The following is a 72089-nucleotide window of genomic DNA, read 5'->3' as shown; positions in this document are numbered from 1 at the left end:
ATACATATTTTGGCCCATGCCACATAGAGAAAATGAGGTGTCATGAGAAGCAAAAGCAGGATGTTGTACTCTAAATCATGTGGTCAGGAACTCCTCTTGGAGAAGGTAGCATATAATTTATGACTTTTATTTTTTTAAGTCATGAGAAGAGACAGGCAAGCGAAAAGAGAGGAAAGTATGTTCTAGGCAGAGCAAGTGGAGCACCTGCAAAAGCTAAGGTAAGAAAGTGCTGGCAGGGCTGGGAAGGTGGCTCAGTGGTAGAGCGCTTGCCTTGCATGCATGAGGCCCTGGGTTCAATTCCTCAGCACCACATAAGCAAAAAGAAAATAGCGGGAAGTGGCGCTGTGGCTTAAGTGGTAGAGCACTAGCCTTGAGCTGAAGAGCTGAGGGACAGCGCCCTGGCCCAGAGTTCAGGCCCCATGACCAGACTTCCCCTCCCCCCCCTCCCCCTGAAAAAAGAAAGTGCTGGCTAAGAGGACTTGAAGAAAAAAAAAGGAGCTACCACATCCTGGATGACTGTAATAACTTGAACAGAAAAATAGTAATTGATTTGTCCATATGTAGGATATTTCATGCAGCTCTAGTCATACTAATAAGATAGTGGTATAGGCAAATGCCTGTGATTAGTTGCCCAATAGGAAGTAGTATCTCAAATGTGTAATATGTTTCTCTATATACATTGTATCAAAACTCAGTTACAATGCGAGAAAGCCAATCAGAGCTTGCTTGAGCAAAGTAGGTATCTGTTAATTTGCATATCTGAAAAGACCATAGTAGGGCTATCATCAGGCCTGGCTTTACTAAGAGCTTAATTAAATGTTTTAGACTAGTGTTGTCTAATGGATGTAGTGTGAACTGTATTTTGAAGTGCATCAGAACTTCAAAATTATAATCACTAGAAAAACTACTAGATGTTTTATAGTCCTTGCTCAGTATGTCATTGTAATCTACTGTGTCTTTTACAGCTTGGTTTCCCCCTTAGTTGCCCCTAGTGAAACTTGATATCTCAGTAGGTATGTGTGACTAGTGGTTATTATTTTGCGCTGGTCAAAGCCTTACATCCTATCAATTTCAATGCATGTAAAACAAACTCACTTGTAGTCTTATCCCAGATGTCTGAGCTAAAGTTTCTCTGCATCTCGTTGGCTCTAAATGAGTGATGTAAACACATAGGATCAATACTGTGACCAGGAAGAAGGCAGTACATCAGTGGTTTACACCTAGATCATTGGCAGTCCAGAATGCAGGACATGGGGAAGCTCCACATGAGCTCCATATATGGGATAAGCCTACACAGGAACCATTTATCTGACCTTGGTAGTAATGATTTGGGGATTTTTGTCTCCTGTCCTAGAAGAGGGCTGGATGGTGGACTGTTGTGAATATTATCTCTGTAAAGTACCATTCTAGGGATTTTCTAAAGGGTAATGCTTTCATTTCCTGTCATGCATTTCTGTTTTTAATTTCTTCCTACTTACATGTAGTATTAAATTTTTATTTTTACTTATAACCAAGAAGATAAATATCAATTTCTTTATAATGGTTAAGATCAAATAGGGGAATGATCTAACACTAGGGTGATCAATGTCTTGACTTTTCCAGGAGAATCCTGCTTTATCTGTGTCATTATAGTATAATTATCAGTAGAATTTCTTCCCCTTTAAACTGTTCCAACATTCAAGCATGTGATCATCCAGTAAAATATTATAAATCCTTGACAGGCTACTGATAAGGCTAAAATAAGACTTTAAAAATGTATTGAGGGGCTGGGAAGGTGGCTCGGGGGTAGCGCGCTTGCCTCGCGGAAGGGGGAGAAAGACTTAGAAAATGGAGGGTAGTTATGCCTTTCTTCATGACTTCCTTCTCATAAATGTCAGTTGTCATGCTTGCTCAACAAGTAGTGTCTTGTCTCTGCCATTCTGAAACCAAGTGTCCTTCTGGCTGGACTACTAGCCAATAATGCATTTCTGATGCTTTTTTGTTGTTGTACAAGGTCAGACCTTATCCAGCATTGTAAATGTCAGGGGGAAATAATCAAGGTTCCACATGAAATCTCTTTTTGGTGGTACTGGGGTTTGAACTGGTGAGCTTATGCTTCCTATGCAGAAACTCTACCACTAAACCATCATTTTCAGATCTAGTCTAGCTTTTTTTTGCCCAAGCCCATACGTGGATGCAATCACCATATTTTATGTTTCCCATTGTAGTAGGGATGGAAGACAAATGCCACTGCCCAGCTTCTTCTGTTGAGATGGAGTATCACAAATATTTATTTTATTTTAGAATTTTTAGAGTTTTTGCTAAGACTGGTCTGGAACTGTCATCCTCTTAATCTCAAACTCCCAAGTAGCTAGCTTACAGGTGTGACCACTGTATCTGGCTTTGTATATTATTTTTGCTAATAATGATAATGATAAAAATAAATCAAGTCATCACATAACAAAAGCAAGAAACTATGTGTAGACTATGTTTATGTTTTAAATACAAAAAAGTCTCATTTTATTCTCAGCACAACGTAGGGATGAAGAAACTTCTCTACTGCATAGTTAGCTAATGTATAACAGAGGCAGAATACGTACAGTCCCAAGTCAAATTCCTAAGCCTGACTTCTAACTTCTGCTCTTCTAACAAACTAAAAAAGCAGTTCTAACAAACTGCTCTTGAGATTTTATGTGGCTGAACTGAGTGCCAATTGATCGTGTCTATAATACTAGTTTCTCGGGAGGCTGTAATCAGGAGTATTATGGCTTGAGGCCAGCATGGACAAAGAGATATTAGACCCCTGGGCTGGTTTAGAACCACTATTCTCTGGATCTCAGCCTCTTGGAGTAGCTAGAATTACAGGCACAAACTATATTTGTGCCCTTATTTCTTCCTCCACTCTCAATCCAGTCTAATAAGAGAAAGCTGAAAAGGAAAAGAGATATGGAGAAAGGAAGTCAGGAAAGAAAGAATAGACTGTGGAACAAATAAAAAACAGCTTATCAAGATAATAGATTTTAATTCAACTGTATCAATAATCACATTAAATGTGAATGGCCCAGTTAAAAGATAGAGATTGTCAGGTTGGATTAAAAAAAGCAACATACAAGGGTACATTATCTATAGGAGGCCCATTTTAAATATGACGTTAGATTAAAGATGATAGAGTGGAAAACAAAGTGTTCTGCCAACACTAATCAAAATAAAGCTGAAGTACAATTACAAAGGTGATTTACAGTGAAGAAACCTGGCAGATAGCAATCTGTCCATATGATCAAGGTTAACCCAGAAAGATTCATTGGCATACTGATGGCTTGTTGCTGCACTGAAGATACATTGCTTTTAAAATATTCTTGCCTAAAATCCATAACTGAGGTTTAGCCATGAGGAAATATCAAACTCAAATTGAGAGACACTCTTCAAAATACCGGAGCAGTTCAAAAGCATTAAGAGCACTGGAAATAGGCAAATTGAGGAACAGATGTGATCCAAGGAAACCAAAGGGAAATATTAACCATATGCAGCTTGGGATCCTGAACTGAGTTGTGGAACAAAAAAAAAGGGATACTAGTGGTGAGACTGGCTAACATTAGAGAAAAATCTGTAGTTAATAGTTTTGTGCCAGTATCATTTTCTTTATTCTTACTATCATACAATGGTTATGAAAGGTGTTAACAGCAGAGAAAGCTGGAACAAAGCTCTATGGGGACTCTTTCTATAATGTTCAAAACTCTTCTGTAAATTTAAAATTATTTTAAAGTTAAAATTATAGTAAGGAGAGCTTTTATGAAATGCCCCTGAAAGAAAGAAGCCAAGAATCCCACATACCATCTGGGAATTGGATAGATACTTTTAGTGGGAGGGGCCTGGGGCCTGCAGAAGTAAGTTCTTGCCTGTTCTTTGGGTATCTCTGACACCCACTCTAATCTGTAATTACTGGGATAGAATCACCTGGCCCAACTGATTTGCTGATATCAGTTTTTTTTAGGGTTTTTCTTTAACTTTCTTAAAGCAATTAATGTTTATATAAGTGTGTGTGTGTGTGTGTGTGTGTGTGTGTGTGTGTGTGTGTGTATTTGGCCATGTACTCTTCTGCTGAGCCAGCCATCCTCCTGCTCCTTTTTACACTGGTTATTTTGTGATGGGGATCTCACTTTTGCCTGGCCTATAATCCTCCTGTTAGGATTCCAATAGTAGATTGGATAATAGATGTGTGCTAACATCCCCAGGTTCTATCAGGTAAGATGAAATATCACATTTTTTTTTGACAAGGCAGGCTTAGATCCATAATATTCCTGATCTCAGCCTCCCACATAACTGAAATAACAAGTATATACCATTAAAGTTAGTTACTGGTTGACACGTCTCTGTTCATACTGGCCTCAAACCATAATTCTCCTGATTGTAGCCTCCTGAGAAAATAGTATTATGGACAAGATTGATCAATTGGCATTCAGTTCAGCCACATGAAATCTTAAGAACAGTTTGTTAGAACTTCCAGTTCCACAGATAAACAATTTTTAAAAGCCTGTTTTCTTAATTTTTCTACGAGAGTGATCACCTTTTCTCTCTCCCCGCCTCACCCCCTTCTTACTGACTGGTCATTGGGGAGAGGTTTGGAAGTTTGAGGAAACTGTTGATTCTAATACCACTTTCAGCTTTTAGTTTTTGAATTCCTTATGCACAGAGGCAGAGCCTTCCAGATCTCTTTTGACTCTTAGAAAGCTGCTTCACACACTTATATTATTTGCTTGCCCCCGACAGCCTGTGAGGTTTTGATCCCTGGTGAGTGTAATAAATTGCATATGATTTGTGGTGTTCATTCATGATCTTTTCTAGTGATAGCTTTTTTGTTTTTTAACCAGTAGGACTGAAATTTCAAATTCTGCTCTGATGATTCTTCAGATCTCTCTTTGGAGTCACAACCTGGTTTTACCTTAAGTTTGTCTCATCTGTCTTTGTAGCCACATTCTAACACTCACAGGCTTGTTTCTCCGGGAGATGTAGAATGGGCTCCAGCCAGGGTGTCTGTCATGGTGCAGAATCAGGCTTTCTCCACAGTGCCTGTTAGGGGCTGCTGACTACAGAGCCATGGGCCAGCCGAAGTAACATCCCATTGGGTCACAGAAGCTCCCTGGGTTGTGCACACTCTGTTTGCATTCAAAGTTTCCAACATTATTCACAATAGCCAAGTTGTGGAAACAGCCCAGATGCCCTACAATAGATGAGTAGATCCAAAAGATGCAGTATCTATACATAATGGAATTTTACATACCAATGAGAAAGAAAAATATGATGTCCTTTGCAGGGAAATGGATGGACATAGAACAGATCATGTTAAGTGAGGTAAGGCAAGCTCAGAGACAGAAACGGCGAATGTTTTCTCTCATATGTAGAAGTTAGAGCTAAAATGCTGGGACATAATAAATTATACAGGTCTCTAGGCATTCACACCCAGTGAGACCAAAGTTGGATACTCTTAGGAGAGAAACAGAAAGGCATAATGCCTATGTGCATCTGATCAGGAAAATTTATTGAAATAAACTCCAGGAAATGGAAGCAAGAGGAGTTTTCATTTTTGCTGTTTTCTTTCCTTTTTGTTCTCTATGTTCGTGTCTTTGGGAGGAAAAGGGGAAGCACAGACATGGAGGAATAAAGAGTGAACAAATCTAGCAGTGGCACTCACTGGGCACTTTGTTGAGAATACTGAAAACAAACTATACAACTTGTGGGTTGGGGATGGGAGGGAAAAACTGGGAGAGGAGGGAAGGAGTGACATTGTCCAAAAATGTACTCTTTACTTGACTTATCTAACTGCAACTCCTCTGTATATCATCTTTATAATAGCAATAAAAAATTTAAAAAGTTTCCAAAACCAGAGAAACTTCCCTATCACTTGATTTAGAAGGAAATTCTTACCAATGTCAAACTATCTTGGCTCTTGATCCTAGACCCAACAGGACAAGGCCACACTCTTACCTGGGTTGTAAAGCAAAGTCAGACTACTAGTAGATAGTTGAGAGCAAATTCTCACCCTCTAATATTCTAGAAAGCACTGGGCTTTGGGCCCTTCATCTCTTTTTCTTATTCTGAATTTGGCCAATTTTGTTCGTGTTATGCAGCTAGTGGATTGAATCCTTGGATATGACTTTAGACTTTGATCTGCTAGAATATTTCATATCTGTTTAGATGGAATCTTGTGACATTTTAGCAGCTTTCTGAAGCTGATGCTGGTTCTTCATAGATAGTCAGATAGTCAGAATTACCTGTGGAGTGTTACTGATGTATGTGGACCAAGCTCCAATATCAAGTTGCCACCTCTGTTTCTGTTTCTCCATAGCTCCGTGTGGCTTTTGTGTGTGTGTGGGGGGGGGGGAGGGGAAGGGGGTTTATGGCTTGAACTCAGGCTCTGGATGCTGTTCCTGTCTACCTACTCTACCATTTAGAACCACAGTGCCACTTCCAGTCTACTGGTAGTTAATTGGAGATAAGAGTCTCACATACTTCCCTGCCCTGGCTGCCTTAGAACCACGATTCTCAAATCTCAGCCTCCTGAGCAGCTAGGATAACATGAGTGAGCCGCTGGTGCCTGACTTTCCTAATGGGTTTTGATATGCAATCTCAAATAGGATCCATAGGCCAGAAATACTTTAGCATACACATTTTCTGTATTTTGTTCATACATTTATGACTATTCCTTGTAAGAACTAATTCTAAATAAGGCCAGGGTCTCCTGCTGGAGAGCTGATGTCCTTCCTGGTGCCTAGTCCTGAAGATCTGAGGGCTCTGATGCATTCTTCCTCAGATCTTAGTCTATATAGCAGATGGAAGAAAGATTCAGACTACACGTGCATGTGTGTACACATGCATGCACATGTCTGTAAGAGTGACTTTATATGCCACCTTATTTACTTTCACATTAATAGAAGAACAAAGGGTTGTGCACATGGGCCCTGACTAACTTTTCTGTGGTAGACACCATCTGACCAAAGGCCCTCAGACAGGATGAATGATTGTCAGAAAGGTGTATGACTTAAACTAGCTCTTTGTCTGTTCTACTACCACCAGAAGCTTCTCTAAACAATAAAAAAAAAAAACAAGAAAAGGAAAACAAGTCACTGGGCCCTCATCTCAAGCATTGACCTTACCTCTAGGGGCAGGTAATTTGTTCTAGCATAATTTGATCACTTATTTTCTACCTTAACTGTGATATTTTCTTTCTCTCTCCTTGAAACAGTGAAGAGCCTGGGGTTGGGAATCAGATAGACTTGAAGCTGAATCCTCATGTTGTTGCTTACTAGGTGGTTTGCCCTTGGACGAAGTAATCCAAGTCTCATGTTTATCATACTCAGGGTAGCAAGGAGGGGAATCTACCTTAGATGACTGAGGTAAGAATAGCTTATTCCAATTTTACCAATAAGGAAACCATAGCAGGGACTGCTATGAACTCACTGGGTTGCCACCCAGAAAGTCTGACACTGTGTAGTCATCTGATGTACAGGACTTCACAGGCAAATAGGATCTTCTGACCTCTCTTTCACCGTAGTCTATCATGTTGTCCTCAAAATTGTAGCTGAGAAGGTATAGTTTTCAACAAGCGGTGGTTTCAATTCTTGTGTTCTGCTCTTAGAATATTTCCACCTGGAATCCTAAGCCTTTGCAGGAACGTTGGTGATGCACTCTTCAGGTGTCTGAAGAGAGGGTGGCAGCACCAGCCTTCGGCAGAGAGAATTGATTAGGAGGTGCATTCTTCAGTGTTTATGGAAAATGATTTAAGCTCTCTCCTTTCTCTCCTCCACTTAGACGTTAGTCCGATTTGTTATATTCTTCCCTGACAAACTGGCATCTCAGTACTATCCACTGCATTCTACTTAGTATTGATCAGGTGTCCTTCTGAGCACTGTATCTAGTTTGAGTGCTACAATTGAAGTGCCTGATGAAGACTAATATGACATTAGAAAAGATAGAAGCTACTTTGGGTGACACTATTAGGTCCCAGATGACAGGGGAAAATGATAGGCTGAGCCTAACAACATGAAGTATAATAGGGCTAAATGAAATGTCTTGCCATGGGGTCCAGGAAATTAGCTGTGTGACTTCAGCATGGCATAGTAGGCAACCTGGTTGCAGCAATTGTTAAAACAACAGCAGCAACAATCTTGAGAGTACAAAATGATAGTTGTATTGCTTGGAGGGATAGATTTTGTTACTGTTTCAAAGATCTAAAAAGAACATTGGCTGCCAGGCACTGGTGGCTCACGCCTGTAATCCTAGCTACTCAAGAGGCTGAGATCTGAGGATCACCATCTGAAGCCAGCCTAGGCAGGAAAGTCCATAAGACTTTTATCTTCAACTAACTACCAGAAACTGGAAGTGGCGCTGTGGCTCAAAGTGGTAGAACACTAGCTTTGAGCACAAAGAGGCTCAGGGACAGCTCCAAGACCCTGAGTTCAAGCTCCAAGACCGTCAAACAACAACAACAACAACAACCACAACAACAACAAAACAAACATTGGCTTAAAAGTTGGTTTTCTTAACATGGACTGAGAACAAGCAGAATAATCTGAAACAGCAGCACCAGAGACCCAGCATCCTTCTGTATTATTGCTCACACATCTATTGAGTGAGTCTATATTTCAACTAATGGGAAAGGGGAAGAAAAGGGGACAGCATAATCTTCCCTTCAAGCCAAGCAAGAAAATCACACCTTTCACATCTGCTTTATCCCAAGGATAGAGCTTCATCTTTTGACCGGGCTCTCCTACAAGGGAAGCTGAAACATGTAGTCTTCATCCGGTAACCAAGTTACGCTAGCCTTTTCATTACTAAGAGGGGGAAGGGAAAATGGAAGCTGAATAACAATTAGCAGGCTTGTAGTCAAGACTGCCAGTACAGTAGTGTAGATTGGTTACCAAAAAGTGTTAAGCAATATTATATTGCACTGATAGAAATATAGTACCTTCTAGAATGGGAGATGGCAAGCCTTTTCTGATGAGGGTAAAAGAGTAAACATTGTAGATTTTACAGGCCGCATAGGATATCTGTGAAGCTGCTGCTGCTACTGTCTCCTCCTCCTCCTCCTCTTCCTCCTTTTCTTCTCTTCTTCCTTTTTCTCCTCCTTTCCCTCCTCCTCCTCTTCTTCCCCCTCCTTATTTCTTCTTTCTTCTTCTTGTGCTGGTACAGGGGCTTGAACTCATGGCCTAATGCTCTTACTTGGCTTTTTCACTCAAGGCTGGTGCTCTACCACTTGAACTACACTTCCACTTGGATTCTTGGTGGTTAATTAGAGATAAGAGTCTGCCTAGACTGGCTTTGAATTGTGATTCTCAGATCTCAACCCTCTAAGTAGCCAGGATTACAGGCATGAGCCATTGGTGCTTGACTTAGTTCAATGTTTTATTGGGTTTATTCCTCATTACACTCTCCAATGCAATATAACACAGGTTTTCTTTTTTTGAGTTCATTATTTGGGCTTTTTGTTTTTCACCTTATCTAGAGGAGATCATCAAATAATCTCCAGAAATGTTTCTCAACAGAGATTTAAAGACTATGGCCACTGTGACGCTGAACTTAACTTTTTTTGTTCTCACATTGAGTTTGAGTCTGTCATGATATTTAGTAGAATTTTCCCCCACCCCCACCCCTGCTGCCACATACAGAACTTATTTTTTGTTGTTGTTGTTGGTCGTGGGGCTTGGGTGCTGTCCTTGTGCTCTTCAGCTCAAGGCGAGTGCTCTACCACTTTGAGCCACAGCGCCACTTCCACACACAGAACTTTAAAATATTAACTGACATATCTGGGTTCTTTTTGTCTGAGATTGAGACTCAAACTCAGTGTCTAATGCTCACTTTCACTCATTGGCTGGTGCTCTACCACCTAAGCCATGACTCCAACTCTGACATCTTTAATAAAAGTAAAAATACAAGCTGTAAAATGAGAAAACATATACCTGTAGTAGATATTTTAAATTTTCTCTCTTTTGAGCCGGGCACTGGTGGCTCACGCCTGTAATCCTAGCTACTCAGGAGGCTGAGATCTGAGGATCGGGGTGCAAAGCCAGCCCTGGCAGGAAAGTCGGTGAAACTCTTATCTCCAATAAACCACCAGAAAACCGGAAGTGGTGCTGTAGCTCAAGTGGTAGAGCGCTAGCCTTGAGCTGAAGAGCTGAGGGACAGCGCTCAGGTCCCAGAGTTCAAGCCCCATGACTGACCAAAAAAAGAAAAATCTCTCTTAAAATTGTTACCTTTAAATAGTTGTACAGGGGGGGTCTCGGTATATATGTCCATTTATGTCCATTTATTAGTGTCACCCCCTACCCCCATATAAAAGTGAGTATTATGACTATTCAGCCACCATTCCTCTCTCCATTTGTCCACTCCCTTATCATCCTGGTATTCATTTTGTTAAACTATTACTTCTTCAAATGGGTTACGTCCTGGAAACCCACCCTGCATATATTATGCTTTCACCAGTTGGATTGGGTATATGGGCATATAGCCCTATAAGGGCTTTTAAGTATGTATTTATTTTTTAGGTATGACTTCCACATACAAGAGAGTGTTACTTACTCCACTCAGTATGACTTTGTACTGGATGGAACTCCTGAGGTGGGACAGATACCAGCACTGAGCTACAGGTGAGCAGGGGACCCTAGTCAGGCTGCTTTAACTTCCATTTAAGCAGCCAGATTCTTGTTCTCTGTGAAGAGGGTCAGAGTTGTCTTTTCTTGTTCATGGAGTAGCAGACTGCATCTACAAGTGTGTATTTGTTCCCTAGCCCTGCTGCCTAGCACAGCATAGAATCCAAGCCCAACTCTAACTTCAGCTCCAGCTCCAGGCAATAGTCTTCACTTAGTACCTTGGTTGTTGCCACCGCTATCTCCTCTTCCTCCTATTCCTCTTCTTCCTCCTTCTCCTCCTCCTGGTTGTATTGTGTTTTGAACTCAGAACCTCATGCTTGCTGGGTAGGTGATCTACCACTTAAGCCACACAGCCCTAGCCTATTTTGCTTTCATTATTTTTCAGATTGAGTCTTGTAGTTTTACCTGGGTTAGCCTCAAACAGTGATCCTCCTACCTATGCCTCCCATACAGGGATGGATTCTTGCCAATTTTTTTTTTATTGGCCTTGGCTAGCCTTGAACTGCAAATCCTCCCAATCTCTTCTTCCTTTGTGACTTGGATTGCATACATGAATAACCATGCCTGGCCTGCTTTCCCTTTCGTTACTGATGCTGCTGAACTGATAAGTAGACATTCATGATCCTATTGTTACATCTCATGGCTGTGTGCTCATGTGTGTACATGTGAGTGCAAATTCTCTCTTTATGGCATTCCCAAAAGAGGTAGTATTCTGCTCCAGGATTCAGTCTCTGACTCCTACTTAGGAGGGACAAGCCTCCCGCTTTGCACAGACTGTGCCATAGCTTTGGCAGGTAGCCATTCCCTATATTTTTGATCTCCCTCTACATGGATACCTGTGATGCTTATCTTCTTGTCCTCTGAGCGTCTGAGCTTGATGTTTTCCAGGACCCTTTCTCAAAAACTGTGCACTCACTTTTTTGTATATATATTTGTATTGGAAAGATACTGTACAGAGGGGCTGCAGTTACATGAATAAGGTAATGAGTACGTTTCCTATCAAGCATTGTTACCTCCTCCTTTCTTTTCCCCCTACCATCCTTTCTCTCCCCACCTCCCCAACTCCTCCCCTCCCCCCGCAAGTTGTAAAGTTCATTTTCAACATAGTGTCTTGTACATCTCATTGTTACAGTGGGTCCACCTGTGTCCTTATTTAAGCATTTCATTGTTTCCCTTCCCCTCCCCAAATTAGAAAAATGTCTGCACTCACTTCATTAGGTTGTGTGCAGAAGCCCGAGCTTCTGAGCACAGACCAGCTTTTCCTCGTCTGATTGCCTCAATTCCAGATCTGCCTCAAAATGTTTGTGATTTTTTTTTTTTTTGCTGGTCGCGGGGCTTGAACTCTGGGAATGGGCCCTGTCCCTCAGCTCTTCAGCTCAAGGAGAGTGCTCTACCACTTGAGCCACAGCGCCATTTCTGGTTTACTGAAGACATGAGTCTCATGGACTTTCCTACCAGGACTGGCTTTGAACCATGATCCTCAGATCTCAGACTCCTTGGTAACTAGTATGACAGGCATGAGCCACTGGTGCCTGACATGTCTGTGATCTTGGTGGCATGTTTGTTTGCTTCCTAGCAGAACTACTGACATTTTGGCCATGTAAGTTTGGGGGGGGGGGGAATAAGGAGAGGGAGTAAATGTAGGAACCCTAATTTCCCTTCCCCAAACCAAAAGCCAGGGTATGTAACTAGGGGAGCAAACTGTAGCATTCTGCCTCTGTCTTCCTACCTCCTGAGAGTGAGTTTTCTTTAGAGCAGCAATGTAAGGAAAGGCTTGAGAAGCAACGTTTACCCAGGATTAAGTAGGACTTAAATGTCCAGTTACATTAAAACCCTGAAGACAAGGCAGGAGGGAGTGATACTGGGTATTTACTAGGAGACTGCTGAACTCTTACAAATTGTGGGCTTACTACTGCATTGCCAGGCCAGGTAAGGACTCCCACCTTCTTTTCTGGAAGCGAAAGAACTATTCCCTTTAACAGCAAGTGCATGGAGTCAAAGCCCTTCTGCGTTGCCATGTTTGATTGGACCTTGGTACGTGATGTTAAATGCAAAATAAAACAGTAGTTGGAGACTCCCATGATTGTAAAATCTTTATTTTCACCAATCTTCCTGCTTGTGTGTGTGTGTGTGTGTGCATGCACACATGTGTGCATATGTACGTACACATATGTGCTGGGACTTGAGCCAGAACATGGGCATTGTCTCTTACTTAGCTTTTTTGCTTAAGGCTAGTGTTCTACATTTGAGCCACAACTCTTTTCTTTCTTTTTTTTTTTTCTTTCAATGGTTAATGAGAGATAGTGTCATGGACTTTCCTGACCTAGCTGGCTTCAAACAGTGATCCTCAGATCTTAGCCTCCTGAGCAGCTGAGATTACAGGCATCAGCCACCAGCACTGGTTATTTTTTCTTTCTTTCTTTTTTTTAATAAACAGGAAGAGATTTTTTTTTTGTCAGCAACACATTCTTAGGATCTTTCAACTCAGTGGAGACATCCTTAGTTTCTTTTCCACAGGAGGCTCCCTCAAAGCAGTCCCTAGATATCCTCTTCCTCTTCTCCTAGCTGCCTCCTCCACCCCCAGTGCTGGGTACAGGAGAGGCCTGGAGAGGAGTGACAGGTTCCCTGTGGTAGGTTTATGCCTTGTCACCCTGCCTCCTGGGCTCAGGTCTGTGGTGGCAGCGGGAGCCAGCTCCACACTGTGTGGCTGGTAACATTTCCGGCAGCCGGTACCCAGCCAATCAGTGACAAGCCCAGCTAGCTGGGCGATGACACATGAAATATGATAATTTTCTGCTAAAAGTCCTGGAAGGGGGAAGGGATGGGAGAGTGTGTTGCCAGGAGGTGGTGCAGGCTATGCCAGGTGAGAGAGAGAGAGAGAGAGAGAGAGAGAGAGAGAGAGAGAGAGAGAGAGAGAGAGAGAGAGAGAGAGAGAGACTTGCATAACAGAACAGGGCAAGGGAAAGAATGAGAGCTGGTACTGGAGTCCCCAGACCTGGCCCAGAATATCTGTAGAAACAAAACAAGGTGGAGGTAGAGGGTAGTGGTGAGCCCAGAGGCCACCTCTAATAATACTCCAACTAGGGGAGAAGCAGGCAGCCCTGTGCTGAAGCTCTGGGGGCCACAAGAAAACTGAAAAAAAGCACTTGTCTTTCTAATAGGAGTAGTTAGGAGTTGTGTTTCTTCTCATCACTACCTCTTGAAAAGCCAAAACAAAATTAGAATAAACACCATCTGGGTGGGTGAAGTAATATGCTAATCCTTTCTTTCCTTCTCTCTCTCTCTCTCTCTCTCTCTCTCTCTCTCTCTCTCCCTCCCTCCCTCCATCCCTTCTTCCTTCCTTCCCTTCCTCCCTCCCTCCTTCCTTTCCTCCCTCCCTCTCTCCCCCCTCCCTTCCTTTCTTTTCACCTCTGTTTCTCTCTGTATCTGTCTTCCTCTCTCTTTACAATTTAAAGTAGGTTGTTTTTCACCTACTTAATGTAGCCCCAAAAATGTAAAAGAAAATAACAAAAATAGCAAAAGCCAAAAAGCAAAAAGCCTCAGAACAAAATCTTGACAATGGTCACAATCCAAAACAAGTCTCTTAAGATGAGGGAGGTTGTTTTCATTCTTAACTCTGGGAGAAAACACATCTCTGAATAGGAGCTAGTCTTAGATCTCATCACAGGAGTCACGGCAGAACTGTCCTGAGGTTCCTGAGGATGTAAGGGAGGGGGGCCTGTGGTCAGCTCTAGGGCTGTAGACTCATCTCTCCCCCCACCTTCAGCCATGATTGCAGGCTTCCCAGCCCTTTATTAGCAGTAAGGGGTTGGGGGCAGGGAGTGACAGCCATGCTGACAAGTGTGCCCTCGTGGGTGAACTCTGTAAACATGTGTATCCAGAAGTATAGGGTCACAGTGTTTACATAGCTTGCCAATTCATCACCCTCAGGCTCAGGGTGCAATAAATATGTATGCATAATCTTATGCCTCACATTTGCATATTTTCTCTCACCATGCATATTTATTAAATATTTGTGCATATGTATGAGATACATATATGCACTTTAAAAAAAAAAAGAGCACTAAGGAGTGAAATAATTGTCCCTGCGTGCAAACTGGCTGTTCCTGGCTGTAAGTGAGGGACCGGCTTCCTGTGTTCCTAGTGATAAGCTATTCTGAAGTGATAATTGGTGTACTGTATCTTTAAAAGGTTAAAACCTCTTTCAAAAAAGGTCTGGGCTCTTAGTGGAACAGACCCAGGGAGGCACGGGTTGGCTCTGGATTCAGAAACAGCTGCTGATGAGATTCTGTGTCTGCGGGCTGAATTTATTCCGTGTTTTTCAGCAGCAGGAATTCAAGAGGGATGCTTCCGTTTGGGTTTCTGATGGTGATTTATATTTATTCAGAGGAGTAACAGAGGGTGGATCTGTGCCCGGCGCGAGCATGCTCACAAACAGCCTACTCTCCCATTATCCCACTGCCTAGCTCCGTGCTCCGGCGTACATGGCTCGCCCGTGTGCATGTGTGTGTATACAAACACGCGTGCGGGCCTGGATGGACAGGCGTGTGCGCACGTTATTTTTTAAGGACAATTCCTCCAATAAGGTCTTTACCCCTCACTCGAAACAGGTGTTCATGAAAAAAATGCACACAATCCCGACTGGCCGGAATAATTCATGAAGACGGGGCTGGATCCGGGGGTCAGAGAGCACGGGACCAGTTTGCCACCCCGAGGCCGAAGGTAGGGCAACTCTGGGTTTTTATCCAGAGGCGGATGGATTCCTCGCGGCTTTATTTTACGGATTGGGTGTTTTGGGGTGTTTTTTTTTTTTTTTTTTTTTGCCTGCTGCCGCCACCGGGAAGTGCAGTTAGGGAGCTGCGATTCCATTTTGTGGCTGCCTTTCTCAGGCTAGGTGTCTGGTGGTGGGGTGGGCTGAGGGGCGGGGGGAGGCCGCTGGGGGCGGCCGGGGGCGGGGGCACTGAGCGCGCCGCAGCTCCCCGGCCTGCGCTGGGGAGCTGGGGGCCTCAAGTGACCCCCGCGCGTCAATCACCCGGCCGCAGCTGCGGCGGCGGCGGGGCTGTAACCCTGTGCGCGCACAGGCGCGGGGGACCGCAGATCTCCAGAGCCTGGGCCTCCCGCTAAGCCATCGCCACCTGCCTGCAGCACCCGCCTTAACCACCCCCACCTGCCCCCCACCCCCAGGGGGCTGCTAGGCTAGTGGTCTCTGTGCTCTGTGGTCTGCTTGATCGAGAAATCAGACTCCAAGATGAAAGGGAGACCCCCTCCCCCGCGCTTCCCCTTAATTCTGCCCAATTCTCTCCCCCCACCCCCCACCCTCCACACACAAGTGTTCCTCAAGCAAAATCACACTTCATCCTCTCCACAGACCACACCACACCAAACCAGATGCAGCTCCTGTGTGGGGGTCTAAGGGAGTGGGGACAGAGAGAGCAAAGTGGATACCTTTGCCCCATTGTACCTCCCTCCAAGTGGCACCCCACATTTCCCCCATCCTTTCAAATGGAAATGCTCTTGGTGGCTCGTCTTGTCGGGATAGTGCAATTTTCGTAACTGGCACCGCGAAGTGGCGGCATTTTAGAACTCTGAGGCCAGTTGGTTTCCTTTAGGTGGCTGGTTTGGTTTATAGGACAACCAGGCAGGACTACTTCTGTGGCTCAGCCTGCTCTTGAACTTTGGGGATGGTGGTTGTAGGAAGAGGATCTGGGAGAGGAGCACTTGAGCCCTATTTTTGCTGTGGGAGTTGAAGTTTCTAGCAGCTCTTGGCAGTAGGAGGCAGCAGGTGCCCCCACTCCTAGTTTTAATGAGGGGTGCTTTTGGCTTTGCTAACTTTGCATTGACATCAGGTGTTGGAGTTGGGCAGGGGGGAAGGGGAGAATGAGGTGTTTGCTGGACAGATGTCTAACAGAAGTGCTCTCCAGCCTATGTCTGTGTGGTTATGTAACACTCTGAATGATCAGCCTAACTCCCCACCGGCTGGCACCATCTCCCCTCTTTGGACTGCAGAAGTTTAGGAGTTACTGTTATTCATGATATCCATGTGATTATATGTGTGCTGGGAGTGTGTTGGGGCAGAACCATTTGAACCCTTGAATGTGAAGAATGCAGGCAAAAAGCCTGTGTCTACAATGAGGATAACAGTGGTATTAGCTTTAAGTTGGTATTGATGTTAGACTTTTCCACGTGCTTTCTAGCCAATCATTGCGTGTCTGATCTTTCAGGTGGAAATTTCACCTAGTTTGTTCCCTGGAGAAGGTTGGAACTACCAATACAGAGCTCTCAGGTTGCTAGCTCAAAGTACAAAAGGGGACTCAACCCAGGGTGGCTGAACAGCCTTCCCTTGTACTTCCTCCAAGCAGCCGATCTCACAGAGGGGTGGGATCGTCTTTACTCTGTGCTGGGCTGTACTGTGGACTGAAGGGCACCAGATCTTTAAAAAGAAGACCTGTGCAGGCTGGAGGCTCTATCCATCCTTGCATTAAAACGTTGTGTCAGGGAGCTGGGTTCCAGTGGCTCATGCCTATAATCCTAACTACTCAGGAGGCTGAAGTCTGAGGCTCACAATTTGAAGCCAGCTTGAGCAGAGAAGACTATAAGATTTTTTTTTTTTAAATCTTCAGTTGACCAGAATAAAATAAGTAGAGGTGTTGCTCAAGTGGTAGGGCACCTGCCTTAAGCAAAATAAATAAAATAAATTAAGGGAGAGTCCCCTGGTACTAAATTCAAGCCCCAGTACTGGCAAAAAAAAAAAAAAAAAAAAAAGTTGTCAGGAGTTTTTGTAAGAATAGACATGCCACGGCAAAATCTGCAGGCAGGAGAGGAGGTTGTTGTGTGACACTTGGCTCTCTCCTCCCTACTAAAGGACAGGAGTTGTTAATACAAAGTCCTTCTGTCATAGCCCATAACATCTCAACCTAGAGCTGCTGGGAAGACTTACTAATTTGTGAAAAATCTGGCCCTTTCAGATTGTGATTGTTGCCCTCCCGGTCCTCAACACCCAGTGGGTTTGCTTTAGGAGCTAACTACTAACTTGAGCTCAATGGCAGTGGATCAAATGTGCTCAACTGACAGGATTGTGGAGCTGTCCCCACCCATCATGTCAGGAGTATGTGCTGCTGTTGGGCCTTTGCCAAGTGAGCCACAGAGACATTTAGTGTGTGAAAGGTACAGGCAAGAAAGAGATTCATTGAATCAGAAGTCCTGATATTCCAGGACCCAACTTGATGGAAGATAACATTAAGAAAACTGTGCAACAGCTGAATATCTTTTAACTTGCCCTCTCACTTCCTGCTCAGCGAGTTCCCTGCTGTCTTTCAGGTTCTTTTCTATGCTCTGTTCTGCCCATCAAGGAGGCCCTGACAAGCTGTTCTTCATTTCATTTACCAAGGAGTCAGGGTATATTTACAGATCTGCAGTTCTACTGGGCAGGCAGGGCAGGAAACCCTGGCTACGTGAACAGGCAGTTCTGGCATTTGGGGTCTGACTTGGCCAAAGTGCTTGACTAGCTTTGTTCTTCATCTGGAAAGTCAGTAGAACAGTCTTAGCAGCTTTCCCAAATGCACCAAAAAGTCTTAAGAAGGAAATGAGACAGGCTTAAAAGTAATGTGTTCTTTTTTGTTTTTAATTCCCTTGTGGATTTTTTGTTTGTTTTCTGGTACTGGAGCTTAAACTCAAGTACTGTGTTCTTCCTTGGCTCTTTCACTCAAGGCTGGCTCTCTACCTTTTGAGCCACAGCTCTACTTTTGGCATTTTGCTGGTTAATTAGAGATAAGAGTCCCTGGGATTTGTCTGTATGGGCTGGGTTCAACCTGGATCTTCAGCTCTCTACTTCCTAGGATTTACAAGTGTGAGCACTAGCACTGGCTGACATGTGTTCTGTACTGATGGGTCTTAGACTAGTCCCATTGCAGTCTGGAACTCACATTTCCAGTGTTGTTGAGCAGGAGGAATTCAAAAAGCCATGAGTGTGCATGTTATGATGCATTTTATTCTTGGTAGATTTCATACCCTCTTTCAGGACTCTGCATTGACTTAAAATTCTAAGAGGTTTGGTTGCTACTTTGACAAATACACTTAGCAAATTTAAACAGATTGATAAAGAATTGCACAGGAGTTATTAAAGTTGTCTTGTCAAGCATCAGTATGAAGTAATAATAATGCAGGAAACAGAAAAACTAAAAAAAATACTCATCTAAAATTTAAAAGGTACAAGAATTCCAATGTAAATACTTACTATAAGCAATTCAATAGAATTTTAGGTATTTTGTTCATTGGGAACCTTCTGTAGCATAGTTGAGTGTCAGAATGATCAATATCTATTAAGAACAGTTCTATTGATATTATGTGTCCAATTTAAAAAAGCATAGGAATTGGAAGTGAATTCTCAATGTGGATTCTTGAGGCCTTAAAAATAATGTACTTATATTTGAAACAAGGCTGCATACTTAAATTTTAGAATGAATATATTGTAGTCTGAGATCATCCAGATTAGCACTCCAACAAAAAATTTTTTTTAAAGCCTGATGTTTGGAGGGAAAAGCACAGCTATTCAGATCAGAGAACCCCCTGAGGTTTTTGGACAGCCAGGGGCTTGCTGATCAAATTATATTACAGCTATAAAGCCCTGCTGTTGAAATTAATTGGGAACTTTATGATCTTCTGTTGAAATCGGGCAGGGATCTATTATGCTATTGTTAGTAGTGGTTGTGGTTTAACTTTTGACACTACAGAAAATACTAAGAAAGGAACATTTGAATCTCTGTCTGGCTTGTTGTGGCCAGAATATGCACTTAGACCCCTTCTAGCCTGGTGACTTTGATGCTGGAGTTGGAAGAGACCAGATGATAGAAATAGAGCAGGAGCAGTGGGTTCTTCCTGGCATTTGTTTATTGTGTCTGTGGAGGGAATGTGAATTGACCCCTGCCCAAAATGAGTTCAAGATGTGATGACCACACCCATGCTTAGTGGTGGTGTTTACTCAATTCAAACATTGTGCTTTAACTGGAAGGATCTCTGACTTGCCAGAGCAGTGCTAAGCTTGGCCCAGCCTCTGTTGATCTCCGTTTGTTTGCTCCAAAACACAGACAACAGGAAAAGGGAAAGATGAAAAGGGAAAGAAAATGAATGTTGACACATTCAAAGGAATATTTTAAAAAATTGATACATATGAGCAAAATGTGATAGATCTAATTAAAATGGAAGAGAAATGATTTGTTCTATGGCTAGATATACATTAATTCATTGTTTTGGTAACTTGCTTGAAGAAATTCTCAAACTTGCTAAAAGAAATTGTCAATGTCAGGTCACTGAATATCATCAGAAATGCTTGGAATGGGCTGAAGTTCCTGTACATATAAGCAAAAGGGTACTATTGAAGTAAGATGGAGAAAGAGTCCTTAAAAATCTCTGGAGGCATGAAAGTCAGAGAAGGGAAGTTACTTGTAGGAAGTTACTGCCCCGCATTATCTTAGGACTCTCTCAACAGGAGAGTCCCAGCTAGAAACATCTGCTTTGGGAGGCAGAATAGTGTAGTGGGCTTTTCCAGCAATCTCAGCCCCTCAGCACACCCTCGGGCACCCCTCTCTCCTTAGTATTAGGGAAAGTCAATTGAGTGGCTGGCAGTTTTAGAGGAGAAGGGAGCTCTCAATCCAGATGTACCACAGGGATCATCCAGGAATGGCTGGCTCTCAGATTTCAGGAGTGAAGGCTGACAAGCAAGTCAGGAACCTTTGGGTCTCTGTCAGTATCCATGTACCTGGGAATCCGGTCTCATAGTCAACTGTTCAAAAGAAACCAGTCATGAATCAATAACTGGGTTCCAAAGATAAATTGGTAAAACAAATAATAGACAGGCATGGCATCTTCCCCCCCAAATCAACCAAAGCAGAGCCATAATATATCAGAGGCTCTGTGAATCTGTCACCAATTGTAGGCTACTTAATCATTTTGGGATTTCCCAGGCTCCACATTAGGATGGTAAAACTGTGGTACCAGTCAAGGAGCCCTTGAGTGGATTTAATAGAAAGAGAATTTCAAAAACTTCCTTCATCAAGATTTAATACAGCAGACCCTCCATATTCTCAATGGAGATATCTCAGGCCCTTGGCAGAGCCCCAAGTTTGCAAATGTAGAAATGTTTGCATAGACTCTTGACTTCCTTCTGAGTGTGGCTTCAGTCCAGAGGGGAGAGGTTTCCATAATTATTCACAAGCCGCTCTTTGCCTTTTCAACTTGTACTCAAGGAAACAACTGTTTTTGTTTGTTTCTTGTTTTTTTTTTTTTTTAATGTCCAGCAAAGCAGTTTGGGCTAAGGAGGTTGGACGTAGGAGAAGCCTCCCTCTTTTGCTTAGTGATTTCCTCATAAGTTGTGGCCCTATAATATGCAGTTCACATTTGAACTCCAGAAAGAAAGAAAAAAAGATAAACTGCCCTAGGCATGGCTAATTAGGGATTGTTTACACAAAACTGAAACAGTGAAAGTTTCTAAATACCCAGCATTTGCTGGGGTTGCCAAAAAAAAAAATTGCTTTAAGCAGCTACCCTAACGCTTCCCACCCCCTGGCCTTCCAGACTGAAACTTCCCCTGACTGTCAGCAGATCTTGATGAGAGGAGACTGAGCATTGACCACAGAGCTGAAGCATATGGTACAGGACTATCATCACTGAAAACTATGAGAGAAACAGAACATTGTTTTTTGTCTTCATTTTTAAAGACTTCAAAATCTTGAGATGATTTCAGGATGGAGGAGGAGGAAAACAAGAAGGTAGAAGGAGGAGGAGGATGGGGAAAGAGAAAGCAAGCAAGCAAGGAAAGAAGGAAGGAAGGAAGAAAGAAAGAAAAAGAAGGAAAGAAGGAAGGAAGGAAGGAAGGAAGAAAAAGAAGGAAAGAAGGAAGGAAGGAAAGAGGGAAAGAAAGAAAGAAAGAAAAGAAAAGAAAAAAGAGAAGTAAGTCAGCCAGGCATTGGTGTTTCACCTCTGTAATCCTAGCTCATCAGAAGTGTTAGATCTGAGGATGGCAGTTCAAAGCCAACCTGGGCAGAAAATACAAGACTTCTCTCCAATGAACCAGCAAAATGTTGACAACGGATTTGTGGCTCAAGTAATAGAATGAATATCAGTCCTGAGTGAAAAAGCTAAGGGACAGTGCCCAAACTCTGGGTGCAAGCCCCAGTACTGGCACAATAAAGGAGAAGAAGAGAAGGAGGAAGAAGAAGGAGTGGGGGGAGGGGAGAGATGGCAAGGGGAGGGGGTAAGAAGAGAACAACAACAATGAAATTTGTGAGTGTGGTAACTAAAAGCCCAGAGCAGAAGATTCTCTGGTGTTTGGAGCTTGCTGTGGCTTCCAGGAGAGCTTCTTGCAGCAGTGTTTCTGCAGTGATTTAAGGAGAAGCTCTTAGAATTTTAAGTGGGTTTGGAGTGCCATGAATTACAATTGAAATGATCATCTAGGCCCAGCAACTAGAGAAAAGATGAGGAAGGAACCACAGCAGTTTGATATGAGAACTTCACATTAAAAGTTTTCTTCTAATGATGCTTTTCTAAAATAATTTAAATGAAATAACCACTAGATGCAGTGAATTGTTGGTTGTATATAAGTATATCCACTGATAAATATATATGAAGGTATAAAGAATATTGTACTGCCTACTTTCATGTACCTACCAATCTGAGAGAAAGAAAACCAAATTTGAAGTCCCCTGAGTACCTTTCATCCCTTCCTATCCCCTCCCTTCTCAGGGATAGCCATTTTCCAGAACTTTCTATGCTTCCACCCTACCCCAGCTATGCTTTCCCTTATTACTGTCTTATTTTTGAATCCCTAAACAATATTGGATGACTTGCTTATGTTTGTGACTTCAAATAAATATTGATATTGTTTTGTTCTTGTGCTCATGCACCAACAAGGCAGCACTGGTTGAGAGACAACAGGGATGTCTGTATCAATCTGTAAATTGTTCCCTACTTGATTCTTCCGGAGTGCTCCCCTGGTACTTCCCCAGTCCTCCCTCCTTCCCAAGAAGCTTGCACCAGCCCCAGCATGAATATGGACTCAGGGTTGCCAACTGGATTCCTGGATCATTTCTGGATTCATTCACCTTGTTGAGTGTAGTTAAGCATTTTATTTGGCTGAATATTCCATTGGATGTCTATATTGCAGTTTATATATCTTTATTTCTAGTTTTTTTCTTTTATAAACAATGCTACTGTCAACATTTTTGTTAGGCCCCTAGCTGCACATGTCTGTAAGTTTGGGTAGGGAATGTATGCAGTGGTAGGAATATTTCTCACAGACTGTGAACATTTTTTAACACTATTAATAGAACAGTTCAAAATTAATTTCCACTAGGTTATGTGAATTTCACCTCAATAAAAAAGCGAATTACCAAGGCATTTAAAAAATCTTCTATATCTAGCTGCAGAGTGGAGAGTAATTGTATCTCTTGCTCTGTATTCTTGCTAACATTTTATATTTTGTAAGATATTGCCAGAAATTTCTGTCCGTTCTGAGGGAGTATTACAGTATCTTATCTGGTTTTAAATCATACATTGTTGATTGTTTATAACTCTGTGTGTTTGGCCTTTTAAGACCTTCTTATTTTTTTGTAAGAAGTGGCTCTGAAGTCTTTAGCTTATTTATTTAAAACTTGGGTAGTTAACATTTTCCTGTTTATAGGTGCTCTTTATATATGCTGAAGAATATTCACACTCAGCATTGCAAATATCTTTTCCCTAATTTATGAATTTTTTCCTACAATCTCTTTAGTGTCTTGAGCATGGTGGAAAATTTTAATTTAACGTAGTAAAGATTTATCAAGATTTGACACTCAACATTTCATGTGTTTTTCAGGACAACCAAAAGGACAATATAGCACTGATATTGTCTTCTAAATGTTTTAGTGTTTGCCTTCATGTCCAACATTTGCCCAGAATGTTGGAATGTTCTCTGAAGTTTTTATATTCTTCATCAAGATAAAGGATCTACCCTTCTGTAGTTTATGGAGGGTTCTTTTTTCTGATCAGAATGGAACTTTATGAAATACTTTTTTCTCTCATTATTGAAAGGATTTATATGTTTTCCATTTTTTGTTCTTGACAAAGTGATTTTATAATATTAATCTTGCTTTCCTAGAATAAAATTGGCTTCATCAAATTGAGTTCAGTTTTTAAATACCTTGCTAGTTTTTTGCAAATATTTGGTTTACATGTTTTGTATCTACATTTATGAATGACTATTCTTGACTTGGTTTTCAAGAATTAGATTTTTTTCTAGGACTTTGTCCATTATATTTGAATTTTCAAAACTTTACCATGAGGTTCTTTATAAAATGCTTTTATCTTATTAATTCCCATGCAATCTATGGCTATATCTCTTTTCCATTTGTATCACTTCTATGCCTTCTTTTTTTTTTTGTCGCATAGTTACACATCAGAATTTTGTAAATGTCATTAATCTTTTAAAGAACCAAGCCCAGTGCTGGTGGCTCATGCCTGTAATCCTACTAGCTATTCAGGAGGCTTGAGATCTGAGGATCATGGCTTGAAGCCAGTCAAGGCAAAAAAGTCCCTGTGAGATTCTTATCTCCAATTAACCACTTAAAAACTGGAAATGACACTGTGGCTCAAATGGTGGAGAGCTAGCCTTGAGCAAAATGAGACTCTGGGACAGTGCCTATGCCCTGAGTTCAAGCCCCACAGCTGACCAAAAAAAGTTGTTGGCTTTGGGATCTTTCTTTGGTTTTGTGATCCACTATTTGTTTTCTAACTTTAAAAGTTCTATAATAACTTTTATGATTTGCTTTGTAATTTATTTAGGTTTCAACTAGACTGCTCTCTTCTTAAATTCGATGTTTAATTCTTTTTGTTTTTAGGCATTTTTCTTCTCTTACAAGCATTACTAACTATACTTTCACTGAAATTTATCACACACTTTGATATATAACATCTTAATATCACTTGGTTCTAAGTATTTTATAGTTTCTACTATGAATCTGTCAACTTGCAGGTTATTTATAGCTATATTTCTTCATTTTCAGAAGTCTAGGCATTTGTTTTTTTGTTATCCTTATGCTATTGATTTATAACATATCTACATCATAGTTGGAAAATGTGTTCATAAGACCAAGCCCTGAAAACATAGTGGAGATTACTAGAAGGTTTATGATGTGGACAGTTTTCGTTATGTTCATGAGTGGTACTACCATTGGATGCAGTGTTCTATGAACCTCCACTATATCATACTTGTTAATTGGGTTGTTCAAATCTTTTATCTCTTCACTGATTTTTGTCTGTATGATCATGTCTCCACTGTGATTATAGATTTTTCCTTTATTTCTTAACATCAATTAGTCACACAAGAGGGTTTCATTTTAACAAGTCCATATATGTATACAAAACATCTTGATTAGTCACCCCCCACTGTCTTCTACCTAATTTCATCTCCCTTTTCCCAAACCCATCTCCATAAGATTCCTTGTCACATTTTCACACAGGTATACAAAATATTTTTATTATATTCACTCTTTTCCACATCTATTTGTCCCCCTCCCATTAGTACCTATACCCCAGATAAGACATCTTTTACCTTTTAAATATTTATTTTGTTAAAATATGTATTAACTGTTCAAAAGAATTTCACTATATTTCACACTTTAGTTAGACTGTACGTGTGTATGTATATGTATATTAATAAATGGGAAAATCAACTAGATTTTTTATTCCTTCTTATGCTCTCTCAGATTTTGCGTTATGTATTTTGAGTCTTTGTGATTATGAACCTATATGTTTAGAATTGTTTTAAGTTCCTGGTGAATTCAGTCTATTTATAATGAAATGAAACTTGTTTCATTAGTAATTCTTTTAGTCTTAAACCCTCTGAGAGAGCCATGTTAGCATAGTTTTGTTTTATTCTGATAGAGCCTGAAATACGTTTTTAATAATTTTCTTTGGTGAAAGTCTGCTGCTGACAACTTCTAGGTTTTTGTCTTGAAAATACAATACTTTTTTCTCTGTTATCAAGAGGATAAAATTTTAGGCTGACAGTTACCTATTCATCATAGTGAAGGTGTGACATTTTATTCAAATGTCATATCTGTTTTCCATTGTTGTCTGTGAAACCATAGCTTTCTTGTGAGAATAATATTTTTTTCTCTCTGGCGATTTTTAAGTGTTTGGTATGTGTCTTTAGTTCTTCACGGTTTCACAACACATTTCCTTGGATGTTTTTATTTCTCATTTGATAATAATTGTAGTGCTTGTAGCCGCATGATAGTATCTTTTATCAGCTATGGAAAATTCTCATCTTGCCCCCTTTTCCTATGATGCCACAAAAGATGTGTGGAGCTTGGGGGTCGCTTTCCTTGGCAAATGTCCTCAAGCTGGCTTCAGGGCTTAGCTTCTCGTCTGGGTTCTACTTTTCATTGGATGTTTCTAACAAAATTGTTAGTTTACTAATCATTAATTTTTTTCTCTCCATTATTTTTCCTTAGTTATTTTTAGTAGCATTAGTGACATACTCAGTCTTCCATGGTGCTAGGAATAATAGCCCACAAAAATTCTTTAATACCATAACAAATATTCATTAACCATAAAAGACCCTACTGAGCTTATTGACAGGATGTTGATCCTATCAATTCCATGTACAATCCATTCTATAATTCACCCCAACAGATAGGATGTCATGTCTTTAGTAATGTACCATAGCATTACTAATGTAGCATTCCTCCCATGCCAAGATGGATGACTAGTTGGTGATTCTGGGTTTTAAACCTGCCAATAAGAGTCCTACAAGGATCAAAGTAAGTAATGCTGAGTGATGAACAGGTAGTTGTACCCTTAATGCAAAAGCACATCAGCTTATAAGGACTTAATTCTTCTTTCTTGTTACATTAGGACAGCGAATGGATTTTTGGCTGATTGTTTCAGTTCTATGTGTTGACTGTCCTTCTGGAAGGATATTTCTCTTAGATGAAGTTTTTTTTTTTTCCCCCCAAATCTAGAACACAGAGATGGTGGTCTGGCTCTTTTCTCTTCCACTTACTAGAAGGCCCAAGATACCCTAGTTTTTCTCTTATAGATGCATAGTTTTCTTTCCTATCTTAGGCCTTTCATACTAGTGTTCTGCCTTTCATACTAGTGTTCTGTCTTTATTTGTAGTTTGGGAATTATAGGGACCAACTCTCCTTTGGCTTTTAAAGTGGAAGCATCCAGTTCTCTCATGCTGGATCTCACCTTCTTTTTTTTGGGGGGGGGGTTCCGGTTGTGGGGCTTGAACTCTGGGCCTGGGCGCTGTCCCTCAGCTCTTCAGCTCAAGGCTAGCGCTCTACCACTTGAGCCACAGCGCCACTTCCGGCTTTTTTCTTTTTGCTTATGTGGTGCTGAGGAATCGAACTCAGGGGCTCATGCATGCAAGGCAATCGCGCTACCACTGAGCTACCTTCCCAACCCCGGGGATCTCACCTTCTTGCACACAGGGCTGGTATCCTCAGTTTCCATGTGTCTGGCCAGTGCTTGACTGAACTTAATATCCATACCTTCTAGCTGAGGGGCTTTGAGATGCTCTTTGTCCAAGAGACCTGGATGGATGACTCTGCTGTGGCTGGCTTCTGGGCAGCCAGACCCTGCTGCTCACTTTCTGGTATATTCCTGAACAAGGGGCTATTCGTTTGTCATTGTCCCTTTCTTTTCCTGTTAGCCCACTAGAGGTAGGCACAGCAGATGGACATTCCAACTGTCAGGGACCTCCTTTAGCCCAGGGGAGGGAACAATGCCAGTCTCACTCCTGTCTTTATCCCTGGTCCTTCCTGCCCTCTGACTGTCCCTGTTCATTCTCATCCAGCAAGGATGAGGATGCATCTGATGTGGGTGGTATTGTTTTAGGTGTCCATTCAGGGACTGAGTGGAGGAAGTAGAATCTCCTTCCTTTCATCCTCCCTTGGGCTTAAGAGTTGTGTCCTCAGCTTCTCTGTGCCTCCTGCTCTCTCTCCCATGCTGCAACTCCTCACTCCTCCTCCATCCTTGAGAAGAGAGAGAGAGAGAGTAATTCAAGGGTCCCATGGAAGGTATTTTCTTAGTTGGCTACAAATAATCTCCCTCCCTCCACAAGCCCAGTAATTCTTAGAAAGGCATTCTCTCTCTCTCTCTCTCTCTCTCTCTCTCTCTCTCTCACACTCTCACACACACACAAACACACACACACACACACACACACACACACACACACTTGTTTCATATATGCGTAGTTCGTGCTGGGGAGACAGAAGGGCCAGGGAGAGTCTTGTGGGTTTGCCAGCCTTCTCTGTGGGTCACTGGCCACTTTTGCACAGCATCTGCCCCACTGAAGTAGCTGAGAACCAGTTTGCCCGGGTTTCTGACAGTTTCTACTAATTTGTAATGGCAGTGATGTAATGACTTGAAACTCCAGGGCATCAACCAGGCTTGGCTGGGAAGAGGAGATGGTAGGCTTTGGGGAGAGAGAAGAAGGAAGAGAAAAAAGAACAGGGGAAAGATAGTGGGAAGAAGGATCAAGAAAAGAAAAATAGAGGGAAGAAGAAGGCAGAAAAGAAAGAAATGGAAAAGAGAGAGGATGAGAGGAGGAAAAGGTGGAGAGGAGAGAGGAGAAGAGGAGGAGGGAAGGAGAGGGGAGAAGGGAGAATATGTACAAATCTCACTCTTACCTTCAGAACCCAGCATATCTCAGTTAGGACTACATGACAATATATGTATAATTTACAGATAATAAAAATGTTAAGTGTACAGTTAAAATGAGTTTTGACAAATGTCTACATTTATGCAGCTGTCACATGGAACGTGTCCATCATTTCCTAGAATTCCCCTCATGCACATTGCCCTCCATTCTTGTACTCATAATCCTTGGCAATCTTTGTTCTATTTTCTATTTGTGTGTATGTGCATGAAATGTTTCAAATATTTATGATTTTTATTAGCATCCATCCTATGTACAAAGGGGAGTTTCATTGTGACATTTTTACACACATATATACAATACATCCTGATCAACTTCACCCCTCCATCATCCCTTCACTTACTCCCTGCCCCCTTCTAAAATAATTTCCTCAGATCTCATTATTTTATTCAATAAATGACCACACTACCATATGCCTACCACACTCATCCTCATTTTCCCCCTCTGTTTGCTCTCCCTCTCCCTCTGACACCCCTTGAGCAGAACCTGTTTTACTTCCCTGCCAATCATTTCTCTTAGTGTGTATTAACTGTATCATGGTATTATAAATACACACATATTCTGTTTTAATAACCCCATGTTTTCTGAAATTAGAATTTTGTCTTTTCTAGAATCTCATCTAGGTGTAGTCATAAAATACATCTCTTTTTGCTTCTGATTTCTTTGCTTGGTATATTTCTTTGCTTTGAGATTTGTGCATGTTGTGTCTACCAGCAGTTCATTCTTTATGTAACTGGATATGTTCTGTTGTAGGTATACACTGGTTGAGTATCCTAATCAAAAAAATCCTCCTAAGTCCAAACTTTTTGAGAACAGATGTAATGCCAAAATTAGACAGTTCTTTTTTTTCTTTGGGTCCGGTCATGGGGCCTGAACTCTGGGCCTGGGCACTGTCCCTCAGCTCTTCAGCTCAAGGCTAGCACTCTACCACTTGAGCCACAGTGCCACTTCTGGCTTTTTTCTTTTTGCTTATGTGGTGCTGAGGAATCAAACTCAGGGCCTCATGCATGCATGGCAAGCACTCTACCACTGAGCCACCTTCCCAGCCCCAAAAGTAGACAGTTCTGCATCTGACCTCAAGGGATGGGTCACAGTCAAAATGCAGGTGCTCTGGAGACAATGGTGCCTGCACTTTGAAAGCAGAGGGAAGATGGGAGGTTCATGAGTTCATCTGGGAACTCTCCAATAACTTAAAAAAATACGCTAGACGTATTGACTAAATTTACCATCAGGCTATATGGATAAAGTTTATATCAAACATAAATAAATGTTGTATTTAAACTTGGGTCCCATCCCCAAGACATCTCAGTATATATGCAAGTATTTCAAAGTCTGGAGAAAACAATCTGAAACCTAAAACACTATTGGCTTTGAGCATTTAGGATGAGAGCTAATCCAGCCTTACTGCATGAAAAAAATTCATTCACCTATTGATAGAAATTTGATTTGTTTTCACATTTTGCTACTGCAAATAAAGCTGTTAATGATGATTTCCCCACAGGTCTTTGTGTGTCTCTAGTTTAGGCAAATACATAATGAAGTCTCGTTTGGAATGTCCATTTGTCTGTCTTTGTGCTCACTGGATTGTTGGCAAGTTGTTTCCCTTCTGAGACGTGAACGTCATATAATGATGAGATTTTGGACAGCTCCACCTGTGCTAGTCTCTGGGATTACTGAGGCACTCCATTGTCTGATGACCTGTCTGACATCCTCATTAGATGAGGATCAATTTGACATAATAATGAAGGATACAAAAAGTACAGTAAGAATTTCTGGGTTACATCCTGACTTTATTACATACTATATGGCCTTGGATGAGTTACTTAACCTCTTTGTGCTGCAGTTTAGTGTCCTTACCTGAGGGATGCAGATAATAACACCTATCTCATAAAGTTGCAAAACAGACATACATTGATCTAGTTGACCATCCTGAATATTGCCTTCTGAAGGACTTGACAAATGTGGTAACAGGGCCCGAAAGGTGTATGCTTCTAGCCCTGAGTTGCTTAGAGACCTGGCAAAGGGACCATGAGCTCAGGAATATTTGTCCTACAACTTGACCTTGGAGACAAAAGTCAGGGCAGCCTACACAGTAGCCTCAGTTGTGGATGTTGATCCCAGACATGTCAATTCTGCAAGCCAAGGACTGAAACTCCCTTTGGATGGTAGCTGTAGTAGGGTGTGTGTGTGGGGGTGTGGACCATCGAGTGCATAGTTGGAGATAAGGATTTAGCCTCACTCACATCCTTTAAGCTGGAGTTAGGCTTCATGGATACCTTATTCTGGTCTACTGGCAGTAGAAGGTAACAATCTCCTTTCACACTGGGTCCTATCATTGGCTTCTGATCTTACTGTTCTGGGTTGGGGCCTAGACATTCAGACTTTCTCACACATTTTCCTTTCCTGGTGTTGTTAATGTGAGACCAAGGCCAGAAACTGCTTTACAGATAAGAACATTGAGGCTTCAAAGTCACAGGCCCAAGGTTGCACAGCTATGAGTGCTGGTGCAGCTGGATTGCAGGCCTGTGTGTCTACATTGCTGTGGTTGGGCACCCCATTCTGTGGTCCATCAAGAAACTGTGCGTACATGCTTCTGGGTGGTGGGCAGGAGATAGCCAATAGGAACACAGAGATGCTAATGGCCTCTGCTGACACAACCCTCTTTAAGAGTATGTGTACATGCTCCAAGTCTGGGAGGCACCTTGGACAGAAAACCACTGGCCTTGGCTCCTGGCCCACTAAGCAGAAGAGCACACCACCTGCTCTTCAGCTCCTGATCCCGGCTTTGCTTGGTCAAACATAGGTCCAAGGTAACAAGGATGGATTTTTTAAAAATTCCTTTTCTAGTGGGCCCCTCTGGCCAGGCACAAATGTCTTGGTTCTTCCCGGGGAGATCAGGATAGGAAAGGATTCATAAGCAGTAGGTTTTAGTTTTTCTGTCTTACCTCCAATAAAAAGCACAGTAGTAACAAGTATTGAGTACCAACTATATGCATTAGAGTTGTGCCAAGTGTCTCATACACAAATGACCTCACTTTACCCCCACAGGAATCCTGTGAAGGAAATTCTATTATTATCTCTATTTTCAGATGAAGAAACTGAGGCAGGCACAGACTGTCAGGTGGAAGCAATGAGAGGAATCCTTGGCAATCCAGCCCTGAGGCTCAACTCTTAACTACCACCACACATGGAACCCTAAAGAACCTGTGTGGCCCTGTGCTTTGCCTTGGAAACCTCATCTAGACCCCAGCCTAGTCATAGACTTCAAGCATGGGAGACATTTTTCATTTCACCATTCCTAGTACAGAGCTAGGCTTCAGTAGTTATGTTGATTGATTTGTTTCATTTTGATTGATCTTCTTCCTGACAATTGTAGGTCACAATACTGCAATATATGATAAATGTAGTTAGACACTCTGTTTTTCTAGTCCTTGAATTTTTAGTGTTTCTAAATACTTTAAATGTTCCCTTAGTATGAGCATTTTTGGTAGTTGTTCTAAATTCATGGCCATAGTTATCCAGGAAGAATACTGGGCACTTTGGGAGCCTTGAAGGACTATTTTCTAGAACAGAAACTACTCCAAGAGCTGTTTCTACACTGTCCAGCTCCTTGGAGTGAGGGTGTTCATTTGATGTATGCTTTTAGGATAATCCCCACAAAACTGTGTCTCAATTCAGTAGCACCGATGGTGAGTGCTGTGACTAAATACACTTAGATTGCCTTGACCAGTTCTGCACACTTGTCCTGTAGCCTCAGTGGTCTTTGTATCTGACCTTGCCCCTTGACCTTCTTAGAAGATCACCCTCTTGCCAGGAGAAGGAACTCTATGGAGTGTGGGAAGTTGATGTTCCTGTGATAGGTGGTAGCCAACTACCTGCAGGTGGGAGGAGGCACTTCCTTGTCTTGGTGCTGGGGAGACACTGAGGTGGTTCAGATCACATTCCAGGAGTCTCCTTGGGAATAGGTTTGGGCCTCCCCCTCTGGCCATTGTGGAATGGCAGCTCCCTTTCAGTTCTGCTTTCCTACTCCTTTATAGACTTCCTTGGGACATTTCTTCAATGAGTCACCTTCCTGAGCACCTTTAGCTGACCTAAGACAAGAGCAGTTAGACTGGATGTCATTTATGCTGAAAACACCTCTCATACTTTCTTCTAAGCCTGCATACCATTGTCCTGCATTCTGCTTAAGCTGAGGTTCCACATTGTCGGGAACAACTAACCCATCTCCACACTGCTGGCTCACTTCCATTGTAGTTTCTGAGTTTAGTCTTCCCACTCCAGTTCCTTCTCCCACTGTCTGGTCACTCACTGTACTCTCTGATCCTACTTCATTCAGTCAACATTCAACAGGTATTGCTGAATCCCTTCACCTGCTTTCTAGTTCTCTCTCCCCCTTCCTAATCACTTAACCTCTACCTTCTGATTTAACTTCATCAGGTGAAGAGCTCATCCTCCCAGCCCTTACACCTCTGGTGAGGATCTTTCCCTTCCCCATAAACAAGTAAACCACTAAAGAGATACCATGTTAAAGATAATGGCCAAAGCCAGGTATGCCTGTGGCTCATGCCTGTAATCCTAGTTACTCAGGAGATTGAGATTTGAGGATCACAGTTTGAAGCCAGCCCTGGCAGACAAATCTGAGAAACTCTTATCTCCAATTAACCAGCAAAATTTTGGAAGTGGATGTGTGACTCAAGTGGTAGAGTACCAGCTCTGAGCAGAAAAAACTAAGGAGGAGCACAAGACCCAGAGTGCAGTACCATTGCCCCCCCCCCCCCCACACACACACAAGATAATGAATGGCTAAAATCAGCTGATTGGAGAGATGGAGACGCGTGGCTCCCTGAGCCAAGTGCACATGTCTCGCCTCCAGGGTGCTCTCTAGCCACAGACCTGCATCTCCATAAACACTGGTGGCATTGCTCCATGTCTGGCTTTTCTAAAGTGGATTAAAACCCAGAATCCTTTTCATTCCTTTGGTTTCTGAGGTTTGTCTCTCCTTGTTAGCTTCCTGCTTCCTCCTTGGCTCTTGTAGCCCCTTTCTGCGTGGTCTTTGATGAGTGAGGCTGGAGTTCTGTAGAACCTGGTCTGTGGATTTCTCTTCTTCCTGAGCCCATCTTCCCTATGGAGGATGTCACCTTCCTGGTTTCAGTTCCCACGTGCGTGCTCTAGGCTGACCTCCAGAACACCTGACGGACTGCATCTGCCTTCTTACCATCTCCATTGCTGGATTGAGCAGTGCTCACCTCTGCTCCCATTTTCTCCAGTTACTCCCCAACCCAGAGCCCACCCAGCACCCCCCACCAATTCTAGAGCTTCTCCTCTCCCGACACCACCTGTCCCAGCAAGGGACACTCGGAACCCTTTTGCTGTTTGAGCTGCAAACTGGACTGCTTTCTGTGTTCCTCATTCCTGTCTCATCACTATCACGTCCCACTCCCCAGCTTTTCCACTTCGTAAGGGCCTGTGTGACTCCACTCACTTTTCTTTCCTCCCCTCCTATAGGCCCCACTGCTTGGCTGCAGACTGTTCCTGGTTGGTGCCCACATCCTGCCTAGATTCCTTGGGGCTGTTTCTTGCACCAGCCTAATCACTTCCATGATTCTTGCTGAACTGAGCATAACTAGAAGTTCTTTGCAAGGCCTTCCTGGCTTTCCATAGCTCCTGCCCACTTGCCATTCTTATCTCTAGCCACTGTCCTTTTGCCTTTCCTTCCTCTTCTTACAGCGAAAGTTTTCCAGAGCCCCCCAGGCCAGGCCTATGCATATAAAGGGCAGCATTTTTTTCCTTTTGTCAGTCATGGGGCTTGAACTCTGGGCCTGGGCACTGTCCCTTAACTCTTCAGCTCAAGGCTAGCACTCTACCACTTGAGCCACAGTGCCATTTCCGGTTTTCTGGTGGTTATCTGGAGATAAGAGTCTCACGGACTTTCCTGCCCGGCTTGGCTCTAAATCACAATCCTCAGATCTCAGCCTCCTGAGTAGCTAGGATTACAGGCGTGAGCCACCAGCATCCAGAAAAAGAGTGGCATTCTTTTCTGTTTTTTTGATCTTCACTAGGCACTGACCTTAGAGAAGATAAATACCTTACTACAACCAAGTCTACTTGAATCTTCCTGCTGCCATGAACCAAAAATGTTACAACACACTGATGATCTAATCCCCTTCCCTCCCCTCCTCCTCTCTCATGTGGATATGGGAGTGACTCCTGGGAATCCACCAGGTAGCAGGATCCACCACGCACTGAGCACCCATGAGCTCGGTACTTCACTAGATGTCCTAGGATTCTGACCACATCCAGCCCTCACAGCGTCCCTGCCACACACCACATAGACATTTTTCAGTCCCTAGTGCAGGTGAGCAAACGGAGATCCAAGGGGCAAAGCCAGCACAGGCACAGCTTGACCTGCTGGTGTGTGTGTGTGGGGGGGGCTATCTACAGGTGACTGATCCTGAAGCAGCTGAATGTAGCCAACTTGGCATGGGAACCAGCAGGCTCTCTCATCTTGTTATGTAACTCACTGCTCCCACACACACCACGAGGCCTACTCTTCCCATAAAGGGCTTTGGAATTCCAGCCAGACCCAGAAGCTCCTAATACGGTCCTGACTTGCTGAATACCCAGGTTCTCCCAACATGGTAGAAGATCATAGTCTAAAAGCATTTTGGTGCCAGGGTAAGAATGGAGATTTTGGAGAAAAGTCAGGCTACATTTGAAATCAGAATTGACCACTGATGGGACTTTGGGCAGATTCATGTCAGAACCTCAGTTTTCTCTACTGTGAACTGGAGATTTCATAGAGCAGGGGTGTACGTGCATATGAGTGAATGTGGGCATGCACAGATACATGCATGTGTGTGTCCATGCACTACCAGTATACATGTCCCAGTTGACTTGAAGATGGCCCAGGCCTCCCCTGAACCCGACAGGAATATGGTAAAGAGAGCAGAACTTCTGTGGATAGGAGCCTTTCCTCTCAGCTGTGAGAAAGCCTTAAGCAGAGATGCAGGCAAGGTAGTGCCTTTTGATCACGATGCTGTCAGCAGTTCCTCTGTGGTTGGACTCACAGTCATGTGTGGCTTTCCCTCACCCTGCCTGCCTCCAAGGACGACTTCCTGGGAAGGAAAGGTCATCTCCTTTGCACTGCTGATGGTGACTTAAGATCCTAAATTACTTTTGTGCCCATTCAGTGAGAACTTTGATTCCAATGTGTACCAAGATGGAAACAAATACACAAAGAACAGGTGACGACATTATTCCCTGCCTTTATGATGCTGGGAGATTAAACAACCTATTTATTATAGAATGCAGTGACCATAGAGAGCAAAACGATGTCATTGGTGGTAGCAAGCTTGCAGGATCAGCCCTTCTCCTAGAACCTTCTGCTTCTTTGCCCTCTCTTTTTACTCTGGGCCTTTCTTCTCCCAGCACTTTTTCTAGGCTATTCTGAGCTTATTCTGAGCTTGGGTGGGCCTCAACTTTTAATCTTCTGTGTTCCTCTTGGCATTGTCCAATTTCAGCTAAATCCAGTTTAGCCAGAGTCCCTGATAGGTGACCGGCTCCCTCATCTTTCATGTTGCACTTGTGCTATGACAAAATACCTTCAACTGAGTTATTTATAAACAAAGAGACTTTGTTGCTTCTGGAGCCTGAGAAGTGCAGAATCAAGATGTGAGCATATTTATTGTCCAGTGACGGCCCATTTCTGAGCCGAAGGGCGGGGCATTCCCTTCAACCTCTTTTATGAGGCACTAAGGAAGGTAGAGCCTCTCAAGAAGGTAGAGCTGTGTGACTTAATCACTTCTGAAAGGCTCCACCTGTACCAACATGGGGGTTTTAATTCTAAGTTATGAATGGGAGGGAGGTATCATCATAATAGCCTTCTTCACCATTGCCCTGGTGATGTCTCACCATCCTAGTCTGCCTTCAGCAAGAATCCTGTTGGATCAATCCCAATCTCTTGGTAATCTCCCATCCACTCACCCAGCTCCTTGGCTGTCAATTTCTACTTTCCTTATTGTAATCAGAGTAGACTCTCTGAATGTCTATACCCACTATAAAACATCATCATGGTGGTCTCTACCCTTACCCTGAGAGCTTGCCTTACAGTCTCTAGCTGATACCACTGGGTGATTTTTTTTTAAATCAGACCCTTTGTAATTGCTGTTATGTTAGGATCCTCTGACATAATATAGGTTACCTCTTCCTGAAGACCCTGTGATGGGCTCCCTTCAAGACAACAGAGATGAAGCTAACTAAAAGGCATGACTTTATGACCAAGACCCAGGAGACTTGGAGCTGAGAGGGCTTCTCAGACTCACATGAGATTTCAGCTCTGGCAGCAGAGACATGATAAGCAGTGGGCCATGGACTAGAACAGTGGTCCCCACGTATACCAGGAAATGCAGTCTTTGATAGATCGCAGCTCTCTGATTAAGGAAGGACAAGATTATCAGCACTAACTGTCCAAGAAAAAGACTGGTCGTACACTGACTGATAGCTGGGGTCTTTTACCTAGCTATTTTTATCCTAGGCCTAAAAACAAACAACAAAAGCTAGAATTTTTTGACAATTTTATTTTGGAATGAGTGGACATGGTAGTCCCTGCTACAGAGAGAAAAACTGCTTGATGGTTTTTTGTTGTTGTGTTTTTTCTCCAGAGCTAAGATTTGCATACAGGAAACTTGGCTCTGGTACAAGCCCTCTCCTCCCACATTATATCGCCAGCTACATTAAAATGTGTTAATATGCATCAGAAGAGCTATCATTCAATATATACCGTATTATACACAATGTCATTGAAGGAGTGTTGTGATTGGTGTTTTTCTGTGTATTGATTTAATAACCAAGAGATGTGTGTTCATCCATGCTCAGTCTTCCTTTGGAAATTTTGCCTATTGCTTTGGAAAAATTGGCTTCTGGAAAAATCATTCCAGAGTTAGGGACAGTTTTCAAAGCAACTGCTATACTGACAAAGGTCCCACCTGGCCCTTTTTGTCTCTTTCTCTTTTTGCCCAAACATAATCTATCTTTAGATCCTTGCTTTGCATACCAAACTTTTGTTTTTCTCTAGGCTCATTTTCCTATGATAAGGCAAATCATTGTTCACCAGACACTGGAGGTGTTTGTTGCTGAAGGATGGGCACAGCCCTACCCTGCCCTATCACCTGACATTCTACTTCCCATCCTCCCTCCCTACGACTTCCTTCACCTCTAGCCTACCCCTAGTCAGGATTTTCTTTGGCCCTCACAGAACCTGCAAGCAATAGGGAAGTCAGTTCCCACACCCAAGCTGGTGCTGGGTGTGGCTCCCAGGACAGACTATTTGTTAGTGAGTGGGAAAGGATGGTGGTCCTTAGCCCTGTTGATAAAACATGAAAGACCAGTGTTGTTATTTTCTCCACTTCTGGAAAGCCTCTGGAATTTCTCATTTCTGTATACTGACATCAAAAGATTCCTGTCCAGTTAAATTGCTAGTCAAATCAACTTTTTAATTTTAAAAAATATTTTCTTGTTGTACCAGTGCTATGGCTTAAACCTGGGTCTTTGTGCTTTCACTTGACTTTTTCACTCAAAGCTGGTATTCTACCATTGAGCTATACTTCTACTTTTGGTGTTTTGGTGATTAACTTGAGACAAGAGACTCATGGACTTTTTGGCCTGGGCTAGCTTTGAACTGTGATCCTCAGATCTCAGCCTCCTGAGTATCTAGAATTATAGGTGAGAACGGCCAGCTCCCAGCTCTTTAAACATATTATTATTTTGCTAGAAATTTACCCTTCATCAAATGCAGCCATGGCATTCATTAGACACTATGTTGGAATGAACTATAGGACAGGAGGGAAAAATATGAGAGAGAACAAGAGAAAGGCAGACATTGTCTAAAAAGAAATGTATTCATGACCTCACTTAGGTAACTGCAACCCCTCTACAGCACCTCTATAATAACAATAAAAATTAAAAATAAAAAAACAAATGCATCCTCCTTCCAGTTAGTCCTGGCCTGTATGAGTGACAGGTGGCCTGCAGCCTGGCCATGTTTTGTGATTCATCTAAGCACCTTATCTCTAGTTACTGTTACAACATTCGAAAAATCCTCAGAGTGACTGTTGAGCTTGAATAGCCCAGGGTAGAGACTTGTATCAAAGGAATGGAACAGAAGTTGGGGCCAGAATATATTAGGATCATGGGAAAGGAGTTGTGCAAGAAAAACAAGTAGGAGGAAGCAGGGTTCCAAAGGAGAAAAAAAACGGGGTCCCACCTTGATTTGGTGGTGCACACATGAGTCCATCCTTCCAAGGACTGCCTGGGCTGCAGTGCCTGTTCTGTTGGAACTTGGGTTTCTTTCCTGCAAAACTACATTGAGACTGTCTGGCCTGTCATGAAAGGCTCATGTGGCCCCGTGTTTGGCTCGGCTAATGACATCCCTGCTTGCACTCAGACTCAACCATACTAAAGCATTGGGGTTTTCTTCTTGTTGCTGCCCACTGTGGCAAGGTTAGTGTCTGCTGCTGAATGTGGCTGGCAAGGGGGCTCCTTACAGCCTGCTCTAAAAGCAGATTGCCTAATGAGGCCTGGATGTCTGTTAAAAGTAGACATCATCTCACAATTCATTTCCAAATAGAAAGACACACTTGGGATCTTCCAAAGCCAACATGCAGGAGACCAGGGACCTTGAGTGTTGCTTATAGCACAGAGCAATTTCTCAGTAAGCCTGGCAGTAGTCACTGTTGTTGAGACAGTGGTTGCAATCATCATATCATAGTTACATGAATCTCAGATCCCAAGAGCTTGTTTTGAATTTCTTTTCTTTCTTACTTTTCTTTCTATCTTTCTTTGTTTGTTTGTTTCTTTCTTCTTTTTTTCCTTCCCTTCCTCCCTGCCTCCCTCTCTTTCCTTCTTTCCTTCCATCATTATTTCCTTCCTTCCCTCCCTCCCTTCTTCCTTCCTTCCTTCCTTCCTTCCTTCAATTTATTGTGCTGTTGCTTGAACTCTGGGCTTTGAGCTCTCCCTCAGCTTTATTTTCTCAAGACTAGTGCTCTGCCAAGTGAGCCACAGATCTACTTCTAACTTTTTGCTGGTTAATTAGCTATGAGTCTCACAGGTTTGTCTGCACAGGCTGGCCTTAGACCATAATCCTTGGATTGCAGCCTCCTGAATAGCTAAGATTGCAAGGTGAGCTTGGCTTTCTTGAAATTTCTGAATAAAGAGGATTAGAAGTGTTTGAATGTTTGCCCTCTTCCTGGTTTTGATGGGAGAGGGTAGGAAGCAGGAAAAGCAAGTTGTGTGAGCCTTGGCCTCAGAGTTCATGATGTTACTACAAACAGAGTGTTAATGCTTCATACTTTTTATACAAAGGACCCAGGGAGGTAATAAATGTACCACAAGGCATTTCATCTCAAGACAGTCCTGGGAATGAGGTTAACATAGAAGTGTGGGCTGGGGCTCCAAGCTGCTGTATGGGACTCTAAGCTGGATCATTTTGGACAATTGACTTCTTTGTACCTCAGTTTCCTCCTATGTAATACAGAAGACAATAATCTTCCTGACCAGGAAGATTAAATAAATTTATTAGGACCCACTGCTTGAATAGTGCCAGGCACTGAAAAACTCCAAATATTAAGTTTTGTGAAAGATGTAAAGGGACTGGGGGCTTTGAGGGTGATGTGACTGTACATAGGCCCCCTGAGCTATTCAGCCATGGAGTGAGGACCCAGTGCTCTCTAGCTATCAACCTCAGCACTAGGCCAGACACAGTTCTTTTGTGTGGGCTGCTGTCCCATGCATTGTAGGACAGAAAGAAGCATCTTCAACCACAGCTCACTGGATACCAGAAGCGACTGCATCCACAGCCATGATAAATGCAACAGTTTACAGACATTGCCAAATGCCACCTTGCTGAGACTCCTATTAGACAACTACTGGACAGAGAACTGGACCTTCTAAGAGGTTACCAATAGTCTGGTTGTTCAGTTCCAAGTTCAAAGCCTAGTTTCCAGTCACCACCATTTCTTCTACATAAACCAGAAGCCAGAGGAGGCCAAGGCCATGGTGGCCAGTGATGATTGTGAACTGATTCTCCTTCTTCCTTTGCTTTTGGCTGGGAGGACTTGTGGTGAAATGTTGTCTATATTCTTATTAGGCCATGAGGAGAGCTCAGCTGTGTGGCAGGTTTGGGTTTCTCTCCTCAGTGATCAGGAGAGGATTCTGTGTGTCTAGACTAAGCCAGGCTGCTTTTCCTAGAAGCATAGCTGGTTGGTCTACTTGGACCCAGAGCAGAAGGGTCAGTAAGCCAGGGGAGAGCTGACATTCGTGGTTTATTGGCACAGCTCCGGGCTACTCCCTTTCTCCCTGCTTATTGTCATTTGCATGCTCCCGGGTCCTTTTCTATATCCACCACCCTTCTCGTTTCAGAACGTGAATATGGGGTAGTTCGCATCCTCAAGTTGACACTGAGGTTCAGAGTGTCAAGGCAGATGCAGACTTCTGCCCTCGAGCCCATTTGTAAGCCATATGAATACCAGCCCTGACCAGATTCTTAAGAATCTGTTTCTGACCAGATTCTCAAGAAAAGTTAGCTAGTGCCGTATGTTACTCTTAGTGGGTGTAGGCCAGGCGTGATAGCACATACCTGTAATCCTAGCACTCAAGAGGAGGATCCAGAGTTCAAAGGCAGCCTAGGCTATACAGTGAGACCCTGTCTCAAACACAAAACAAAACACAAGAGATAAAGTTCTAGTATTTACACCCATTTAAAGTGACCCAGACTGAATTTTATTCAAACCCTTGCTTTATTGTAGGCTTATGGTTTTATATCTATATTCACAGCTTAGTGCCCAAAATTTTTAGCTTGGCTCCAGATCCTGGGTTTCCTTTATTTTTCGGACACATTCCTTTTCTGTTCAATGGAAAGCTGATTATTTGCTCTGAGGTTGACTTACTGGGTGTTGATGGATGGTCAGGAATCAGGGAGCTCTGTGGTCCTGACAGGACCAGATGTGCCACTATTTGCTTAAAAATCCCTCATAGACACCCCCTTCTGTGAGTCTGACTCTTTCCCTTCCCCACTGCAGGCTGTGTCTTTCACAAGCAATGAAATCAGGTCAGGAAGATGGCACTGCAGGCACATGGTAGAAGACAGCTCAGCTCAGCTCATCAGTAAACACAATTAACCCTGGCTTCCTCTGGAGGGTCACCTCCTCTCAACAATCCAAAAGTGGATACTCAGGACAGAGAGAAAGGGAAGGGCCATAGACTTCTGGAAGTGCTGAGAGCAGGGGTTTCCAGCCCTACCTGGAAGGATGTCCCCCATTCCTTCCACAACGTCTGCTGAGTGCAAACCAGGCACTATGCAGGGGACCCACTGGTGACAGCTATGGAAGTGCCTGACCTTGTGTTCCCAAGAGACTTGACACCCAGTGCAGAATGGATGGCCAGCCCCAACACCTCGCCCTCTGTGATAACATGTTCCTTGTTTATCCTGTTCCGTGTGTGTGTGTGTGTGTGTGTGTGTGTGTGTGTGTGTGTGTGTGTGTGTGTGTCTGTGTGTGTGTGTGTGTGTGTGTATGGTGGTGGTGATGGTGGTGGTGGTCACGGTGCTTGAACTCAAGGCCTGGGTGTGGTCCCTGAGCTTCTTTTGCTCAAGGCTAGTGCTGTACCACTTTGAGCCACAGCATTACTTCGTTTTTTGGTGGTTAATTGGAGATAAGAGTCACACAGACTTTCCTGCCTGAGCTGGCTTTGAACTACGATCCTCAGATCTCAGCCTCTTGAGTAGCTAGGATTTCAGGCATGAGCCACCAGCACACAGTGAGTTCTATGTTTTGAAAGAGGTGAATTAAAACTCTCCATTGCTCGTGGTTTAGATGCCCACTGGGATGGAAACAGAATGGATATGAGATGTTGGCACTGGACATTCAGTATGAGGTGAGCTCACTGACTCCTGAGTTCATCTGTGTTCCTTACATGGACTAGAACTCACTGCTCTCTTAGCCAAGTCATGGGAAGGGCCACTGAGTTCTAGGGACTCAGATAATTTCCCTGAAAATGGACCAGGTTGGGCCAAAAGCAGAGCAATGTTCTATTTGGCCAGGGTGTAATGGCCTAGTACCTGGGCAGGGAGGAGTTAGCAGGCTTCTGGTGAAGAGGTAGGTATATTTGTCCACCTCTCTAGATGGCCTGCTCCATTCAGGGTTCTCTGTGGTTCTAGTGAGGCCTCCCATGCAGGTTGCTTGCTGTGTAGTAAGGGTCAGGACAGGTGCCAAGAGAGCCCTGACAATTTGCAGGTTAGGTAAAGAACCTTGCCCAGAGACCTGAGCCAAATGGTCCCCTGTTTCTCCATCTTCTTGCCTGGCCTTGGACAGCACCCTCCTCCTGGTGGCTCTCTGATCAGTCCACAGTGTGTCCAGATTTGAAGTGAGGATTCTGGAATTAGACAGATGTGAGTTGTCATCCCGGCTCCTCCACTTCCCAGCTAGGGTGCAGTGGGGAAGGTGCCTGACCTCTCTGGGCCTCAGATTCTTCATTTGCTAAATGGACCAAGAATTAAGTGAGAAACCACATAAAAAGATGTGTGGTTCTTCCAATTCTACCACATCATAATTTTCTCTAGCAAGCAGGTCTTTCCTGTCCTGGGTGCTCTCATTTGTGAGAGCAGCTTCCCTACTAGATTCTCACTGTCTGTAGCTCCCATTTGGCTGGGAGTGCCTGGGCAGCAGGGGCTGGGTTTCGCCTTCCTTGGGCACTGGTGCTGGACTATGACAGCTAGCACATTCCCAGTTGTATTCTTTGGGTACTGGTACTAGACTGTGGCAGCTAGCACATTCCCAGTTGTAGTTTTAGGTACTCTAGACAGACAAATCACTTAACCCACACAACCCACATAGTACTCCACCTCAGGGCTGTGTTGCCATTCCTGTCCTAGTTTTAAAGAAAAGGAAATCGAGGTATAGGATAATCCAATCACATGTCCAGTGAGACTCAGACAGTGATTGACAGAACCAGGGTTTGAACTCGAAAAGTCAGCTCCAGAACTACTTGCAGGTCAGGACTTGATAAATAAGCTGTGTTTGTGTGTGTGTGTGTGTGTGTGTGTGTGTGTGTGTGTGTGTGTGTGTGTGTGTGTGCGCGCACGCATGTGTGAATGTGTGTGTCTTTGAGGAGGCAGTACTACTGTTTGTATTCAGAGCAAGTACTCTACTACTGAGCCCATATCTTTGGGGGCTTAGTTATTTTTCAGATAGAGATTCATGGTTTTGCTTGTGATCCTCTTCTCTATGGCCTCCCCTGTAGCTGGGATTATAGGCATTAAACCACTACCTCTGTCCCACAAGCTGTCTCTTAAATGGTGTTTCCTGTATGGTAGGTAGATAGAGAAATGCTATCATTGCAGAATTATTAGTAGCTGTTAACTCCAGCAAGCCACTTATCTTTTCTAGGCTTATTTCTTTGTTAAAGTGGGGTTGAGCCCATGTGAACATTAAATAGAAGAAATAACTTACAAGGCAAACCCCAAGGCCCTGTCCAAAGTGTGGAGTCTGCCTGAGTACCACTGCCATTCTGATAAAAGTTGGTTCATTATTCCCACTGGGTCCATGTTCTCTAACTGCTTAGAAGCAGACAATTCCTTGTTCTCATTCCCAAGGACTCCCAACTCCTCCATCCCTACAACCTAGCATGTTGGAGTCAATTCCTTGTTCTCATTCCCAAGGACTCCCAACTCCTCCATCCCTACAACCTAGCATGTTGGAGTCAATTCCTTGTTCTCATTCCCAAGGACTCCCAACTCCTCCATCCCTACAACCTAGCATGTTGGAGTCGTGTGGACCCCTTACTCTGCCAGGCTTGCTTAACTCAAGAATGCATTGAACTTGGTTTTTGGCAGCCCATGAAAGTGGTGGAGGCCCCTGAGCTGTCCTTTCACCTTGGCCTATAGGAGGAAGGGTGGAACATTTCTTCTGCATGCCATGTCCAGCAGGAGAGTTGAGACAAAGTGTCCCTTCAACCCCATCAGGAAGTGAGTGCTGCCCGTTGGACTTGGTGTGGGTCTGGAAGGGCATGGGGAGGTAGTGGGGGGAGGCCAGAGCACCTGAATGACTTTGCAACCAGAACAACGTCTCTGGCTCCTGCTGTTTGCACATCTCACTGTGACCTGAGCATGCTATATGGAGTTTGTGTGTGTGTGTGTGTGTGTGTGGACAGTCTCAATTCTGGAGCTAATGTTTTCTACTCCTTCATTAATGATTCTTTGTTGGGCATGATTGTAGCCATTTCCCTGGCTCATGCGTCTGATGACTCTCTTATTCTGTAAGATGCCACCTCTGCCTGCCGGGGTCCTGTTTCTTCCTTTGCTCCTCTTCACGCTTTGCTCTGAGGGCCAGCTGCACTCTGCTATCTCTGGGACAGGCTTTCTGTCCTACTTCTCCACATGGCTCCCTTCTGCCTCCCTCTCTGAAAACACCCCCTACTGGTGAAGAAGGACATCACACATGTCAGTAATACTCTATCTTGTGAGCTGAGCAATAGACCTGGGGACTGGTATTAACATTTGCATACCCACATTATATCCCATTTCAGGAATCCCCTACTCTCATGTGGCTGCTCAGCATCTAAAACTAGGTTAGTACAACAGAAGAACCAGAGTTTTCATTTTACTTCATCTCCTTTGATTTAAATTTAAACAGCCACACCTTTGGTGGCTCCTATTTTGGATAGGCTAAGTCTAGGGGAGATGAGAATCGAATCAAATTCTGGTTGGCTGTGTGGGGACTTTAATCTGGGTACTTGGTACTGACACAGCCAAGTTTTGTCAGGCTGCATACTTAGGTCTTCACAAAGCTTCCTGCTTATCCATGCAGAGGTGGTGGAAGCAAACGTATTGGGCATTGTGGTATAAACCTAGGTTGCCAATCTGTCTTCAACCTTTGCCACTGGCACAGTACCTCATGTAGCCCTGGCTGCTTATGGGATATCAGGGTTCAGGGGTTGCCTAATCCTGGATTGCTACTTCCTAGCTAAGGAAGTTCTCTTACCCCTTGGGATGGACTGATAAAAGTAGGGGCTTTAATGCATGCAATTGGGGAGATTTTGCTTTATACTCTGGGGCCAGAACCCAGGGCTTTGAACATACAAGGAAAAGTCTTTCCCAATAAGCTGCTCCTGAGCCTAGGGATTTTTCTTTGAGAAAAATCATATATGGACTGGAAGTATGGCTCAAGAGGTTATGTGCTTTCCTAGCAGGCATAAGGCCCTGAATTCAAACTCCAGTACCACAATAATAATAATAACAACAACAACAATAATATACAAATATAGAGTTAGTACTATAATGAATATGTATATGGAATGAGCAATCATTTCCAATATGAGTTTTATTTATTTATTTTTTGGGGGTCTGGTCGTGGGGCATGAACTCTGGGCCTGGGCGCTGTCCCTCAGCTCTTCAGCTCAAGGCTAGCACTCTACCACTTGAGCCATAGCGCCACTTCCGGCTTTTTTCATTTTGCTTATGTGGTGCTGAGGAATCGAACCCAGGGCCTCAGGCATGCAAGGCAAGCGCTTTACCACTGAGCCATCTTCCCAGCCCGTCCAATATGAGTTTTAAAATTTTGATGTGTATCACAAACTGTAGTGTACAGAAAGATATCAAAATATTATTGTTACTTGTTTGCCTTCCTGACCTCTGTAATACTTTTTTCCTTTAATAATGTTTAGGTGAATACTCTGATGATTGCTTTGCTTTGTCATGATGATTTTGTGGGGGTTTTTTTTCCTTAAAGGGAGACTGTAAGTATAATTTTGCTTTTCTTCTAACATCGTTGAAAACTTTGTTCTTTATGATTAATAGCTAAAGTTGATAAGAGATGACTTCAGCCATCCACTTTGTGTGTGTGTGTGTGTGTGTGTGTGTGTGTGTGTGTGTGTGTGTGCACGTGCACCAGTCCTAGGGCTTGAACTCAGGGCCTGGGTGCTTCTCTGAACTTCTTTTGCTCAAGGCTAGCACTCTACCACTTGAGCCACAGTCTCACTTCTGGCTTTTTCTGAGTAGTTCTTATTGGAGATAAGCATCTCACAGACTTTCCTGCTTGGGATGATCTTCAGATATCAGTCTCCTGAGTAGCTAGGATTACAGGTATGAGCCACCAGCACCCAGTAGCCATCCACTTTTTAAGATTCAGTTTTTTTGTTAATCGTATAAAATACTGTTTCATAATGTCATTTTAGTGCTTGTCATAAGCTTCAGTCATGTTTAGTGTCCCTCATGTCCTCTTGTCCTCTGTCCTGCTATTGCCCCCTTACCCCTCAAACGGTACCTCCTGCTTTACAAACATCTAGATTCTGCATATGAGGAAAAAAACAGGTGGAATTTATCTTCTTGAGTCTGGCTTACTTTACTTAATAGGATGAGTTCCAGTTCCATTCATTTTTCCTGCAGACAACAGAAGTTAATGCTTTATGGCTAACTAATATTCCTATCATTCAGGGATGGAATGGCACATTATCCTGTTCACCCACTAGTGAGTACCCAGGTAATTTAGATGTGAGCAGGGTTGCAGTAAACCCAGGTGAGCAGGTGACTCTATTGTAGGCTGATTTGGATTCCTTGGGGTGTATGCCCAAGAGTGGTGTAACGGGGTTACATAGTCGTTCTATTTTTAGTGTTTCAAAGGAATTGCCTTTTTTTTTTTTCTTTTACTGAGCTCTAGGTTTGAGTCTTACAAATGTGGGTAGGAATTTTTGATTTAAAAAAATTATGTTGCTTAATTCTCACCGAAAGTGAGCAACATGTCAGGTGTATTTATAACTGTATTTGTTATATTGTCAAATACATTCTTCACAAGAGAAAACTTCCCAGTTTGAGTAGGCATCCGGGAAACTGAGTTCTCCTGCAGTTCCTCATACCTGCTTATCAGAAGAAGGTTTCTATAGACCAGCTTCAGCTCTGCCTATTTTTGCCCTTGTTTTTCTTCCTTTACTCTCTCGCTCCTCAGGGGCCAGCAGCTGCACCTCTGAGCCTGGATGTCACTGAGTTGGCGTAAGCCATGGGAACAGTGAGCAATAATTTGATTTTGCAATCAAGTCATTGTGAGCCACGGATATAAATCCCACTACCTGGAAACTGAATATATCACATGAATTGGCTTTCACTTAGACATATCCCAATGCCTTTAGCCATTGTGACACTCCTTTCATGAACTCCAGGAAGATGTGGCAGGTGGGGGAGACAGAAGGGGAGAAAGGGGCCCTTGCTCTTTGCCAGCTGCAATAGAAATGTCTTCCCACTGCAACCACAAAAGTATTGTGCAATTCTGAAAATATATGGCCAGGCCTTGAAAGGGTCCTAGGCCAATTGAAGCCTTTTCAGCATTTGTCATTAGCAGCATAGCCCTTCTGTATTTGCTTTCCACAGCGACCTTCCAGCTTTTCCTCTTCAGCATGGGAAGAATAAGATCCAATTCATAGTCATCATGGGTTTCCAATAAGCTATATTGGAAGTGTGGAGATCTTGTGCCTAAGGAAGAGAAGGAAGGATTGGAGGGAAGGAAAAAGGAACAGCATTCATGTTTGCTAGCCATGGGTTTCAGGTATGGTGTCCTGCTTTGAATAATCCGAGAGGAGCCAAAACCCACCCAAGTCAGAAAAGGGAGTGGAGAGTTGGAAAGTGAAATGCAGTTCACATGACTGAGCACATTCAAGGGAATTTCTGAGTGGGTGGAACTTGGCACTCACTTTCTAGCTGAGTTTCCCACGTGATAACTGTGTGGGGAGATTGTGCCTGAGGTAGGGTAAGGCCAGAATAGATTCTTAAGCAATAGGAAACTGGACCTTGGTTCTCAGCTGGTTCAGAGCCTGAATAGTACTAAAGGCTGCCAGGAGGATGAGTGTCTGATGCCCTTGAGATTCCACAGATGCGTCCAGGATGCTCTCCAGCAAAGTTCCATAATCACATTTCACATTGTTGGATCTGAAAATCAAAGTTTGGGCCAGTGGTTACAACAGAGGGCTCTGAGACCCTACCCCCAGCTGGGCTTGCCTCACCTGTTGCCCATCTTCTTGGGGGCAGGGGGCAAGGACTGGTGATCCATCCCAGTCCCAGGCGGAGCCTGTGCTGGACAGAGAGACATCATTAGACTCCAACAGCAGTAGAGTCCCTCCCCATTCTCATCTCCTTATTTGTAGGTGAGGGGGATGGGCCTGATGACTTCTGTCATACTTATCAGCACTACCAATGCCCTTCAGAATGTATATTTCAAATCTAATGGTGCTGGGATTGGCCCAGTCCCAAGGGTAACCTTCTGAGATTGGTGGACTGGGCAGGGTCAACAGAAACTCAAGTTTCCAATCCCCTCCCCTCACCCATGTTCAGATTCTAGGTTCCCTCCCCCAACCTCTCCACCACCCACCTTCTGCAAAACCTTGTGAGAATCAGATACAGCCATGGAATGTTGCATGTGGAAGACACATGCATGTGGGGTCATTCATGTCCTCTCAGGTAGCAGAATTTCATGTATTCATTCTTGGTGAGCTAGAGGAGCAGGCCTCTAGGCAGCTAATCTGGACGATACTGTTTAAAAAAAAAAAAAAAGGCAAATCATGACTGTGTTTATATGCACAGAAAAATGCTGGGGGGGGGCCTTCATTCACATGTCAATAACATTGATGTGTTTACAGGGTACAAATAACAGGGCAGGCATTAAAAAATATTCTTTTCCATTCCCACACCCAAATTTTCTACCTTAAGTATCACTGTAATTTCAGAGTTGAGGGATGGGGGGGAGATGTCTTCCTGGGAAATCCTGGGGAAGCTACATATTAGCTGGAGTAAGAATCCTGTTCATTTCTGACATCCTAGTTCCTTAGGAGGCTGAGATCTGAGGATCACAGTTCAAAGCCAGCCCAGGCAGGAAAGTTTGTGAGACACGTATCTCCAATTAACCAGCAAAAAAGTCAGAAGTGGAGCTGTGGGTCAAGTGGTAGAGGGCCAGCTTTGATGGAAAAAGCCAAGCAAGAGTGCGAGCCCCAGAGTTAAATCCGTATTTCTGGCATTTTAAAAGAAGAAAGAAATTTTTTATCTGACTTATATAACTATGATGCCTCTGTTCATCACCTTTACAGGAACAATAAATAAATTTTTGAAAAGAGAAAGAAAGAAAAGAAAATGTCAGTGCCCTGGGCCCCAGTATCTCCCGGAGATTCTGAATCTACGGGTTTGGGATGGGTCCTGGAATCAACCACTCACCCAATCATCCCAGGGACTCTCTTCTGGGATATTGACCCTGAAATTTTTTCTTCACTTGGTTTTAGATTAACAGAAGTGTCAGGGCAGAGCTAGCTGAGGGTGGGTATGAGTTCATGCTAAGACTCTGACAAGATGGTCTCTAGGAAGAAGCATTTCTCCCTCTGGTCACCCCTATATGCTGTCTGGATCTGTGCGCTTTAAGCTGCCTGTGACAGGCATGGAAGGGCAGGCCCAGGTCCTAGGGGACTCAGGGCTGCTTTCAGCCCTGGAAAAGTAGGCTCAAAATATGAGTTCTGGTTCTCCTCTTATTACTTGTATGACTGCATGGGAGTTAACAGTTCTCTGTTTTGTCATCTGTGTGGTGTTTGTGCTGTCCCCGATCTCCTTGGCATTTCATGAGAGACTGTATATGGCCTATTCTTTGGCTGCTTGAGAGAAGAAGAGGCATAAGAGACCGTAGCTGGGAGTGGAGGTGAGGGATGAGGGCTGAGCCCTGTGCACTGCACTAGAGCCTGACTGCTGGCTATTATAGCCGCACCATCTTTGCGGGCAGTTTTCCTGGTAGATTTGTAGTGGCAGGATAACAGGAGGCTGCCAAGTCTGTTTCTTTCCTGCCCCTGTCATCCGGCTCATCTGCAGGACTCTGCCCCTGCTTTTGTCTGTGGGGCCAGGGAACACCTTTACATTGGTGTCTCCCAGATTATCTCAGCTAGGCATTTGCTTTAACCTCTAGTCCTCCTGAGCAGTCCGCTGGCTTCCTTCTCCTAGCCAGCATCTTATCTTAGCCTGGAATTTCCAGCAAGCCACTTCAGCTCTGACCCACTTTGGTATTTTTAATTAATTTATTTTCTTACTTTTAACCCTGCTTACCACACAGAAACCAAAGCTGCCGTATAGCAAATTCTAGTTCACCTGTGAAACTTCAAGGCTAAGCATCTTAGCAAGAGCCTCTCCACATGGAAAGTCATACGTTTCTATTCCTTCCTCCAGTCCATTCTCTGTTTTTATTTTCCTTTCTTTTTTTTTTTTTTTTTGAAACAGGGTCTCTCTGTGTAGCTCAGGCTGGCCCCAGACTCCTAGTTCTTCCTGCCTCAGTTTCCCAAGGGCTGGGATTACAGGTGTGCATCCCCACACACCTGGCTCAACAGATGTTCCTTACAGTTAGAACAATGATGATCTTTTCCTGGGTGCTTGTGAGGCTCCCAGGGTGGCATTCTAGGAGTCCAACGTCTGTGGTACAGACAATGAGGTGAATGGTGGACACAGGAAGAAAAGGGCGATAAGTCCTACCTCCTTCCCACCTCTCCAGCCTAGCTAGTAACTGTAGTGATGTCTCTTTGTTGGGCAATCTGTGTCTCCCACAGCTCTCAGTTGAGCCACACTTTTCCATGATCACCTGGAGGAGAGAAGGCCCAGATCTGGGATGTGGAAACCACTCCATGTCGAGTTTGGGGACTGCCCTAGCCACAGACTGAAGTCGGTAGGGTTGTAGGCTGCCAGCTTCCTCCATGTTCAATTGAAACAGAAAAGTGGAAGTGCCAGGCAGACAACATAAGGACAGAATTCTGGTTCCTTTCCCTCCTCCATGCAGCGTGCAGCTGTTTATCTGAGAGAAACAGGTTCACCAGTGGAACGTTTATTTGGTTTCTTTGGCTAGTCATGGGAACACACCTGCTGCTTTGCCACTTCCTGAAAAATCAAGCAGTTTCTTAGAAAAGAGACACATTCCTCAAAATACATAGTGTGCTTTGGGAGTGAGATAGGGTTTCTTGGATTTTTATGATTTAATGAATCTTCAAAAACATTAAGCCACAAGATAAAAATACATGGACTGCCCCTTGTGAGAAACTAGACTCTTAGGATTCAGGTGCCTGGGTATTTTAGTTTTTCTGTTGGGTGGTTGTGTTTTCAGTTTCTTGTTTGCTCCTTTTCTTGTTTCTTAACTTTTTCCCCTAGTACAAGGTTTTGTGATTTCCAGATGACTTCCACACCCTCCACCCTTTTTTTGTTTTAGTTATTTTGGGGATAGAGTCATGCGTTTTCGCCCAGGCCAGCCTGGATCATAAGCTTCCTACCTATGCTTCCTGTGAGCTGGGACCGTAGACATCTACCACAATGTCTACCTTGTTGGCAGAGATGGTGTCTCTCTAGCTTTTTGCCAGGGCCAGCTTTGAACTGAATTCTTCCAAACTTCTCCTGCCTGAGTAGTTAAGATTACACATGCCAGTCTTTTATCAACTTTTCTGTGTTCTATAGATATCACTGAAAACCAGTGCTAGTTGACTATCGTAAAATTTCCTACCAACCTGAATCATTTCAATAGAAATATTATAAGAAGAAGGCACATATGGATGGAACAGATTTTCTTAGATCTTTTTTTAAAAAAATACTTCAGTTTCAGAGCATGGCTTGGGATTAGTCTACAGCCATCTTCAATATATCTAAAATATTGTACAATAAGAATAGAATTTTGTGGCAAATAGCTAAGAGATAGTCCCAAACGAATCTATTTATAACCCAGGACTAGATTTATATTCAACATACTATATTTACTGTGGCAAGAATGGGACCTTACACTTTTTGGAAACTTTTGCAAATGAATATTTGGAACTGATTGCATACGTATTGATCAGAAATTTTGAGTAATCAGCATGCATACCCTGCTTCCAGAGCAAGGTTTTTCTTTTTTATATATACTTTTTTTAATTGTAAAAATGCTGTACAGAGGGGTTACAGCTACATGAGCAAGGTAATGAGTACATTTGCAAGGTTTTTCTTATAGGAACAGTCAAGCATGAAGTTGTGGAATCAGACGGGACTGGACACTATGGTGATGTCCTTCATGGCACCTGCCATAGACATGCCACCTCTCTCCTCTGCTTCCTCATCTGTAGGGTGGATGTCAGGATATCACCTCCCTGCCACAGCATCTCCCTGTCCTAGCTGCTGTGAAGATTAAATACGATCACAGCCAGGTGCCAGTGGCTCACGCCTGTAATCCTAGCTACTCAGGAGGCTGAGATCTGAGCATTGCAGTTCAAAGCCAGCCTGGGCAGACTTTTATTTCCATTTAACTACCAGAAAACCAGAAGTGGCACGGTGGCTCAAGTGGTTGAGTGCTTGCCTTGAGCTGAGAAGCTCAGGGACAGTGTCTAGGTCCAAAGTTCAAGCCCTATGGCCGACAAATAAAAAATTAAAAAAAAAACCAACAAGTGCGATCACACACAGAAAGCACTTAGCACAAAAGTAGTTTTGACAGGTCAAGACTAGGTGGTGCATAAGTGCTTGCTATCCTGATCATTGGTGCTGGTGTCTTCCCTGCCACCATCCTTATTATCATGAAGCCAGCATGGTCTGGCCCTCCTCCCTGCTCCCCAGGGACGAAGGCCATGGTTGAAGCCAGATCTTCTTTGCAGAGGGCTAGAATGTGAGCAACTCACATCATGAGATCCAGTCATTCAGCACTTCTAAGAAGGGAGGCTAGCATAGCAACTCTTCAGGTTTGATAATCAAAGACTGGTAAAAATAGGTGGTCTTTAACCTCAATGTGGTCATCAAGAAATTGAGCTAATACCACTGCCTCAGCACTGGAGAATGTGACCCCTTGTACATCCACAACCTTCTGACGCCTGTTGCTAGTGACTCCTGCCTGGAGCCCTTGGAGCTGCCAGCTGCTCAGATACCTCCTTCCCTCTGCCTTCGGCTCTGGGTCTGAAGCAGTTCCCAGGGAGCCCCTCCCCCTCTCTTATCTGCCTTTTTTTTTCCAGACAACTGCTTCATGTCTGGAGCCTTGACACTGCTCTTGAAATCTAGGGCTCTGGCTGTTGTCAGTGTTTTTGTAAAATGAAAATAGAATCTGTCCAAGTGTCCCCATCTTCCTTCTTCGCCTCTCCCTAGTCTACCCTGATCTTCCAGGAGGGGACAGGTCAATGTGGACCCAGTAAACAGGCACAAAGATAGTTTATCTTGAATGTTTGCCTTGCGCTCAGTCAGCACTGAATGTAGGGGGCAGGTGCCTTGTCAGCTCATGGTGTCCTTCCCTGATCCCAGCCATATTGCCCAGGTTCAAATCAAAGCTCTGCCACTTATGGACTGAACTTCCCCTTGAAATTCACGTCATTGGACCTCACTTTTATGGTATGCAAAATGGGGTGATAGGGCTGGGACGGTGGCTCAGTGGTAGAGGGCTTGCCTTGCATGCCTGAGGCCCTGGGTTCGATTCCTCAGCACCACATAAGCAAAAAGAAAAAAGCCAGAAGTGGCGCTGTGACTCAAGTGGTAAAGTGCTAGCCTTGAGCTGAAGAGCTGAGGGACAGCACCCAGGCCCAGAGTTCAGGCCCCACAACCAGACCCCCCAAAAAATGGGGTGATAGTAATATCCAGCCATAGGCTTTGGGAAAGCCTACTAGTCCTAATATATAAAATACTTAGAACCACACCAGGTGCACAGTGGTGGCTGCCTGTAGGTTTACAGTAGTCACTGTTAGCTTTGCCTTTTTCTCCTTGGGCTACAAACTTCCTTAATTTTTTTCTGACAGCAAACGTAAAAAAAAAAAAAAAAACCAAAACAATATAACAAACCTAGATATTCCTCTTAAGAGGAAATAGAGGAAACAGAAACAGAGTTTTCACAGCGTGGAAGTACCGAAAATTAGTCAGCTGTACTTTTCCAGGTTTGGGGGGGGGGTGCAGAGCTGGGGACACAGAGCACAGAGCTATTCACTGGAGGCTGGCAGTGAAGGAAGGTCTGTCTGAAAGGCTAGATCATTGGACCAGGAGGTTCCTGCTCCATTTGAGGCACGTTGTGCGCTGCTCCACAATAAGAGGAGATACAGATAGGGTTGGTTCATTTTGATGAAGAAAGTTCTGGTATTTGAGGAGAGAAAAGAAGGTGGTATACAACCAAGCAACCCTGTGGTGTCAGCCACTGTGGAAAGCTAAGATCCGCAGGGTGAACCAGGGGAACCTACTCTTACAGAACCTGAGGATCTCCTAGGAGATCTGCTTTGGTGAGGAGGAGCGTGCCTGGATTCCTGTGGTGACTGCACATACTGGCCAGGTGGTAGAGGCTATCCTTCATCACTGGGCTGGAGAGGGAGCTTTTCCAGGTACATACATACCTTCAGACACATGGGACCAGCCCTGCAAGTAGTCCGTGATACACATTAATCCTGGAGTTTATGTTTTCCCACTAGGTTGACAAGACAGTCAGGGATTGGGCCTTATTCATCTGTTGATTTCCAGGAGGGGCTCAAAAAGACTCCATATGCCTGCATCCTGCACGGATCACAAGTTCAGGAAGACCTGGGAAGTAAAATTAAAAATAAGACAAGAGTGGATGAGGATATTCTCAGCTTTGAAAGGGAAAGGCTGCTTGAATTCGCTCATAAACTGTCCCTTGCTCTTGGAGCAAGCAGAGAAGGAAAGGGGGAAGAAGGGAGAGAAAAAGGGGGAAAGGAGAGAAAAGAGAGAGAAAAAAAAGCAGAGGGAAGGAGAGGAAGGGAAATAGGAAGGAAGGAAGAAAGGGAGGAAGGCAGGCAGTTGCTTAGAAGGAGGAGTCTTTTGTATATTTAGGTTAGGTCAGTTTATCTTTCACTCCTACTTACTGAATTTAGAGCCTGTGATGTGTGTACATATGTGTTCACATGTACACACATTTGTGTGTATACATGTGCATGAGTGTATGGGAGCATCAATATTTTCTTTCTTACCCTCTCCCCACCTGCTATGTAGATTTTATCACTTGCAGAGATGGTTGGAAACCAAGAAAAAATGGCCAAATATCACATACGGATTTAATGAAATGATTGTTCAGAGGTAATCTGGCTCTTTCTTTTCCTTGTGAAATTATTTCTTTCTGAGGCTCAGGGATTTGCTTCCAATGAAACATTGCAGGTCTCTGATATACTTTTGGGAGAGACAATATAGATGAACTCCTGAAGAATATCCTTCAAGTTGGTAGCGAGGGCCATGTTTTTCATGTGTCATAGAGCAAAGTTTTGCAAATTGTTTACTCTGTGAGACAGAGACCTAAATTCTCCACAGGGCTAGCCTATGATGTTTCATTCATGGCTGTGGATTGCTAGATGTGCAATTAATTAAAAAGGTGGTTAGTTGTATGGTTTCAAAGCAATTTGTTAGGATGCCCTGTCTATTTTACCAATGAAATTAGGTTTCGTGGGAATTGTAAGATTATATGTATTTGTCTATGTCTATGTCTTTAAGTCTCAAATGTTTCTGAGTACATTTATTTTCTCTCTCTTTTTAAGTTTTACTTTCTATGTAATAGTGCAACTTATGTGTAAATATAGCTCAGGACTAGTTTAGGAGTCAGATAGCTTTGTTGACTCTAAAAATAAGATGCACTGATCTAAATTTCAGGTCCTAGATAATGAATAACACTAAAGATAAAAGGAATCTCACTCACTTTCTCACCTTTTCTTCTTAGCCTTATTAATATTGACTTGATAAGATTAGTTAATATGGGCCTCTTTTAATAAGAGCCATTGACTACAGAGCCCATAGATATTTTCATAGCTGAGCAAGAATTTGAATGAAGGTAAATGCCAGTAAAGATTCGGTGGGAATTTCCATTGTCAGTAGGAATGTCAGCCATTGTGGAAAACAGTATGTAGCTTCCATCACAACAACACAAAACAATATAACTACCTATGACCTAGCAGTCCCACTTTTGGGTGCAGATCCCAAGAACATTTATTTTCAATTTGTCAAAGAGTTATTCCTCCATGTCCATTGCAGCACTGTTCACAATAGCCTAGTAGAGAAACTACAGAAGTAATTTATCAACGGATGGATGTAGTACAAATAAAGAAAACGGAGTATATTTACACAATGAAATACTCTTCAGCCATACAAAGTTAAATCCTGTCATTTGCAACAACATGGATGAAATGAAGTCATTATGTTAAGTGAAATGAGCCAGGCATAGAAAGGTAAGTACCACACGATCTTAGATATGGTATACATACCATGTGGTATATATGCCTTACATATGGAATATAAAAATGATGATCTCAGACATACGTAGAATACATATATATAGTATATTGTATTTGTATTATAGATATGGTATGTTACACATAACATTTATATAGATATTTGTATATATGTTAATCCCATAGCAATTGAGAGTAACATGGTGGTTAGCAAGGTCAGGGAGAGTAAGCAGGAAGAAACCAGGAGAGTCTGATCAATGGAATCAGGTTGCGATTATTTAGGAGCAAGAAGTTGTGGTGTGTTGTTGCAACTCTAGGTAGGAATTGTGCATTGTTTAACTCCAAAAGTTAGAAGAAGGAATGCTATATGTTTTTTTGCCAACAGGAAGTGCAGATAGTTATGTTGTACATGATCATGTAATGTAAACATATATGGCAATATCACCTGGTTACTTCATTAATATAGGGTTACCCCATATATGAAAGCACAATTTTTGTGTTCTTACATATCAGATTAAGAAGCAATTAATGATATCGCATGGGCGAGGACTATGGGTCTGAGCTCCAGATGGGCAAACCTAGCACAGAACATGAAATTCGATGGAGTTGACACTGTAGATGAAAGGTTAGAACTCATGCACAAATACAGTTTTGTGTCTTCAAATGGTCTTCTGTGAGTGGGAAACAGAATTCAGTTAGAATTACTTGAAGCCGGTGTGTGTAGCTGTCAGGAGAATGGTGTCTTTGTCAAGGCCAGCACAGAAATATCACCGCTTCAAAGGCTGCCTTGCCTCATGGCTACACAGAGGCCAGCGGAGCAGCCCTCTTGAGTGACTCACCCCTGGGTCCCATGAGCTCTGCCAAAGAGGAATTCCCTCCGTGAAAGCATCTGTTCCCAGGAGGGGGTTGTCAGAGCTTGGACAGGGGAGAATTCTGCTTGGAGACCTACCCTAAGGCCTTCTCCAGGGTGAATGCTAATACTACTAACCACAGAAGAAACGAAGAAAATATGAGAGACAGCAGCATGTGATCACTGGACTCCTTGTGGTCTTTGTAACCTCTCAGCACATAGGATGAGGTCAGGGATGTCGACAGGGATGCTCAGAGGACTTGAGAGTCCTGTGGGGAGCACTGTAGGTAGGGGAGGCTGGACTGGGTATGCCCAGACTCAGTCTGATGGTTTCCTAGGGCTACACAGCCCCCCATGTTTCCATGGCCATTCCCCCATCTCAGAACTGGCTAAAAAGTAGAGGATGTAACCGTACTTTAGAAGCATTTCTCTCCAGAAAGGATGTATTTCCTGAGGGTTGGTGATTTTGTTGGCTGGAGTGGGAGAGTTTTCCAAGTGCTGCATTTTGGCCTGATTTAGAAATATTCAGACAACAATGAAAGAGGTTATGTTGGGAGAAGACAGATTAAAGAGAAACAATTCCTCGCTGTGGGGACGTGGAGACTGGGTTTAATGACAATATAGCAATCAGTGATGACAGCTGTCATGTTCATCAAACACTATGTATGTGCTTGTTCTATTCTTTTTTAAAATATTTCCACTGTAGCACTTTTATTTAACTTATAAATAATAAAATTATAAACAATAAACCAATAAATTGTTTTTAAACCAGAAATGCAAGAAATTTACAAAAGCAGAATCGTGACTGGGCTGATTTTTTGTAGTGCAGTGCCCTTTGGGGTGGGTGAGTTGCTCACTGTCTTCACATGTGCTGCCTTCTTCCATCATTTGGCTACATCTCCAGCATCAGACACAATCTATTCTTAACTCTTCTCTCCATTCATAGTAAAGTCCTCTGTGGCAGGTCCTGGCATTATCCCTACTTCACAGATGAGGAAACCAAAGCAAGCAAGAGGCTAAAGGACTTGCTTAGAGTCTCATAGCTACCAGGCAGCAGAGCTGGACTTGAACTCTGGACAGGGGGTCTGATTATAGAATCTAGGTCTCCTCATCAATCATTTAGAGCCTGATATTAGGACTCTCAAAACATTGCCCCATTGAGGGTATTAGAGATGCACAAAATTCCAAAAATGTTTTGGAGAATGGTGTAAGATTGTCATTATAATTAGTTTGGCAGATGTCATTTACTCTTATGATCATTTCCTAAAAGAAAGAACTATTTAATCCAGCCCCTCCCAACAAGGTAGGAGCGCTACATGCTCAGGCTGGAGATGATGCTTTCCAGGCAGGAAATGGTCTGCTTTCCTGGAACCGATTCCCAGCCATTCGTTAGACAAATGTGTTTGAAGTGTTCAGTGAGTGCTAACTTATGGAGAACCACAACAGACCTAGTTCATGCTGTAGAACTTGTATTCCAGTGGACCTGATAGTCATTTCAAAAGCAGTCCTGGGGCTGGAGGCATGGCTCAAGTGGTAGAGTACCTGCCTACAAGTGGGAAGCCCTGAGTTCAACCCCTAATACCCCAAATAAATAAAAACAAAAAAGTACATAATACCTATTTCTTAAGTTCTCAAAAGGAAATGGTTGCAGCCTAGAGACAGAATGGAGGTAGGGGTGGGCTATACCCTACCCAGGAATGCATTTTCTCCACGGGGAGAGCCTGTGGCATGGCAGGGTGGATGCTAGGCGAAAGGACCAGCATGTATGACTCTTAGAGCCCAAGAGAAGCATGGAGGCAGATGGAGGGCGAGGAGGCTGTGCTGCTGGGGTGTCCTGAAGCTCAAGGTCAAGAGGAAACTGAGAGAGTGTCCCACTGACCACTTACAGACGGAAGTTGCTGCTTCTGTGGTCTTTTGGGGCCAGTGGGCTCTACTCAGGTGAAGAGGATAGCAGGTAGACTTGGCAAGAAATCTGACTAACTGGCACTTGGTTGGTTTCTAGCTCTGAGTTTGGATAACAAGATGGAAATGTCCTTTGCCCTGAGGCCGAAACCCTGGGAAGGAAAAGGTGTCCAGGACAGAAATAGAGGCTTTCCTTTCCCGTGGACCTCATCATCTCTGTGTTTTCATCTGTAAAACCAGACTGAAGGCCCTCTGCAGTGCCTTGTGGCTGTTTTCTGCCATGATCTTTATTTAGGTCCCTGTCAGTGTCCCCACCCCCCACCCCCAAAGGGGAATCGCTCTGTGTCTTCTGGAATCCAGCCCTCCTCACCCTGCAGGAGATGCCCTGAGTCAGAGGCCATGGCTCGGGGTGTTGAGCATGGGGTTTGGGCCTGCGTTGTGCGGGCAGGAAGCACTTGGCACTCTTGTTTCTGAAACCTACCTCTTGGCTCTGACCCTGTGAAGGTCTGTCCTCCTCCCAACATATCATGATGCTGAGTAGCAGAAGCATCAGGCCTTGATAGAGGAAGGCTTCTCTTTTTGAAAGTTCAACAATATAGCTAGCCAATCCTGACCCAAGCAAAGATCTCCAAATGAAAGGAAATCACCCAATAATCTCTCTGCCTTTATTTTGCTTTTCAGACTGGAGGGAATATCCCAGTGAAGTCTCAGCAAACCACTATATTCCTTGTTATAGCTGTTGGCTTCCTTTTAAAACCCAGTGAGGGAGAATAAAGATCATGTTTGTGAGTTTCTTGTCAGAGGGAACTTGATGGCACATTGGCTGTACAGTATTTCTGGCTGCTTTTTTTCTTTTTTCTTTTTGGTCGATTGTGGGGCCTGAACTCTGGGCCTGGGCGCTGTCCCTCAGCTCTTCAGCTCAAGGCTAGCGCTCTACCACTTGAGCCATAGCACCACTTCCGGCTTTTTCTGTTTATGTGGTACTAAGGAATCAAACCCTGGGCCTCATGCATGCAAGGCAAGCACTGTACCACTGAGCCACCTTCCCAGTCCATGGCTGCTTTTTTTAAAAGTTATTTTTTGTAGGAGTTAGACTTTTCTTTATTGTTACTGTAAGGGTGATGCACAGAAGGATTACAGTTACATAAGTCAGATAAAGAGTACATTTCTTTTTGAACAATGTCACCCCTTCACTCTTTCCCAGTTTTTCCCTCCTGTCCCCACCCACAAGTTGTATAGTTCATTTCAACATAGTGTCTGGTGAGTATCGATGCTGCATTTGTTCACCCCTTGTCCCACCATTTCTGTACCCCCTTCCTCACCCTCCCAAAGACAGATAAATGAACAAATGAAAGGAAAAGAAAACAAAAACAGCAACAAAGGAAAGAAACCCTCTTGTTTCCATTTCCTGGAGTTCATTTTGATAAATATTATTTTTTTATGATCAAATGCTCATACCTATTGTGCCTTTGTGAGCTTCTCCTAATATCCTCCTTTGGTCTCTCTGTGTGAATGCCTAGAGACCTGAATAATTTATTATGTCTCGGTGTATTTTTTTATTTCACCATCCAGTGTGTTTACTTGCAGATTTATAGGCACATTCTAGTTACCATAAATGAGGGAAACCATGCAACCTGTGTTTCTTTGGGTATAGCTTACTTTGTTTAATATAATTTTTTCCAGGTCTTTCCATTTCCTCACAATGGTACAATAGCATTCTTCTGATGGATGAGTAGAATTCCATTGTGTATAGACCACATTTTCTTGATCCATTCATCCATGGAGGGGCATCTGGATTGATTCCATATCTTGGTAAACAATGCTGCAATGAACATGGTTGTGCTGGTAGCTTTAGTGTTGCCTTGTTTGTGTTCTACTGGATAAATGCCCAGGAATAGAATTACAGTCCAGTAGACACAGGAAGAAATTTTCAACAGTGCTGGCCATAAAAGAAATGCAAATCAAAACAACATTGAGATTCCACCTCACCCCCAGTTAGAATAGCCATTATCAAGAAAACTAAAAATAACAAATGCTGGCAGGGATGTGGCCAAAAGGGAATTCTACTACACTGTTGTGGAAAGCATTATAGAGGTTCCTCTGGCTGCTTTTAAGCAAGCAAGGAAGGTTCTGAGATGAAGCCAAGGCATAATGTTCCCCCTCCCCTCCAAGTATAGGTAGGCAGTAGGTGGCTCTGCTGGCCTGGCTGATGTTAGACAAGTAGGCATGAGACTATAGCACCTTCCAAATCATCTCTGGACAGCATTTTCTGGAGAAAGAAGGGAGAATGAGAAAGAGGACCTGTGGCAGGGGACTGGCTCCAGAATGTAGCCAGCACTGGGCTGGAAGCTCTGAGAGGCTTTTTTTCCCCTGGAGAGCCTCCTTTCCCATGATCATTTTCTCTTTGCCTCCTGGCTTCTACCTTCTTTAAAGACACAAAGCTCTGAGAAACCCTGTCTTTGAGGATGTATGATCATACTCACCTTTCATCTCTTAAGGTTGTGGGGAATTCAAAAGGATTTTAGAGTGGATTATCTCTCAAAAATCAAGACAAGCTGTCTGGTGCTGGTGGCTCTCATCTGTATAATCCTGGCCCCACAGGAGGATGAGATCTGAGGATCCTGGTTTGAAGCCAGTCCATTCAGGAAAGTTTATCAGACCCTTTTCTCCAATTAACCACACACACACACACACACACACACAGGAAGTGGAGCTATGGTTCAAGTGGTAGAGCTATGGTTCAAGTGGTAGAGTATCAGCCTTGAGCAGAAAAGCTAAGGGATAGCACCCAGGCCCTAAGTTCAAGTCCCAGTATCAGAAAAAAAGGGGGTGAGGGGAAGAAAAGAAATCAAGACAAAGCTTCATGAAAATATCAAATCCGTGAAAATGTTATTAAAAGATTGGATTTATCTATCTCCAAGTTAATGTCTTCTGAAATTGTATATAAAAATAACAATCTGTGATTTCTAAGTCCTGACTCTCCTAAAAAAGACTACAGGTGACAGAACTTCTCCCACAGGCAGAAGGAGAAGAGGACTTCTTTTTTTTTTTTGTCTGTCGGGGGGCCTGAACTCTGGGTCTGTACACTATCCCTCCGCTCTAGCTAGGCTAGAACTAGCACTCTGCCACTTGAGCCACAGTGTCACTTCTGGCTTTTTCTGCTTATGTGGTGCTGAGGAATCGAACCCAGGGTCTCATGGATGCAAGGCAAGCACTCTACCACTGAGCCACCTTCCCAGCCCCAGAAGAGGACTTCTGGGGGCTGTCATTTTCTAGCAGAAGTGTCTAGCCAGCCAGAGCTGAGTTCTGCCTGGGGATCCACAGCTTCAGCATGTTCATGGATACAGCTGTGCATTTCCTCTTTTATTTTTTAAAACCTAATCCATCCTTTAGGAGTAAATCAACAGATGCTTTCTATTACTCAAGATAAACCTGGCATTTTTCCTACAAAGCTAAACATATACAACTATGACCAGTAGTTTTACTTCCAGGTACTTGCCCAAGAGAAATGAATACATATTTTGACAACAAAGGCTTAACCATAGATAGACGTCTATACAACTTTATTCATAATGGCCTCAAATAACCCACATTCTTACAACTAGGGAATGACAGGAGACTTGTAGTGCATCCAGTGGATGAAAGTGCTCAGAGATAAAGAGGGACAGTTGTGGGTGTTTGCTGTAACATGCCTGGGTTGTCATAGCCAGATATGAAGATTACGTGTTGTACATTCCCATTGCTGTGAAAGTTCTAGTGCAGGCGAAACTGACTGGTGGAGGAAAGTCAGAGCAGTGACTGCCTTGGAGTAGAGTGAGGAGAGGTAAGAGCAGGGATTAACCAAAGAGCTACCGTGAAATTTCTGGTGTCTGGGAAATAGGACAAGATGTTGCCACTTCTTGATTGGAGTAGTGGTTGCCTGATACATAAAAAATTGTCACAAACCATCCAATTGTTTGCTTCACATGTACATTTTACTGTGTATAAGCTATATCTCAATGAAGTTGATTTTTTAATAAAAGAAGTTAATGAATCTATTTCTTCCTTTTATGTTCTTGATGTAGATCCATGTGGCTGGCTGAAGACTGTAATCCTAGCTACTTGAGAGGCAGAAATTGGGGGATGGCAGCCCTGGCATAAAAGGTTTGAAAGATTCTATCTCAACCAATGGCTGGGCAAGTTGGTGTGCTCTTCTATCCCAGTTTCATAGGAAGCACAATGGATAAGCACAGTGGTGTATGCTATCCTCCCTAGAGATGTAAGGAAACAAAATTGGAGGGCCACAGTTTAGGGAGGCCTGGGGATTATATCAACTGTTTGGTTTTAGCCAGTCTTGTTTGCATGGTTCCAGGAAATAAAATAACCAATATTTAGTGAGTATTTCACATGTGTCAGACCCGTTCCTAAGTAGTTCATGTGTACTAACTCATTTGATCATTTTCATTACACAACATAAGGGGTTTTGTTATATTTTCATTTTATATATATATATATATGTATGTATATATATACAGACACACACACCTTGAGCATATTTAACTCATTTAATTATAATGAAATCATCTGAAGTCGATATCATATTCTCAACTTATTGATGTGGAGACCATAAAACAGAGAGATGAAGTAGCTTGCCCATAGTCACATAGCTGGCCAGTCTAGAGGAATCAAGAATGAACTAATCTGGCCAAGTTGGCTCTACCGACAATCTCATTAACTACCACCTTAATCTGCCTCTGACACACATCCACTTAAACCTACAGATGTGTCCTTTAGTGGACAGTGGAAAGTAATTTTTTTATTTTTTATTTTTACTTTTTTTGGTTGGTCTCAGGGCCTGAACTCTGGGTCTGGGCACTGTCCCTCAGCTCTTCAGCTCAAGGCTAGCGCTCTACCACTGGAGCCACAGCACCACTTCCGGCTTTTTCTGTTTATGTGGTGCTGAGGAATGGAACCCAGGGCCTCATGCTTGCAAAGCAAGCACTCTACTGCTAAGCCACCTTCCCAGCCCCTGGAAAGTAACTTTCTATTGTCTTCCATATTATTGCCTTGATTAGTAAGCTCATAAATAGATTGTTCCTTTATCAAAGATTTATTAAATTTGGAAGTCTTATTGATTGGAACATTAATTATAAATCTTCAAGGTAGACAGCAGTGCACATTTGGACTTTCAGCGTATGAACAAGACTTTTGAATGCTTTAATTAGTTTAGCCATTCAAAAACTATTTGCAGAATGAAACTGTACTCCAATGCAGGCACTGTGTCAGGTGTTGGGGGTAAAATGACAAACAAATCAGATTAACATCTCTGTCCCCATGGAGCAATAATCTAATGAGATGGACAGAGTTTTGTGCATGTCGTTATGTAATTATAAAGTTGAACTGAGAGAGTAATGCTGAGAATGTACCCATAGCCGGAGCTCAGTGATCACTGGTTGAGTCAATGAGTCAGTGAGTGAATCACCCTGACTGGGAGAGGGAAGTCTCTGGAGAAGTATTTCAGCTACTGTCTGAGGTTTGAGCAGGTTAGCCAGGTCAGCATGGGAATGAGTGCGAGTGATTGTCTTGATTATAGCACCCTCTCTTCCTGGAGTCACAGGAACTCTACATTTGGGAATCCACAACCATCTGCAACCTCAGGTTCTTGTCTCCGGATTGGTACCCTGAGAAAAGCCTTCTCCTCTTGCAGTCACATGTACATTCTGTTTTGTTTCAAATCTGTTCAGACACTGTCTAGGCTGTCTCATTGTTTGTCTCCCAGTATGTCACCTAAAAGGTTTGTTCCTCAGTAATTTCCATTCTCACAATGTCTGCAGCAATGTCTGATTTCCTTTCCTCTAGGAACAACAGATTATCGGCTTCACGATGAAAGCAAACGGAAGGAGCACTTTCACTGCACAAAAAAGTGGATGTTTTCAGCTTTACTTAATCTCTATACAAAAGCTACAGTGTATACAATTTAATGAATTTGGATATATACATACCCCCATGATGCCATCATCACAACTGAGATAATAAACATGTTTCCCTAGTTCTTTTACTTTTGATTGTTTTCTGAAAAAATGACTTCCTAGATAAGATTGCTGAATGTCTGTGCCCCTTTACATGGAGGAATCAGTCTGGTTGGAGTGGTGCCATGTGTGTGACTCGCTCCATCCTGGCTGTGTCCTTGATGTTGGAGCTTGGGTGAGGCTTCATGAGGCTTTAGGTCACTGTGGCCATTACCTCCAGTTGGTATCTCTTGGCAACATTGAGAATTGAATTTGCTTGGTGTGTAAGCCCCTTGAGTGTGACACTCAGTTTTCTCAGTGACATGAGGTGACTGATCTCTTGAAGGGGTTATGTTTAAGAATAAGCAGTTGTTCACAATGGTCCCATTCTGAAGTCTTCAATAAGCAGTGTGGCAGAAGTGTTTCGCCTGCCTCTGTTCAACAGACACAGCAGTCAGTAGGGTGTAGAAACTGAAGAGGAAGGAGGCTGGATGCTCAGGTTAGGGGTGAGGAAGAGCACACCAACAAAATCCACTGGGTTGAATCCCAGCTTTGCTGGGAGCTAGCCCTCCCAAGTTCAGGAAAATTATTTGACAGTCTGAGCATTAGCTTTCTCATCTACAAAGGGAAAGGATGGGAATGGCTATTTCTTGAGCAATTACTGATCACAGCCAGCATGCTTTCACTGTTATTCTTTTGTGTTACTGGGATTTTGAACTCAAAGCCTTGGACTTGTCATGCAGATACTCTACCACCTGAGCCATGCTCCCAGCCCGGATTTTCTTTTGACGTTTGTTGGAAGTATTTTTATGGATGCTTCACAACTTTATAAAATAAGCATTAGGACTCATGGAGCCATTCAGAAAGCTGAGGCTTGGGTAATGCCATACCCAGAAGAGCACTTATGAACCTCAGTACACCTGCTGCTGTGGCCCAGGCTTTCTCTCTTCTTCTTTGTTCCCACTGAGGTGGTGTGGGGGGCTGCAAGTGTCATGAGCAGGTGTGCTGTAAGCTGAAAGCAATCATTTGTTGTTCTTGTTCCTCTTGGAGAATGTATTCATTCAGTTGCAATCTGCACTTGCTACTGCTCTTTTAGGACTGAACACACACACGCACACACACACACACACACACACACACACACACACATGTGCATGTGTGCGCAATCTGAGTCTGTGCTCTTCCCAAGAGTCTTTTGTCAGTCTACCTAGCTACAGAGGGTGGAGGGCTTAAGGGCAAAACACTTATTTATGTAATCCATGGCAAGGTGGCTACCTTTCACTGTCAGCAGGCTACCTTGTCCTCTTTGCACAAATCTGCAAATCTGTGCAGGAACTACTCTGTTTCAGGCACTGCTCTGAGCTATGCTATTGCAGAAGTTATAGCCTCTGTCTGATGGAGCTTAAATTCCAGTGAGAAAAGCAGAAAACCAAGTCCAAGAAAACCCCATTAAACATTTATATAAACTATTGGTAGTGAGCAGTGATCTGTACTCAGAAGATAATACCATTTGTGGTACACACTAATCTCAGTTACTGGGAGGTTGAGGCAGGAGGATTGCAAGTTTGAGTCCAGTCTGGTCTCCATAGGAAGACCCTATGGCTTCTTAGGGAGTCTGGTTAGATAGTGATAGAATACTAGAGCCTAGCGTGCATAAAGTGTTAGCTTCAACCTCTCACACTACAAAACAAAAAACAAAAAGCCCAAGACAAAGCAAGATAAGGAAGAAGGTCATTATAGCTTGAGTCTATATTATCCTAGGAGAGGTGGTCAGTGAAGCCAGACAGGTGGCTGATGCTAGTGGGGTGAGATTCAAGAAGCCAATGCAAAGACCTCAATGATAATGATGAATTACTTTCACTGCCCAGAGATTTGCTTTTCCCCATCTCAAGGGTGAGGAGAAGGACAGAGACCAGATGGGACACTGTGGCCAAGGTCCAGAGGAAAGTAGGTGTGGTCCGGGCAATGAGATACTGGCTTTGCTTAGAAATAAAGCTGGCAAGACTTAACCATGCCCTGTGCCATGTTCTCTGTGTCTGCACAGGAGACAACAGTAAAAGGCCAAGTTAAGTCAATGACTAGGTAGTACTTTCTTACTGGGGAGGCAGGGGTGGGTGAACAGGGTTGCATGAATGAGGTTGGGGAAGACCTCACAGTGCAGAGTAGGGGCCACTGGACCTTGTGCTTTTCAAGATTAAGCCTGAGGGAGCTAAAACAGTAATCTACATAATAAATGTTGTTTTCTCAATGGAATGCATGCAACAAGGAAGTCATCCTGAGGCCCTGTACAGGTAGAAAGCCTGAGGTGAGTGAGTGGGTAGATAGGCAGGAGTGGAGGCCCAAAATAAGAGCAATGGTGGAGGAGGCTGATGGATGACAACCAGTACAAGATGGTACAGCTCTTTCTTGTCAGTCAGGATCTGTAACCTGAATTGCTGATTTTCCCTACCACCTGTTCTTATAAAGCCTTTCAAGCTAAAAATGCAGTTTTACATTTTCAAAAAGGTTGCAAAGCAAAAAGCAAAAGAGAGACAAAGAATATACAACAGAGACCCTATGCCAAGCTCACAATGTTTGCCCTCTGGCTCTTGCTGGGTAAAGTCCTGCTGTAGTCAAGGATGGCTTGGGAGTAAGATTCAAAGGCCACCTACCCTACCCCTTACCACTCTCTGGAAGATTGTACTTGAACTCTGATCACAGAGGCAGACCCTGGTCCAGAAATACTCTCTGCAGAATGCTGTCTCCCTGGTCACCCTATAGAGGATCACCTCTTGAGGTGGGGAAGGGGATTAGTAGCCATGTTAATACTGAATGACCAGAAGTATAAGCTCTCTGGCTCATCACCATGGTAGTGAGGATGCTGGGAATGATAGAGAATATATTTTGTAAACTTTAAAGAAGATAGTTGTCTTTTGTGCCTGAAATGCTTAGCAACAGTCATTCTCTCTGTGTGGGTGTTCCAACCTGGAGTGCCTTTGAGAGACACAGTCAATGTCTAAGACAAGGCTTGTATAGTAAGACCTTGTTTTGGCCTTTTCAGTGACATGCAGATGGCCTCCAGCATACCAGGTGTCCCTTTGCTCTGTGCTACTGACTACCAGGACAATCTGTGGAGGAAGAGACCAGTCTCTGCTGCTTTGAGTGCCTGGGGGAAGGGGCAGGTGTGTTCCTTGGGGAAAGCATCCAGTGTACCAGTTATCATCCAAGACCAAAGAGAACTGAGGCAAAAGAGACTGACTTAGAAAAGGGATAGTCAGAGGAGGAGGAGGAGGAAGATAGACAGGAAGTGATGAAGGACAGAGGTTACCTTTATGAACTTACTTATCCTTCGGCTCCAGGCAAGCTACATTGCTTCTCTGTCCAGAGCCAGTAAATCCCACAGGAGTACCCAGGTCTACTGAGAACCTTTGGCAGGTGTTCTGCTGTAAAGCATGGGCTACGGTTCATGAATTGACCCTGAGCTGCCAACCTCTGGCTCCCAGCTGTGGCTAAAGAAGGGAGGGTCTCTGGTGCTGTGTCCAATGGTTTCCATCAGGGATTGCTCATCCTTGGGACTGCCTCTGAGGGATAGAGGCCCACCTTGTAGAAGGGCCACCCCACCCTGTCAGCCTGAGTTATCTTCAGCTCCCATTTAGAGAATGGCTGGTTCTTTCAGAACTTCAGATCCCTGGAGCCTAGGGCTTTGGTGTACCTGTGTGGGAGGATGGACTTAGCTGAACCGTTCTCTACTTCTCTGCCCCTGACATGGACAGTGTGGGAGAGGAGGTATAGGGGAGCAGACTTTGATACTCTTTTGCCATCATCTTTTCAGTTTATTTGTCAACTTGTCTTGGTCTATTTGTGAACTCAAAGGCATGAGTTATTTTATTTTACTTTTGTTCCAAATCCTGAAGCCACATGTAATGGACACATGATGTTCAGCTTACTTAGCACTGCCTGTAGTCCCAGCTGTTGCTCTTTCCCACTTCTTGCCATCACTGTAACTTAATAGTATAGCTTGTTCTCTACAAGTATCTCTACAAACTCTACAAACAACTGAAACGTAATTTTGTTCCCATCTAGTAATTTGCAGCTGGATGCATTTCTTTCTTTGTTTTCAAATGCCCCAATCATTTCTGGGAAGGTACCAAGTTCTACAATCATTTAAGATATGGAAGGAGATGGTGATCATACCAAGAGTAAGGCAGTCTATCTCCCTCATTGGTCCTGTAATTTGGGAAGTAACAGTTTTCTAGAGCATTTCCAAGGAGATCAGAAGATGGGGAGAGGGGATGGGGGGGGCTGTACTTCCATGAGATTCGGGATTCAGAGTCTTTCCTGAGTTTTCTCTACCAATGCAACCAGATGGTAAAGGCATTTGAGGGAGGCCCACAAAGTAGCTCTAGCTCACTGCTGGGTCCTTTGGCAGTACCAGATCTCTGACTCACTATTGCCCCAATTGTTGTTTAGCTCAGATGCTATTGTGGAGCAAGAACTTTTCTGGAGAAAATGGATTAAAAAAAGAATCTGATGCTGGTCACCAGTAACTCATGTCTATAATCCTAGTTACACAGGAGGTTGAGAGCTGAGGATCACAGTTCAAAGCTAGTGCAGGCAGGAAAATCCACGAGACCCTTATCCCTGATTATCCACCAAAAAGCCAGAAATAAAGCTAGATGTGGCTCAAGTGGTAAGGCTAAAGTGGTAAAGCACTAGCCTTAAGCAAAAAATAAAAATCTCAGGGACAGTGCCCAGGCCCTGAGTTCAAGCCTCAGGACTGGTGCACACTTCCCTCCTACCCCCACCAAGTATCTATATTGAAAAGCTATTGGTTAACTCCTAAAGGCTAAAGGGTCACATCTAATCATGGGATAGTGTGTACATGTTATAAGTTTCTCTCTTTTTTTAAAAAAGCCATCTTGATCTCAAAAACTGGAAGAAAGAGTTCATGTTGTTTCAAGACTTCTCTGGAGTCTTGGAATAAGGAGCTCTGTGAAGGGAATCATGGTGTAGGTGGATGGGCCAGGCTAGATGGGTGGCAGAGGCAGCTGGTTTTCCAGTATGTATAACTAGGATCAGGGTCTGTTACTCTCCCCTCACCCTCTTTTAGCTGCTATAGCAATTCACAACCTATATCCACTGTTCCTTTGGTAGTCTTTCTCATCTAGCATTGGCCCACACATCAGTTGCTTTCAGCTGTGTCACTGGGTAGCTGCTATCAAGACATTGCTGTGAATTCCTCTCCATCCTGACAGCAACTCTCCTCCTCTATATTATCCAAGAGTTCTTAAGGGTCAAGCCCTTTGGAGAAGAGAAGCAGCTGAGCCAAGAAATCCACTGGTATATACTTTGTGCCTACTTATGGTGTTCTGACCTCTGTGCTTGAGATCACCCACAGTTTATGGTGCAAGTAGAATTTGGGAGAGGGACTGCTCTGAGGAGAGATAATGGGCTGCTTTAATAAAGCTCCTTTTATTGGAGACTTCAGAAACAATGGGAAATCATACCAGTTTTCTGGACCTTTCCCTTCCTTATTATAAGAAGGAGGATGGGGAATTGAGGGTTTGTCTGTGACATCCTCTACGTCCTTGCAGCTCTCTAACTGTCCTTGCCCATAGCACATATCCAAGTACAGATTTTTCTCTCTGCTGTCTGACCCAGGAGCTCCTGCAAAGCCCCAGGGAGTTTGGGAAGGAGAGAAGAAAATTGCCTGCCAACAATCTCAAGCTACTTGGCAATGTCAAGGGAAGAGCTTGTAGCGCCCTGGGGGAGGAGACTCAGACTAGGGAAATAGAAACCAGTGATGGTCAGCCACCTACTTTTGATGCACAGCCTGGCTTTCTCCAAAGTATCTCTAGGATGGATAATTTGAGGGCAGTTTATTGCAGATGGATAACCCCTCCCCCCTCACAAATTCTTCTTAATTATATCCAAGTTTATGACCTTTCTTTAACTGGGTGTATTTGCCCATTCTCTCCTGCTGTCAGCCCTTACCACTGTAAATTTTATTTTATTTTTATTTATTTATTTATTTTTGGTCCAGTCATGAGGCCTGAACTCTGGGCCTGGGTGCTGTCCCTCAGCTCTTCAGCTCAAGGCTAGCGCTCTACCACTTGAGCCACAGCGCCACTTCCGCCTTTTTTCTTTTTGCTTATGTGGTGCTGAGGGATCAAACTCAGGGCCTCAGGCATGCAAGGCAAGCGCTCTACCACTGAGCCACCTTCCCAGCCCCACCACTGTAAATTTTAGAGCCAAGGAATGGAGCTTAGAAGCTCGCTTCTTAGTTTCCATTTGACTGATGATGGAGGGACCTTGAACTACTGTTATATGACTTGTCCAAGATCACACAACCAATTAATTGAGAAAGCCAGAGTTAAGAGTATAAATTTACGTATAGTGAAGTGTAAAGATCTTAAACAGAGCCTTAGATCAATATTGACCAACTCATATACCCATACAACCTACTCTCCATTGATAACAGGAACTAAAATCCTTCCCTGTTTAAAAATGTGAAATTACAAAAGGCACAGAACCTAGTGGGATTTCAGCTTCTTTCTCAGCTTCATTTCCTGCTTGTCCTCACTCTCTGAAATGGCACATGGCCACCTTTTCTTGTCTTTCTTTTTGTTGTCATGAACCTGTATTATTCTTTGAGACAGAGTTGTATTTCTGCCTAGCTCAGGCAGTGTTGTCTAGGAAACCAGAACTATCTGCAGATTTCAGGCTGTGCAGATTGGGTGATCCATAGCACTGCTCTCTAGAATGGAGGTAGCCATGCTCTCGCCTGCCATCTTTGTACTGTCTTCTGTTTTCTCCATGACACTGTCCTGGCCTTGGGTCACTGCAGAGGTCCT

This window comes from Dipodomys spectabilis, unplaced genomic scaffold (assembly GCF_019054845.1).
Source record: "Dipodomys spectabilis isolate Male_0828 unplaced genomic scaffold, ASM1905484v1 ptg000002l, whole genome shotgun sequence".
NCBI classification, from domain to species: Eukaryota; Metazoa; Chordata; class Mammalia; order Rodentia; family Heteromyidae; genus Dipodomys; species Dipodomys spectabilis.
This window is presented reverse-complemented; position numbering follows the sequence as displayed.